This window comes from Lampetra fluviatilis, chromosome 13 (assembly GCF_964198595.1).
Source record: "Lampetra fluviatilis chromosome 13, kcLamFluv1.1, whole genome shotgun sequence".
NCBI classification, from domain to species: Eukaryota; Metazoa; Chordata; class Hyperoartia; order Petromyzontiformes; family Petromyzontidae; genus Lampetra; species Lampetra fluviatilis.
Window position 1 is genome coordinate 652,353 of NC_136287.1, and position 60,948 is coordinate 713,300.

Sequence of the window (60,948 nt, forward strand, 5' to 3'; positions counted from 1 at the left end):
GATGCCCGTAGATTGTGCACACGTGTGGTGCACTCACACTCACACACACACTCACACACGTGTGGTGCACTCACACTCACTCACACGCTCACACACGTGTGGTGCACTCACACTCACTCACACACTCACACACGTGTGGTGCACTCACACACACTCACACACACACTCACACACGTGTGGTGCACTCACACTCACTCACGTGTGGTGCACTCACACTCACTCACACACTCACTCACACACACACTCACACACGTGTGGTGCGCTCACACACACTCACACACACACTCACACACGTGTGGTTCACTCACACACACGTGTGGTTATTCTTTGGTTATTTTGGTAAAGTCACGTATAAATATAAAATAATACAATAAATGAAATACTAGCATACGACGTTTCGATTGCAACACAAGCAATCATCATCAGGTATAAATTAAATAGAAACACAAATCTAGTATACTTAGAAATGTAATGTAATACAACAGAGAGTCGGATAACATAACAGTCAACACCCTACCTGGTTGATTACGTTCTTCCTGAGAATGCTAAATTTGAGAGAGAGATAAAACACAGAACCAGAGACATATAGACAGACATATAAGCAGACAGATATCACAGAGATACATAGAGAGCAAACATAGGCACAAAGAGAAAGGCCTCGACACAGAGGCGTAGTTTCTCTGTGTGCCTATGTTTGCTCTCTCTCTATGTATCTCTGTGATATCTGTCTGCTTATATGTCTGTCTATATGTTTCTGGTTCTGTGTTTTATCTCTCTCTCAAATTTAGCATTCTCAGGAAGAACGTAATCAACCAGGTAGGGTGTTGACTGTTATGTTATCCGACTCTCTGTTGTATTACATTTCTAAGTATACTAGATTTGTGTTTCTATTTCATTTATACCTGATGATGATTGCTTGTGTTGCAATCGAAACGTCGTATGCTAGTGTAGGGGTGTTAGAGAGAGAGCCGTTATGCATGGCAGCTTATGGGAAACAAACACAGTGGGCGGGGCTACGCGAGTGCACGGGGGGGGGGGGTGCTCTCAACGACGTCCGCACCAGGCAGCCCGGGGCCCCACCCCTCAGCGGGGGTGGAGTATAAAGGGGGATGTGTCAGAGGGCTCGGGGCAGAATGTTAAAGCTAAACCAGTGAAGAGCGAAGATCGTCTAGCTAGAGCCCTGGACTCCCCTGGGACGCCGCCCTTGTCAGGGCCGCGCAGGACCGAGCCAGCGGCGTGGTCCCGAGAACCAGAGCTAGTGCTCTGGGACTCCGGGTACCGTAGCCCGACTTACCAGTGTCGGGCCAGACAGCCTCCCCTAGCCCGTTAGTGGAGGACTAGGAGGTAGGTCAGAGATAGCTAGCAGTGTATTCCCAGCTAGCCGGGTGAGGGGGCCGATACCCCCTCTAGTATTGTATGTCCACAGTTGTGACTACTTGTACGGAATAAATACGTGTGCCTCACCAACGGTGTCCAAGAGTCATCAACGGTACTTCATCTGGTGTCAGAACAACTACGAACATGGACACGCACCGGACAGCTCGAGCCGGAGTACCGCAGGTGGAGGACACCGCTGAAATTGTCGAGCCCGAGACGGCTCAACAAGACATCGTGCAGCCGGGGCTGGACGCATTCTTACCGGGGCATCAGGATGAAGAGGAGCCGCCATCAGAAGGGCTGAGGCTGGCTCACGCGAGGCTGGCGGAGCTGCTTTACGCCGCTGCCGCCACACTCGAACACATCACGCGGCTGGGGGCTGGTGGACCACCACGGGGCGATGAGAACCGACGTCCGATGCGCCTTCCCGCCATCTCAACGGATTCAAACTGTGAATCTCCCGCCATCGCCGCAGCAGCTGCTGAGGGCGTGGCCGGCCTGATCCTCGGGTCCAACATCGCTCTCGCTGGGGCTGCCGCGTCACCGCCAGCGGAGGGAGCGTCATCACGGCTGCGACAGGCGATACCATCTGCCGTTCGCGCTGAAGCGCAGCCGAGTTACGGGGACAGCAGCCTGCGAGCTTCCATGGCGACCGCTGCGCTGCACCAATGGCTGCCTCCGCTCAAAGAGTTTGTTGGCGCGGAGGGCGACTGGGGCGGCTTCCAGCGACGCTTCCTCGCCCACCAAGAAATGGCACGGTGGTCGGATGCTGAGGCTCTCTGCGCGCTGCCGGCGCTCCTCGACAGCGACGCACTCGCCGCCCTTACATCGGCGCCGAGGGAGAAGCGCTCCACGCTACAGATGGCGCTGCAGTTGCTGGCCGGGGTCTACGGACCTTCAGCGGAATGCAGGCAGCAGTTTTACGATCGCCAGCGGGGTGCAAAGGAGTCGCCCCTGGCGTACAGGACGAGTCTCCTGGCACTGGCGAAGACGGCCTTCCCTCGAATGGACGACGACGGCGTGGACGCCATGGTCACAGAAAAATCCTCCTGCTGGCAGACGACCTGGACATCGCCGTCATTGCACAGGAGGACAGGGAGATGAGTTCCCTCCAGGCTGCGCGGCTCCTCCACGCCAACCTGCTGTCACAGCGTCGGAAAGCCAGCAGGGCAGCGGCCGGGCGTGCGGTGGCTGCAGCCACCCTCCCGGCGGAGGAGGTTCACGCCGTCGACCGTCGACGGCAGCAGGGGACGGGAGCACGGTCGGGCCGGGATGGGTCGAGCCGCTTCGACCATCCGTCATCGCCGCCGGCGCTCCCGCGTTGCTTCAACTGCGGCGTCCGGGGCCATGTCGCCTCGGGGTGCCGCTCTCCTCGGCAGCGCGGGACGACGCCTCGATAGGACGCCGGCCCTCCTCCTCCCAAGCTCCATCAACATAATCCGGCGAGTCGCGGCACCCCTCATGTTTGGCCCAAGCACACACTCGTCACACACTCGCACACCGCAACGAACGGGGGGCCGACATTGCGCTGTGATGGGCCAACACGCACCACTATGGGGACTCAAATCGAACCCAGGCAGTGGTCCATGTTGGCCCATCGCGTTGTGGCCGCGTCGTCGGGGTCGTCGGCCGTGGTGGGACACATTGACGGGGTGGAGGTACGCATCCTGGTCGATACGGGGGCATCGGCGACCATCATTTCCGAACTCATTTACAATATTCTACCTGTCCAGAGCCGTCCTTTACTGCCGGTTAACGTCCCATTCTATGCTGCTAACGGGGGCTCTCTTGGCATCATTGGACAGATTCGAGCGCAAATTTGTATCGGGGATATCAAATTGTCGGGCCCGATTTTTGTTTCCTCCTCGCTGGCGGTTCCGTGCCTGCTGGGGACGGACTTCTTGGGCAAAATGCCGATTCGTATTTTAATAGACCAGGGATGCATTGAGCTCCCGTCGGGACGACGCATGGCGTTCCTGCCTTCCCCTACTGCGGCTCGGACGGCATTCGTAACAGTACCAGCGTTCGTCGTTTAAACAGTTCGTGTGCCGCCGGGAGCTCAAATGTTGGTGCCTCTAAAACTTCGTCGGCCCTTCGCTGAGGGCATTGGGGACCAGGGAATTCTGCTGGGACCATCTAGGGCCAGGGTTAGTGGACCTCATTTGATTCCGGCCCAGACCGTCGTAAGAGGGGACGGGGACCCTTTCATCGCGGTCCTCAATGTGGGGTCGCAGACAGTGGTAGTTCCTCAAGGGACGGTGCTTGCTCACGCGACGCCGGTGCCCTGCGAGGAACCTGTTGCGAATCACGTCGGCACTGCTCCCCGGCCGCACCCACATTCGGACAGCGATGGAGGGTGGCTCGATGCGCTTTGTGCGGGATCGACGGACCTGTCAAATTCAGAGCGCCAACAGCTTAGAACACTACTGCGGGAATTTTCCGACGTTTTCAGTCGGGACAAATACGATTTGGGTTGCACTCATCTGCTGCGTCACCATATTGACACGGGTGACAGTGCGCCAATACGCCACAATCCGTTTCGGTTAAGTCCCGCCGAAAAGGACCATGTCAAATCGGCTATTGATGACATGTTAGCCGCCGACATCATTTCTCCTTCTACCAGCCCTTGGGGAGCGCTGATCGTCCTGGTTAAAAAGCAGGACGGCTCGTTGCGGTTTTGCGTTGATTTTCGGCGCCTTAACAAAATTTCGGTTGCCGACGCATACCCGCTCCCACGGATGGACGAATCGCTGGACGCCTTGGCGGGAGCGCGATTCTTCTCCACACTGGATTTACTTTCGGGATTCTGGCAGCTTCCTCTGGACGATGATTCAAAGCCTAAAACTGCTTTCCGTACACCGCACGGCCTGTTCCAATTCAACCGGTTGCCGATGGGCTTACACTCAGCGCCGGCAACTTTCCAGCGTTTGATGGAATTGGTTTTGGCTGGATTGCAATGGGAGTCGTGCCTGATTTATTTGGATGACGTTATCGTCTTTAGTAAAACTTTTGACGAACATCTCCAGAGGTTGCGGGCGGTTTTCCTAAAGATGCGGGCTGCTAATTTGAAATTCAAACCCCAAAAATGTCATTTGTTACGTGATTCGGTGCGTTATTTGGGGCACATCGTGGGGCGCTCAGGTATTGCTACCGATCCAGCCAAAACGTAGTGTGTCAGCTCCTGGCCGACTCCCACCTCGGTGGGAGAGGTCAGGAGTTTCATTGGCTTCGCGTCGTATTACCGACGGTTCGTCGCTGATTTTGCGACGATTGCCAAACCCCTACACGCTTTAACATCAAAAGGGGTTCGGTTCCACTGGGGTCAGGAGGAGGAGGCTGCTTTCTGCTCCCTTCGGGACGCCCTGGTAAAAGCTCCTCCCTTGATTTACCCCGATTTTTCGGAACCATTTTTGCTCGACACCGATGCGAGCAACACGGGTATTGGGGGCGTGCTTTCCCAGGTGGTTGACGGCGTGGAACGGGTGGTTGCATACGGCAGTCGGGTGTTGTCTCCAGCGGAGCAAAGATATTGTGTCACCCGTAGGGAACTGTTGGCAATTGTCTATTTCATCCAACAGTATCGCCCATATCTGTACGGTCGGCATTTCACCGTCCGCACAGATCATGCTGCACTGCAGTACGCCCTGCGAGTTCAACAGCCATCGGGACAATTGTCCCGATGATTGGAGATCCTCCAGGATTTTGATTTCAAAACCACCTACCGTAAGGGCGTTCGCCACACCAACGCGGACGCTCTGTCGCGCATGCCAACCACCTCCGAATGTGCATGCCTCCTGGGGTCGGGACGTTGCAAGCCAGCAGGGGACATGCCGGTACCGGTCCTGGCGGCCGCCGCCGCCGACGAAACATTGCTTCCAAATTCTATCGCACAACAGGGAAAAAATTCCCTGCTGGGTTTGCCTGTTAATGAATGGGGGCGCCTCCAGATGGAGGATACCTCCCTCCTCGCGTCGCGTCGTCGCGCCGGGGAGGCGGGGCGGGGGACGGGTGATACCGACGCATGGGAAATGCACGCGGGGTTGCTGATGCATTGGGACGGGAAATCCCATCGACACCGGCTGGTGGTCCCTTCTGGGTTACGGGGTAGGGTGGTGTGGGCTGCTCATGAGCGCCTCCTCCACCTGGGTACCCAAAAGACCCTCGTCTTGCTCCAGCTTGATTTTTTTTGGCCAGGCATGACGAGGGATGTTGCAGATCTGTTGGCATCATGCCTTCGGTGTGCGCAGCGAAAACCACCAGCACGGGAGTCAAACCCGCCTTTGCAGTCTATCAGAGTCTCCAGAGTGAACGAACTTGTCGCGCTGGATATTCTGGGGCCATTTCCCGCCACCCCTAGGGGCAATAGATATTTGTTGACCGGGGTGGAATACTTTACGCGCTGGCCTATGGCCTGGCCCCTGGCCAACCAGTCGGTAGCAGCCATCGTGGAGGCCTTTGTCCAAGGTTACGTCATGGACAAAGGTGCTCCGGAGCGGCTGCTGACCGACCAGGGAAACATTTTTTCCGGCAAACTCCTCCAACAGGTCTGTGAGCTCCTGGGAACGAAAAAAATTCGTACCTCTCCCTATCACCCGCAAACTGACGGGATGGTCGAGCGTCTGCATCGAACCATCACGTCTATGTTGTCGCAGCAGGTTTCGGACTCACAGACCGATTGGGACTTGCAAATTCAAGGGGTCCTGGCAGCATACAGATTGGCCCCCCATGCTGCGACGGGATTTTCACCCTTCTTCCTCATGTATGGCCGCGAACCTGACCCACCTGTTCGGGCACAGCTGCAGATCCCCGCACCGCTGGGAAAAACTAAATTGGCCGACCATGTTAAATTTAACCTTGTGAAATTGACTGAGGCACGGGATGCTGCCATGCTAAATTCCGACAGGCGTCAGAAAGCGAATGAGCGCCTCAGACTGGGTCGCGCGCACGTGCTACAGTGGAAGCCGGGGGACAGGGCATGGCTGCACTGTCCCCAGGTACCACTCGCGACCTCCTCAAAACTGGTGCGGCCGTGGCGGGGCCCCGTCGAGGTGGTCGAGGTTTTGCGGCCTCAGTGCGTTCGCATCAAATGGGGGAAGCGCCGGTGGTTTGTGCACCCCTCTAGGCTGAAACCCTTCGTTGCGGTGCGAGGCCCCACTCCACACACGCGTGGCCAAACATGTGGGGGGTCGGCCGACTCAAAGGGTCCGTCTCTGCTGCTCTCGCCTGACATGTTGCCGGCTGTCCCGCCCCCAGGTGCACCAGGAATGACGGGCTCCCACCCAACAACCCCTACGGGGGATGCCGAGGGTCTCGCGACATCAAGCGCAGACTCACTTCGAAATGGACAGCTGCCACCGGATGGTCCGCCATCCGGGGTTGCCCCGTGTGACGGGCCTGCGGCAAGGACGCGCGCAATAATGCGCAGACTCTTGTGATGCACAAAAAGAAGAAATTTTTATTTTTATTTTTTTATTTTCACGTGTATGGTTACTGTGCGCTGCGTCGGTGGTGTGCTCCTGGCACATTGTGTTGTGTGTGTGTTGGGGGTTCCTTGCGATTTGTATATACGTTGCTTTTACGGAATTCGTATTTATTCGGGGGGGGTGCGTCGGGTTGTTTTCCCTTCGGGGTTTTCTGGTTCTTGTTGTTGTTCTCTTCGCGTTATGTTGAAAAATAGTGAGGCTCACGCGTGGTCAGGGGGTAAATGCGCTTTTATTGTCGTTTTTTTTGTATGTTGGCAGCTGGGACGGCTGCAAGCTATGCGGGGGGGGGGGGTGATGTAGGGGTGTTAGAGAGAGAGCCGTTATGCATGGCAGCTTATAGGAAACAAACGCAGTGGGCGGGGCTACGTGAGTGCACGGGGGGGGGGGGTGCTCTCAACGACGTCCGCACCAGGCAGCCCGGGGCCCCACCCCTCAGCGGGGGTGGAGTATAAAGGGGGATGTGTCAGAGGGCTCGGGGCAGAATGTTAAAGCTAAACCAGTGAAGACCGAAGATCGTCTAGCTAGAGCCCTGGACTCCCCTGGGACGCCGCCCTTGTCAGGGCCGCGCAGGACCGAGCCAGCGGCGTGGTCCCGAGAACCAGAGCTAGTGCTCTGGGACTCCGGGTACCGTAGCCCGACTTACCAGTGTCGGGCCAGACAGCCTCCCCTAGCCCGTTAGTGGAGGACTAGGAGGTAGGTCAGAGATAGCTAGCAGTGTATTCCCAGCTAACCGGGTGAGGGGGCCGATACCCCCTCTAGTATTGTATGTCCACAGTTGTGACTACTTGTACGGAATAAATACGTGTGCCTCACCAACGGTGTCCAAGAGTCATCAACGGTACTTCACTAGTATTTGATTTATTTTATTATTTTATATTTGACTTTACCGAAAGAACCAAAGAATAATTCTTGCAGTCACGAAAGCTCCAAATGAACACGTGTGGTTCACTCACACACACTCACACACGTGTGGTGCACTCACACTCACTCACGTGTACACGGCACGTGAGTGAGTGAGTGCGCTACTTTCACCCTCAACTTTCCCCCCCGCCCGCCCTTCGGAGCCCCTCCCTCCCGCTGCTGAGTGAATAGCTGCGGGTGGATGTGAGTGGTGGCCATGACAACGGGCGGCTCTTGCTCGCCAGTCAAGTGCCAGTGTCACGGGGGGGGGGGGGGGGTCACGGCTTCTCAAGGACCCCCACTACCCCCCCCACCCCTAACGCCTCCCTCCCAGTCGACAACTCAAGAGGGCAGTGGTGAGGTGGCGGAGAGGTCGACATTGGTGAGACAGTGAGTGTGTCAGTGCGACTGTGTGTGCATGTCAGTGTGTGTGTGCGCGTGTGTGAACGTGTGTGCGTGCGAACGTGTGTGTGCGTGTAAACGTGTGTCTGTGAACGTGTGTGTGTGTGTGAACGTGTGTGTGTCAGTGTGACTGTGTGTGCGTGTGAACGTGTGTGTGTGAACGTGTGTGTGTGAACGTGTGTGCGTGTGACTGTGTGTGCGTGTGACTGCGTGTGCGTGTGAACGTGTGTGTGTGTGAACGTGTGTGTGAGTTGTGGGGAGTGGTGGGGTAGCGGTTAGCGCGCGGCGCTACGAACCTGGCGACCCGAGTTCGATTGCCGCTCACGGCTAACGCCGGTGACGATTATTTGAACCGGTCCTGGGCCTCCCCTGGGTCGACTCAGCCTCAAATGAGTACCTGTTGCGGTGTGTAAACTTCGCCACTAGGGAGACAAAGGCGGCCGGGCGTGGTGCTGGCCACCCACCCCCTCGTGTGCAGTGTCGGTCTTCATCGGTGCTCGCTAACAGCACTTGCCCCAACGGTCTCAAGGCTATACGGGGGATCTTTGTTTTGCGTGAGTTGTGGAGAGAGTTGAGAAGTTTACATACCTAGGCAGTGTGCTTATGACCAGCTCCGGTTTGACAGCAGAGGTCTCACTCCGAATAAGTCGAGCGGCATCTTTTCATCGGCTGGAACATCTGCGCCGGTTACAAACATTCAGGCTGACATCTATCCTGGGTTTAACCTGCAGGCTGGATTGTGTGAGGAACTCACAAATCCTTGAAAGACCTGGACACATTCTCATCAGTGAGCTCCTCCGGCAGGCAAGGCTGCGTTGACTGGGTCATGTAGCCCAGCCCGCATGCCCAGTCACCGCATGCCCCAAGCAGCTTCTGTTCGGCCGGAGAGGCGAAACGGGCGCGGCACGGGCTAGAGAAGAGATGGAGTGATGTGGTACAGGAGGACGTGGAGCTGAGTGGACTTGTCGATGACTGGTACCAGCGGTGTCAAGATCGGCCTCAGTGGAGGAGGCTCGTCAAGGACGCTACTGGGCAGTTGGAGGCAGTCGCCCTCCAGCAACAACGGAGGGCGGAGGAGCGACGCTCACAACAACGAGCGGAGCGCCGGGTGGCTAAAGCACAGCAAGTTGGCACAGTAGGGGGCACAGGTGGTGCATGAGCCAGTCATCTCGGTCATCTCAGTCAGTCGACCCGTGGCATCTGGGTCTGCCCCGTGACCTCCTGCCAGCGGGCGTTCGACACTTCACGTGACCTCAAGGTGTACATGGCCTGGCACAAGCGTCGTGGTGACGTCACCGCCACTTAGTGGCGAATGACGGTTGTTGTTTTCTCTGTGTCACTGAGTCAGTGTGTGTCTCTGTGTCTGTGTCACTGAGTCAGTGTGTGTCTCTGTCTCTGTGTCACTCAGTCAGTGTGTGTCTCTGCGTCACTGAGTCAGTGTGTGTCTCTGTGTCTGTGTCACTGAGTCAGTGTGTGTCTCTGTGTCACTGAGTCAGTGTGTGTCTCTGTGTCTGTGTCACTGAGTCACTGTGTGTCTCAGTGTGTGTATCACTAAGTCAATGTGTGTCTCTGTGTCTGTGTCACTGAGTCACTGTCTTTGTGTGGCACAGAAGCGGCGTCCGTGCCAGTGATGTGTTCGGCTATTGTGCGTGGCCGTGTGCCTGGCAGCACAGCCGCTCCGCGTGTCAGCGTTTGTTGTGTGCGTTGGCAGTTCGAGCTAAAGCCCCTTCTTCTGTCTATGGATTTGTGCACAGTGTGCACGCGCGTGTGCGCGGGGAGCGGCGGCGCAGTGTTGGAGGCTATCCGGGGGATCTTTGTCTTTGTGTCACATGGACGCTGTGGCTCCGCGACAGTTCACAATCAGCGGGCTCACGACGCGAGGCGCTGATAGCCGCCGGCAGGCGCTCGGGGGGGGCGGGGGGGGCGCTGTGGGGGGGGGCGGGGGGGCGAGGCGCTGTGGGGGGGGGCGGGGCGCTGTGGGGGGGTGGGGGGGGCGCTGTGGGGGGGGGGCGGGGGGGGGGCGCTGTGGGGCGGGGGGGGCGGGGCGCTGTGGGGGCGGGGGGGCGAGACGAGCGGCGTCGTGGTGACGACTTCGTCACCTCGGGGCGGTGCGGCAGTCGGGTCAGGTCGGGGGGCCTCAACATTGTTGAAAAGAGACATGGCGCTGGTTGTCGAGGGGGGCCCCAACTCGTAGCTTTGGGCACCAGGGGAGGGGAGCAAGCCCCCCCCACCGTGTCCCCTGCGCAAGACGTATTCTTGGTTCTTTCGGTAAAGTCACGTAGATAGAAAAGAAAACATTAAATTAAATGAAAAAATAAAATTATCAAAAACCCCACGACGTTTCGATCGCAACACAAGCGGTCTTCTTATTTGAAATTTTTATTTAATTTATTTTCTATCTACGTGACTTTACCGAAAGAACCAAGAATATGAATTCCTGCAGTCAGGAAAGTCAACATTTTGCGCGAGACGTCTTCTCCAACAATGGGACAAACGCGAAGATTGTCCGAAAAGGTCTCTCGCCGTCGCCAGAAAGCGAGAGGCGGAGGGTAGCGCCTGTTTACCCAGTGGCAGTGGCAGGCAGTGGCAGGCAGTGGCAGGCAGTGGCTGGCAGTGGCAGGCAGTGGCAGGCAGTGGCAGGCAGTGGCTGGCAGTGGCAGGCAGTGGCTGGCAGTGGCAGGCAGTGGCAGGCAGTGGCTGGCAGTGGCAGGCAGTGGCAGGCAGTGGCAGGCAGTGGCTGGCAGTGGCAGGCAGTGGCAGGCAGTTGCAGGCAGTGGCAGGCAGTGGCAGGGCGGCGCGCTGGAGACGAGTGAGAGCCATTCTCCCGCACGCGCCCCACGTCAACAACAACAACAACGACGCCGACGACGTTTCGCGGCGCGTGCATGCTGCGAAGAAGAACGATCGCTCCAACAATTGTGTGAAAGGCCATCCCACGAAACATTCTCTGTTATGTTTCATTTTTTCCCGTGAAGGAGGGCTATTGCCCGAAACGTCGCCTTATTGTCCGTGGTTGTGCACAGCCACCACCAACGCCACCACCACCACCGCCACCACCAACACCACCACCACCACCAACACCACCACCACCAACACCACCACCGCCACCACCACCACCACCAACACCACCAACACCGACACCGTCACCACCAACACCGCCACCACCAACACCACCGCCACCACCACCACCGCCACTAACACCACCGCCGCCACCGCCACCACCAACACCACCGCCACCACCACCACCACCCCCGCCACCACCGCCACCACCGCCACCGCCACCAGCAACACCACCGCCACCACCACCACCACCCCCGCCACCGCCACCACCAACACCGCCACCGCCGCCACCACCACCACCACCGCCACCACCAACACCACCGCCACCACCACCACCACCAACACCACCGCCACCACCGCCACCAACACCACCGCCACCACCCCCGCCACCGCCACCACCAACACCACCATCACCACCAACATCCCCGGCACCGCCACCACCATCACCACCGCCACCACCAACACCCCCGCCACCGCCACCACCAACACCACCGCCACCACCAACACCACCGCCACCACCAACATCCCCGCCACCGCCACCACCATCACCACCGCCACCACCAACACCCCCGCCACCGCCACCACCAACACCACCGCCACCACCAACACCACCGCCACCACCAACATCCCCGCCACCGCCACCACCAACACCACCGCCACCACCAACACCACCGCCACCACCAACGCCACAACCGCCACCACCAACACCCCCGCCACAACCGCCACCACCACCACCACCGCCACCACGGCCAGGACTGCAGCAGCAGCACCGGGGCCGTCGTCTGTGTTCGCTGCGGCGAGGAGTCAGACGTTTCGCACGCAACCCTGACGCTCCGGCTCCAGCTGCGTGCTTCCCACGAGCCACGCAAACTGTCCCCCCCCTCCGCTCTGATGATGCAACCCCAAACAAATAGGGACAAAGGTCCCCCATGTAGCCTGCGCAGGCTGTTGGGACAAGTGCCGTTCGCGAGTAGCAGCAGCGCCTATGAACGCCGGCACGGTGCACGGGGGATGGTATGGTCAGAAGCTACGCACGCCCGGCCGCCTTTGTCTCCTCAATGGTGTTTTATACACACAGCACCAAGTACCGTATCAGCTACATCACAACATGGATGGTTGTTTGTTACTGGCCGCATGACGTGTTGGGCCTGTGGTACACAAACCCCAACAGGGTCAGGTGACTCCACCACGATCACCACAATAACCACAATAACCACCACCACAATAACCACCACCACCACAATAACCACCACAATAACCACCACCACAATAACCACCACCACAATAACCACCACCACAATAACCACCACCACAATAACCACCACCACAATAACCACCACCACCACAATAACCACCACCACCACAATAACCACCACCACAATAACCACCACCACAATAACCACCACCACAATAACCACCACCACAATAACCACCACCACCACAATAACCACCACCACAATAACCACCACCACAATAACCACCACCACAATAACCACCACCACAATAACCACCACCACAATAACCACCACCACAATAACCACCACCACCACAATAACCACCACCACAATAACCACGACCACCACCACAATAACCGGCACACACACAGAGGCACTGTGAGCGCCTGCGTGGAAAGTTTACGAGAGAGCGGCAGAGCGGGAGAGCGAATAGCGGGAGAGGGAGGGGGGGAGAGGGGAGGGGGGGAGAGGGGGGGGGGAGAGGGGGGGGGCGCAAAAGAGCGAGAGTACGCGGGCGCGGATGCGTCCCCGCGTGGGGTTTGTAGCGAGCGCGATGCATTAGGCCCGTTGTCCGGAACGTCACTTATTAGACTTTTTTCTTTTAAGTCCACACACAAGCAGCGTGTTGTTATTGATACGGAACGTGTTGTTGTTGGTTGTGCACCACCACTGCCAACGCAGCAGCAGCAGCATCGGCAAGACGAACATCAGGATTGGGAACAAGAGAGTGAGAGAGAGTGACAGAGAGTGTGAGAGAGAGTGAGAGAGAGTGTGTGAGAGTGAGAGAGAGAGTGAGAGAGAGTGTGTGAGAGTGAGAGAGTGTGTGAGTGTGAGAGAGTGACAGAGAGTGTGAGAGAGAGTGTGTGAGAGTGAGAGAGAGTGTGTGAGTGTGAGAGAGTGTGTGAGTGTGAGAGAGTGACAGAGAGTGTGAGAGAGAGTGAGAGAGAGTGTGTGAGAGTGAGAGAGAGAGTGAGAGAGAGTGTGTGAGTGTGAGTTTGAGAGAGTGACAGAGAGTGTGAGAGAGAGAGTGAGAGAGAGTGTGTGAGAGTGAGAGAGTGTGTGAGTGTGAGAGAGTGACAGAGAGTGTGAGAGAGAGAGTGAGAGAGAGTGTGTGAGAGTGAGAGAGTGTGTGAGTGTGAGAGAGTGACAGAGAGTGTGAGAGAGAGTGAGAGAGAGTGTTGGAGAGAGAGTGAGAGAGTGAGAGTGAGTGAGAGTTGAGAGAGCGAGTTCTGTTCGGATTCGTGGGGGGCCGCGACTCGTGCCGTGCTGCCCCCACCTCGCAGGCGGGAAGTCCGTGCCACTCAGTGACCCCCAGAGTTCAAGCGCCGGGGTAAGTGAGACGCGAGGTCACGTGTGTGAGAGTCGCGAGTTCACGTGTGTGAGAGTCGCGAGGTCACGTGTGTGAGAGTCGCGAGTTCACGTGTGTGAGTCGCGAGTTCACGTGTGTGAGAGACGCGAGTTCACGTGTGTGAGAGTCGCGAGTTCACGTGTGTGAGAGTCGCGAGTTCACGTGTGTGAGTCGCGAGTTCACGTGTGTGAGAGTCGCGAGTTCACGTGTGTGAGAGACGCGAGTTCACGTGTGTGAGAGTCGCGAGTTCACGTGTGTGAGAGTCGCGAGGTCACGTGTGTGAGAGTCGCGAGTTCACGTGTGTGAGAGTCGCGAGTTCACGTGTGTGAGAGTCGCGAGTTCACGTGTGTGAGAGACGCGAGTTCACGTGTGTGAGAGTCGCGAGTTCACGTGTGTGAGAGTCGCGAGTTCACGTGTGTGAGAGTCGCGAGTTCACGTGTGTGAGAGACGCGAGTTCACGTGTGTGAGAGACGCGAGTTCACGTGTGTGAGAGTCGCGAGTTCACGTGTGTGAGAGACGCGAGTTCACGTGTGTGAGAGTCGCGAGGTCACGTGTGTGAGAGTCGCGAGTTCACGTGTGTGAGAGTCGCGAGTTCACGTGTGTGAGAGTCGCGAGGTCACGTGTGTGAGAGTCGCGAGGTCACGTGTGTGAGAGTCGCGAGTTCACGTGTGTGAGAGTCGCGAGTTCACGTGTGTGAGAGTCGCAAGTTCACGTGTGTGAGAGTCGCGAGGTCACGTGTGTGAGAGTCGCGAGTTCACGTGTGTGAGAGTCGCGAGTTCACGTGTGTGAGAGTCGCGAGGTCACGTGTGTGAGAGTCGCGAGGTCACGTGTGTGAGAGTCGCGAGGTCACGTGTGTGAGAGTCGCGAGTTCACGTGTGTGAGAGTATGAGGGTGACACAGACTCACACGAGGTGTGACACAGACTCACACGAGGTGACACAGACCCACACGAGGTGTGACACAGACTCACACGGGGTGACACAGACTCACACGGGGTGACACAAACTCACACGAGGTGTGACACAGACTCACACGAGGTGACACAGACTCACACGAGGTGACACAGACTCACACGGGGCGACACAGACTCACACGGAGTGTGACACAGACTCACACGGGGTGACACAGACAAACACGGGGCGACACAGACTCACACGGGGTGACACAGACTCACACGAGGTGTGACACAGACTCACACGGGGTGACACAGACTCACACGAGGTGACACAGACTCACACGAGGTGTGACACAGACTCACACGGGGTGACACAGACTCACACGGGGTGACAGACTCACACGAGGTGTGACACAGACTCACACGGGTGACACAGACAAACACGGGGTGACACAGACTCACACGGGGAGTGACACAGACTCACACGGGGTGACACAGACTCACACGGGGTGTGACACAGACTCACACGAGGTGACACAGACTCACACGGAGTGACACAGACTCACACGGGGTGTGACACAGACTCACACGGGGAGTGAAACAGACTCACACGGGGAGTGACACAGACTCACACGGGGTGACACAGACTCACACGGGGTGACACAGACTCACATGAGGTGTGACAGACTCACACGGGGTGACACAGACTCACACGAGGTGACACAGACTCACACGAGGTGTGACGCAGACTCACACGAGGTGTGACACAGACTCACACGAGCTGTGACACAGACTCACACGAGGTGACACAGACTCACACGAGGTGACACAGACTCACACGAGGTGTGACACAGACTCACACGGGGTGACAGACTCACACGGGGTGACACAGACTCACACGAGGTGTGACACAGACTCACACGAGGTGACACAGACTCACACGGGGTGACACAGACTCACACGAGGTGACAGACTCACACGAGGTGTGACACAGACTCACACGAGGTGTGACACAGACTCACACGGGGTGACACAGACTCACACGAGGTGTGACACAGACTCACACGAGGTGTGACACAGACTCACACGAGGTGACACAGACTCACACGAGGTGTGACACAGACTCACACGAGGTGACACAGACTCACACGAGGTGTGACACAGACTCACACGGGGTGACACAGACTCACACGAGGTGTGACACAGACTCACACGAGGTGACACAGACTCACACGAGGTGTGACACAGACTCACACGAGGTGACACAGACTCACACGAGGTGTGACACAGACTCACACGGGGTGACACAGACTCACACGAGGTGTGACACAGACTCACACGAGGTGACACAGACTCACACGAGGTGTGACACAGACTCACACGAGGTGACACAGACTCACACGAGGTGTGACACAGACTCACACGAGGTGACACAGACTCACACGGGGTGACACAGACTCACACGAGGTGTGACACAGACTCACACGGGGTGACAGACTCACACGGGGTGACACAGACTCACACGAGGTGACACAGACGCACACGAGGTGTGACACAGACTCACATGAGGTGACAGACTCACACGAGGTGTGACACAGACTCACACGAGGTGACACAGACGCACACGAGGTGTGACACAGACTCACACGGGGTGACACAGACTCACACGGGGTGACACAGACTCACACGGGGTGACACAGACTCACACGGGGTGACACAGACTCACACGGGGTGACACAGACTCACACGGGGTGACACAGACTCATACGAGGTGTGACACAGACTCACACGAGGTGTGACACAGACTCACACGGGGAGTGACACAGACTCACACGGGGTGACACAGACTCACACGGGGTGTGACACAGACTCACACGAGGTGTGACACAGACTCACATGAGGTGTGACACAGACTCACACGAGGTGTGACACAGACTCACACGGGGTGACACAGACTCACACGGGGAGTGACACAGACTCACACGAGGTGACACAGACTCACACGAGGTGTGACACAGACTCACACGGGGTGTGACACAGGCTCACATGAGGTGTGACACACTCACACGAGGTGTGACACAGACTCACACGGGGTGTGACACATACTCACACGAGGTGTGACACAGACTCACACGAGGTGACACAGACTCACACGGGGTGTGACACAGACTCACACGAGGTGTGACACAGACTCACATGAGGTGTGACACAGACTCACACGGGGTGTGACACAGACTCACATGAGGTGTGACACAGACTCACACGAGGTGACACAGACTCACACGAGGTGTGACACAGACTCACACGAGGTGTGACACAGACTCACACGAGGTGTGACACAGACTCACACGAGGTGTGACACAGATTCACACGAGGTGTGACACAGACTCGCACTCGCGCGCGTGTGAATGAGTGCGATTTTGTAAGTGTGGTGAGGGTGAGGGTGAGTGTGTTGGTGTGTGTGAGAGTGTGGTGTGGTGAGTGTGTTCGTGTGTGTGTGAGAGTGTGGTGAGGGCGAGCGTTTTGGTGTGTGTGTGAGAGTGTGGTGAGGGTGAGTGTGTTGGTGTGTGAGTGAGAGTGTGGAGAGGGTGAGCGTGTTGGTGTGTGTGTGAGATTGTGGTGAGGGTGTTGGTGTGTGTGTGAGAGTGTGGTGAGGGTGAGTGGGTCGGTGTGTGTGTGAGAGTGTGGAGAGGGTGAGTGTGTTGATGTGTGTGTGAGAGTGTGGTGAGGGGGAGTGTGTTGGTGTGTGTGTGTGAGAGTGTGGAGAGGGTAAGCGTGTTGGTGTGTGTGTGAGAGTGTGGAGAGGGTGAGCGTGTTGGTGTGTGTGATAGTGTGGTGAGAATGAGCTTATTGGTGTGAGTGTGAGAGTGTGGTGAGAGTGAGTGTGTCGGTGTGTGTGTGAGAGTGTGATGAGGGTGAGCGTGTTGGTGTGTGTGTGAGAGTGTGGTGAGGGGGAGTATGTTGGTGTGTGTGTGAGAGTATGGTAAGCGTGTTGGTGTGTGTGTGAGAGTGTGGTGAGGGTGAGCGTGTTGGTGTGTGTGTGAGAGTGTGGTGAGGGTGTTGGTGTGTGTGTGAGAGTGTGGTGAGCGTTTTGGTGTGTGTGTGACAGTGTGGTGTGGGTGAGCGTGTTGGTGTGTGTGTGAGAGTGTGGTGAGGGTGTTGGTGTGTGTGTGAGAGTGTGGTGAGGGTGTTGGTGTGTGTGTGAGAGTGTGGTGAGGGTGTTGGTGTGTGTGTGAGAGTGTGGTGAGTGTGTTGGTGTGTGTGAGAGTGTGAGAGTGTGGTGAGGGGGGGCGTGTTGGTGTGTGTGTGAGAGTGTGTGAGCGTGTTGGTGTGTGTGAGAGTGTGTGAGTGTGGGTGTGTGTGTGTGAGTGTGGTGTGAGGGTGAGCGTGTTGGTGTGTGTGTGAGAGTGTGGTGAGGGTGAGCGTTTTGGTGTGTGTGTGAGAGTGTGGTGAGGGTGTTGGTGTGTGTGTGAGAGTGTGGTGAGCGTTTTGGTGTGTGTGTGAGAGTGTGGTGTGGGTGAGCGTGTTGGTGTGTGTGTGAGAGTGTGGTGAGGGTGTTGGTGTGTGAGTGAGAGTGTGGAGAGGGTGAGCGTGTTGGTGTGTGTGTGAGATTGTGGTGAGGGTGTTGGTGTGTGTGTGAGAGTGTGGTGAGGGTGAGTGGGTCGGTGTGTGTGTGAGAGTGTGGAGAGGGTGAGTGTGTTGATGTGTGTGTGAGAGTGTGGTGAGGGGGAGTGTGTTGGTGTGTGTGTGAGAGTGTGGAGAGGGTGAGCGTGTTGGTGTGTGTGTGTGAGAGTGTGGAGAGGGTGAGCGTGTTGGTGTGTGTGATAGTGTGGTGAGAATGAGCTTATTGGTGTGAGTGTGAGAGTGTGGTGAGAGTGAGTGTGTCGGTGTGTGTGTGAGAGTGTGATGAGGGTGAGCGTGTTGGTGTGTGTGTGAGAGTGTGGTGAGGGGGAGTATGTTGGTGTGTGTGTGAGAGTATGGTAAGCGTGTTGGTGTGTGTGTGAGAGTGTGGTGAGGGTGAGCGTGTTGGTGTGTGTGTGAAAGTGTGGTGAGGGTGTTGGTGTGTGTGTGAGAGTGTGGTGAGCGTTTTGGTGTGTGTGTGACAGTGTGGTGTGGGTGAGCGTGTTGGTGTGTGTGTGAGAGTGTGGTGAGGGTGTTGGTGTGTGTGTGAGAGTGTGGTGAGGGTGTTGGTGTGTGTGTGAGAGTGTGGTGAGGGTGTTGGTGTGTGTGTGAGAGTGTGGTGAGTGTGTTGGTGTGTGTGAGAGTGTGAGAGTGTGGTGAGGGGGGGCGTGTTGGTGTGTGTGTGAGAGTGTGTGAGCGTGTTGGTGTGTGTGAGAGTGTGTGAGTGTGGGTGTGTGTGTGAGAGTGTGGTGTGAGGGTGAGCGTGTTGGTGTGTGTGTGAGAGTGTGGTGAGGGTGAGCGTTTTGGTGTGTGTGTGAGAGTGTGGTGAGGGTGTTGGTGTGTGTGTGAGAGTGTGGTGAGCGTTTTGGTGTGTGTGTGAGAGTGTGGTGTGGGTGAGCGTGTTGGTGTGTGTGTGAGAGTGTGGTGAGGGTGTTGGTGTGTGTGTGAGAGTGTGGTGAGGGTGTTGGTGTGTGTGTGAGAGTGTGGTGAGGGTGTTGGTGTGTGTGTGAGAGTGTGGTGAGTGTGTTGGTGTGTGTGAGAGTGTGAGAGTGTGGTGAGGGGGGGCGTGTTGGTGTGTGTGTGAGAGTGTGTGAGCGTGTTGGTGTGTGTGAGAGTGTGTGAGTGTGGGTGTGTGTGTGAGAGTGTGGTGTGAGGGTGAGCGTGTTGGTGTGTGTGTGAGAGTGTGGTGAGGGTGAGCGTTTTGGTGTGTGTGTGAGAGTGTGGTGAGGGTGTTGGTGTGTGTGTGAGAGTGTGTAAGTGTGGGTGAGCGTGTTGGTGTGTGTGTGAGAGTGTGTGAGTGTGGGTGAGCGTGTTGGGTGTGTGTGAGAGTGTGGTGAGGGTGTTGGTGTGTGTGTGAGAGTGTGTAAGTGTGGGTGAGCGTGTTGGTGTGTGTGTGAGAGTGTGTGAGTGTGGGTGAGCGTGTTGGTGTGTGTGTGTGAGAGTGTGGTGAGGGTGTTGGTGTGTGTGTGAGAGTGTGTGAGTGTGGGTGGGCCTGTTGGTGTGTGTGTGAGAGTGTGATGTGGGTGAGCGTGTTGGTGTGTGTGTGAGAGTGTGGTGATTGTGTTGGTGTGTGTGTGAGAGTGTGTGAGTGTGGGTGAGTGTGTTGGTGTGTGTGTGAGAGTGTGTGAGTGTGGGTGAGTGTGTTGTGTGTGAGAGTGTGGTGAGGGTGTTGGTGTGTGTGTGAGAGTGTGGTGAGGGAGCGTGTTGGTGTGTGTGTGAGAGTGTGTGAGTGTGGGTGAGTGTGTTGTGTGTGAGAGTGTGGTGAGGGGGAGAGTTTATCTGCGTGAAATCAGGCGGCCGCTGCCACTTGGAGATCATAACAACAATGCGGGGGGGCGGGTGAGGGGGGGGCGTGGGGGGGGGGCGAGGGGTGGGGGGGACGCGCCGGGCACCACCGGCCCCGCTGCTTGAACCTCGGGGCCGTGAGCGGCACTGAGAGACGACGAGGAGGTGGAGGAGGAGGTGGAGGGGGAGGTGGAGGAGGAGGTGGAGGAGGAGGTGGAGGGGGAGGTGGAGGAGGAGGTGGAGGGGGAGGTGGAGGAGGAGGTGGTATCTCCGTGTCGCTGTGTCAGCCTCACGTGGGTAGTGGCACGGGGAGACAAGGGGGAGGAGGTGTCAGGATGTGTCCCCGTGTCTTCCTCACGACGCCACCGACAATGCTGCCCTCCAGATCGTGGGTGACACTGGGAGACGGGGAGGAAGACGAGGACGTGGAGAAGGACGAGGTGGACGAGGTGGACGAGGAGGAGGCGGCGTCCCCGTGTCTCCATGCTGCGACACATCAAGAGGAGGGCCTCGGAGCCGGCCGTGGCTGGCGGCTCCGAGGCCCCGGAGGAGCCGGAGGGCCTCTCGGGGCCGGGGGCACTGGGAGGGCCAGCGAGGGCTGGGGCCCGGGCCGCGAGGAGGGCCCCGGTCAAGGCCCCGCGCGTGGCTCTTCTGGGCCTCCCCGGCGAGGAATTCGTCACTTCGTGGAGGCCACGCGGCCCCTCACCCGGCCCGGACGAGGGCAGCGGCGGCATCGGCAGAGAGGAGGAGGGGGAGGGGGGGTGGCGGTGGCGAGGGGACGTCCCTGGGGGAGATCGAACTCCTCGGTGCGTCCACGTGGATGCCGGGAGCTCCAGGGGCCTGCACCCTGGACTCCAGCCTCCTCCGCGGTGATGTAACAACGCCAATAACAACGATTCATACCCGGACTAGGCAAAGTAATGAACCGGCCGATTTTGTGTCGTGAAACCCTCCACCACCGCCCCATCCTTCAACTTAAAAATGTAATTACGAACCCGAATGGGAAACCTACTACGTGTTGAAAAGAAATACACTGACATCGATATTATTCAAAAAGCAGGCTTTAGCCTTTCTGGCAATACATCAATAGCCATCTATTTAGCGTTTGAACATCTTAACACGTCTTGGTTATTGCCAGAAAGGGTAACGCCTATTCCTCTTTTCATAATTTTGACACTGGCTAAAAGGTCCCACAGATATGCATAATATTGTTATGGAAAGACTCGCCCCCGCCATAGAAATGTGGAATTGCTCCGTAGGGCTGTGGGCGGCAGATGAGCGCCAATGCCTCAATGCCCAGTTGAGCAGCAGCAGGAGGAAGAGGAGCTTGAGCCGAGTGGCCGCTGTCGATGTTGAGACCAGAGTCAACGAGAAGTTGACTCGCAGCGTGAGCGTGCACGTCATGGGATGGGGGTTTATGCATTCAACAGAATCATACTGGTGGTGGGTAGGTGGGCGAGTGGTTGGGTGGGCGAGTGGTTGGGTGGGTGAGTGGTTGGGTGGGCGAGTGGTTGGGTGGGCGAGTGGTTGGGTGGGTGAGTGGTTGGGTGGGCGAGTGGTTGGGTGGGCGAGTGGTTGGGTGGGCGAGTGGTTGGGTGGGCGAGTGGTTGGGTGGGCGAGTGGTTGGGTGGGCGAGTGGTTGGGTGGGCGAGTGGTTGGGTGGGCGAGTGGTTGGGTGGGCGAGTGGTTGGGTGGGCGAGTGGTTGGGTGGGCGAGTGGTTGGGTGGGCGAGTGGTTGGGTGGGCGAGTGGTTGGGTGGGCGAGTGGTTGGGTGGGCGAGTGGTTGGGTGGGCGAGTGGTTGGGTGGGCGAGTGGTTGGGTGGGCGAGTGGTTGGGTGGGCGAGTGGTTGGGTGGGCGAGTGGTTGGGTGGGCGAGTGGTTGGGTGGGCGAGTGGTTGGGTGGGCGAGTGGTTGGGTGGGCGAGTGGTTGGGTGGGTGAGTGGTTGGGTGGGTGAGTGGTTGGGTGGGCGAGTGGTTGGGTGGGCGAGTGGTTGGGTGGGTGAGTGGTTGGGTGGGTGAGTGGTTGGGTGGGTGAGTGGTTGGGTGGGCGAGTGGTTGGGTGGGCGAGTGGTTGGGTGGGTGAGTGGTTGGGTGGGTGGGCGAGTGGTTGGGTGGGTGAGTGGTTGGGTGGGCGAGTGGTTGGGTGGGCGAGTGGTTGGGTGGGTGGGCGAGTGGTTGGGTGGGCGAGTGGTTGGGTGGGTGAGTGGTTGGGTGGGCGAGTGGTTGGGTGGGCGAGTGGTTGGGTGGGTGAGTGGTTGGGTGGGCGAGTGGTTGGGTGGGTGAGTGGTTGGGTGGGTGAGTGGTTGGGTGGGCGAGTGGTTGGGTGGGCGAGTGGTTGGGTGGGTGAGTGGTTGGGTGGGTGGGCGAGTGGTTGGGTGGGTGAGTGGTTGGGTGGGCGAGTGGTTGGGTGGGCGAGTGGTTGGGTGGGTGGGCGAGTGGTTGGGTGGGCGAGTGGTTGGGTGGGCGAGTGGTTGGGTGGGCGAGTGGTTGGGTGGGTGAGTGGTTGGGTGGGCGAGTGGTTGGGTGGGCGAGTGGTTGGGTGGGTGAGTGGTTGGTTGGGTGAGTGGTTGGGTGGGTGGGTGAGTGGTTGGGTGGGTGAGTGGTTGGGTGGGCGAGTGGTTGGGTGGGTGGTTGGGTGGGTGAGTGGTTGGGTGGGTGGGTGAGTGGTTGGGTGGGTGAGTGGTTGGGTGGGTGGGTGAGTGGTTGGGTGAGCGAGTGGTTGGGTGGGTGGGTGAGTGGTTGGGTGGGTGGGCGAGTGGTTGGGTGGGTGGGTGAGTGGTTGGGTGGGCGAGTGGTTGGGTGGGCGAGTGGTTGGGTGGGTGGTTGGGTGGGTGAGTGGTTGGGTGGGTGGGTGAGTGGTTGGGTGGGTGAGTGGTTGGGTGGGCGAGTGGTTGGGTGGGTGAGTGGTTGGGTGGGTGAGTGGTTGGGTGGGTGAGTGGTTGGGTGGGTGAGTGGTTGGGTGGGCGAGTGGTTGGGTGGGTGGTTGGGTGGGTGAGTGGTTGGGTGGGTGGGTGAGTGGTTGGGTGGGTGAGTGGTTGGGTGGGCGAGTGGTTGGGTGGGCGAGTGGTTGGGTGGGCGAGTGGTTGGGTGGGCGAGTGGTTGGGTGGGCGAGTGGTTGGGTGGGCGAGTGGTTGGGTGGGCGAGTGGTTGGGTGGGCGAGTGGTTGGGTGGGCGAGTGGTTGGGTGGGCGAGTGGTTGGGTGGGCGAGTGGTTGGGTGGGTGCGTGGTTGGGTGGGCGAGTGGTTGGGTGGGCGAGTGGTTGGGTGGGTGAGTGGTTGGGTGGGCGAGTGGTTGGGTGGGCGAGTGGTTGGGTGGGCGAGTGGTTGGGTGGGTGAGTGGTTGGGTGGGTGAGTGGTTGGGTGGGTGAGTGGTTGGGTGGGCGAGTGGTTGGGTGGGCGAGTGGTTGGGTGGGTGAGTGGTTGGGTGGGTGGGCGAGTGGTTGGGTGGGTGAGTGGTTGGGTGGGCGAGTGGTTGGGTGGGCGAGTGGTTGGGTGGGTGGGCGAGTGGTTGGGTGGGCGAGTGGTTGGGTGGGTGAGTGGTTGGGTGGGTGGGCGAGTGGTTGGGTGGGTGAGTGGTTGGGTGGGTGAGTGGTTGGGTGGGCGAGTGGTTGGGTGGGTGAGTGGTTGGGTGGGTGGGCGAGTGGTTGGGTGGGTGAGTGGTTGGGTGGGCGAGTGGTTGGGTGGGCGAGTGGTTGGGTGGGTGGGCGAGTGGTTGGGTGGGCGAGTGGTTGGGTGGGTGAGTGGTTGGGTGGGCGAGTGGTTGGGTGGGCGAGTGGTTGGGTGGGTGAGGGGTTGGGTGGGCGAGTGGTTGGGTGGGTGAGTGGTTGGGTGGGTGAGTGGTTGGGTGGGCGAGTGGTTGGGTGGGCGAGTGGTTGGGTGGGTGAGTGGTTGGGTGGGTGGGCGAGTGGTTGGGTGGGTGAGTGGTTGGGTGGGCGAGTGGTTGGGTGGGCGAGTGGTTGGGTGGGTGGGCGAGTGGTTGGGTGGGCGAGTGGTTGGGTGGGCGAGTGGTTGGGTGGGCGAGTGGTTGGGTGGGCGAGTGGTTGGGTGGGCGAGTGGTTGGGTGGGTGAGTGGTTGGTTGGGTGAGTGGTTGGGTGGGTGGGTGAGTGGTTGGGTGGGTGAGTGGTTGGGTGGGCGAGTGGTTGGGTGGGTGGTTGGGTGGGTGAGTGGTTGGGTGGGTGGGTGAGTGGTTGGGTGGGTGAGTGGTTGGGTGGGTGGGTGAGTGGTTGGGTGAGCGAGTGGTTGGGTGGGTGGGTGAGTGGTTGGGTGGGTGGGCGAGTGGTTGGGTGGGTGGGTGAGTGGTTGGGTGGGCGAGTGGTTGGGTGGGCGAGTGGTTGGGTGGGTGAGTGGTTGGGTGGGTGAGTGGTTGGGTGGGTGAGTGGTTGGGTGGGTGAGTGGTTGGGTGGGCGAGTGGTTGGGTGGGTGGTTGGGTGGGTGAGTGGTTGGGTGGGTGGGTGAGTGGTTGGGTGGGTGAGTGGTTGGGTGGGTGGGTGAGTGGTTGGGTGGGTGGTTGGGTGGGTGAGTGGTTGGGTGGGTGGGTGAGTGGTTGGGTGGGTGAGTGGTTGGGTGGGTGGGTGAGTGGTTGGGTGGGTGGGTGAGTGGTTGGGTGGGTGGGTGAGTGGTTGGGTGGGTGGGTGGGTGGGTGAGTGGTTGGGTGGGTGAGTGGTTGGGTGGGTGGGTGAGTGGTTGGGTGGGTGAGTGGTTGGGTGGGTGGGTGAGTGGTTGGGTGGGTGGTTGGGTGGGTGAGTGGTTGGGTGGGTGGGTGAGTGGTTGGGTGGGTGAGTGGTTGGGTGGGTGGGTGAGTGGTTGGGTGGGTAAGTGGGCTAGCGGGGAGCGGTGGGGTGGGTGGGTGAGTGGTTGGGTGGGTGGGTGAGTGGTTGGGTGGGTGAGTGGTTGGGTGGGTGGGTGAGTGGTTGGGTGGGTGGGTGAGTGGTTGGGTGGGTGAGTGGTTGGGTGGGTGGGTGAGTGGTTGGGTGGGTGAGTGGTTGGGTGGGTGGGTGAGTGGTTGGGTGGGTGATTGGTTGGGTGGGTGGGTGAGTGGTTGGGTGGGTGGGTGAGTGGTTGGGTGGGTGAGTGGTTGGGTGGGTGTTTGGGTGGGTGAGTGGTTGGGTGGGTGGGTGAGTGGTTGGGTGGGTGAGTGGTTGGGTGGGTGGGTGAGTGGTTGGGTGGGTGGGTGAGTGGTTGGGTGGGTGAGTGGTTGGGTGGATGAGTGGTTGGGTGGGTGAGTGGTTGGGTGGGTGGGTGAGTGGTTGGGTGGGTGAGTGGTTGGGTGGGTGGGTGAGTGGTTGGGTGGGTGGGTGAGTGGTTGGGTGGGTGAGTGGTTGGGTGGGTGGGTGAGTGGTTGGGTGGGTGGGTGAGTGGTTGGGTGGGTGAGTGGTTGGGTGGGTGGTTGGGTGGGTGAGTGGTTGGGTGGGTGGGTGAGTGGTTGGGTGGGTGAGTGGTTGGGTGGGTGGGTGAGTGGTTGGGTGGGTGAGTGGTTGGGTGGGTGGGTGAGTGGTTGGGTGGGTGGGTGGTTGGGTGGGTGGGTGAGTGGTTGTGTGGGTGGGTGAGTGGTTGGGTGGGTGGGTGAGTGGTTGGGTGGGTGAGTGGTTGGGTGGGTGGGTGAGTGGTTGGGTGGGTGAGTGGTTGGGTGGGCGAGTGGTTGGGTGGGTGGTTGGGTGGGTGAGTGGTTGGGTGGGTGGGTGAGTGGTTGGGTGGGTGAGTGGTTGGGTGGGCGAGTGGTTGGGTGGGTGGTTGGGTGGGTGAGTGGTTGGGTGGGTGGGTGAGTGGTTGGGTGGGTGAGTGGTTGGGTGGGCGAGTGGTTGGGTGGGCGAGTGGTTGGGTGGGTGAGTGGTTGGGTGGGTGGGTGAGTGGTTGGGTGGGTGAGTGGTTGGGTGGGCGAGTGGTTGGGTGGGTGAGTGGGTGGGTGGGTGAGTGGTTGGGTGGGTGAGTGGTTGGGTGGGCGAGTGGTTGGGTGGGCGAGTGGTTGGGTGGGCGAGTGGTTGGGTGGGTGAGTGGTTGGGTGTGCGAGTGGTTGGGTGGGCGAGTGGTTGGGTGGGTGAGTGGGTGGGTGGGTGAGTGGTTGGGTGGGTGAGTGGTTGGGTGGGCGAGTGGTTGGGTGGGTGGTTGGGTGGGTGAGTGGTTGGGTGGGTGAGTGGTTGGGTGGGCGAGTGGTTGGGTGGGCGAGTGGGTGGGTGGGTGAGTGGGTGGGTGGGTGAGTGGTTGGGTGGGTGAGTGGTTGGGTGGGCGAGTGGTTGGGTGGGTGGTTGGGTGGGTGAGTGGTTGGGTGGGTGGGTGAGTGGTTGGGTGGGTGAGTGGTTGGGTGGGCGAGTGGTTGGGTGGGTGGTTGGGTGGGTGAGTGGTTGGGTGAGTGGTTGGGTGGGTGGGTGGGTGATTGGTTGGGTGGGTGGGTGGGCTAGCGGGGAGCGGTGGGTGTAGTGGTTAGCGCGCTGCGCTACGAACCTGGCGACTCGAGTTTGATTTCTGCTCACGGCCAACATCAGTGACGATTATCTGAATCGGTCCTGGGCGTCCCCTAGGTAGACTCAGCCTAAAATAAGTACCTAGTGCGGTGTGTACACATCGCCACTAGGGAGACAAAGGCGGCCGGGCTGGTTGCTGGCCACACCCCCCCCCCTCGTGTGAAATAGGTGCTCGCTAACAGCACTGGATCGGTGAGTGGGTGAGTCGGTGTTTGTGAGTGGGTTAGTGGATGTGTGGGTGGGTGAGTGGGAGGGTGGATGAGTGGTTGGTGGGTGAGTGGGTGGGCAAGTGGGTGATCAGTGTGTGAGTGAATTGGTGAGTGAATTGAGTGTGTGGGTAAATGGGTGAGTGAATTGAATGTGTGTGTAAATGGGTGAGTGAATTGAGTGTGTGTGTGTGTAAATGGGGGAGTGAATGAGTGTGTGTGTGTAAATGGGTGAGTGAATGAGTGTGTGTGTAAATGGGTGAGTGAATGAGTGTGTGTGTGTGTAAATGGGTGAGTGAATGAGTGTGTGTGTGTGTGTGTAAATGGGTGAGTGAATGAGTGTGTGTGTGTGTAAATGGGTGAGTGAATGAGTGTGTGTGTGTGTAAATGGGTGAGTGAATGAGTGTGTGTGTGTGTAAATGGGTGAGTGAATGAGTGTGTGTGTGTGTAAATGGGTGAGTGAATGAGTGTGTGTGTGTGTAAATGGGTGAGTGAATGAGTGTGTGTATGTGTGTGAATGGGTGAGTGAATGATGTGACGAGCGAGTCGGTGACCGGGTTACCTTGGGCCATTCGCCTGCTGCCAGTGGGGGGCGATGATCGCCGCCGCTGCTGCGGCTGCATCCCAACGGAGCCATTCGCGGCGTCATTGTTCACGTCTGTGAACATTTGGACCGTGAGGGCCGCACGTCGTGTGAGTGAAGCAGACGGCGCGTGCGCAGGTCGCTGCGGTGTCACGGTTGACACCGCCGCTACCAGGTAAGGCCCGCGGAGCGATATGGCTCTTCTTCAGAAGCGACCTGGCGGTCACAAATGAAAGCTCTACGAACTCGCTTGTCACGTGGACATGTACAGCAGTCAAATACTCGAAAGGCGTGATGTTGATTCTCAACGTGGAGGGACAACCCCGGAGAAAAACCCACGCGACCACGGGGAGAGAGAGAGAGACACGCAAACTCCAAATATACAGCAGAAGGCGTCAGGGTTGGGATCGAACCCCACGACCTCCTGTATACACAGCGAGGTGGTTAACATCTCCGAGCCACCGCGGCGCCCAAAGGAGGGCGCCACGGTGGCTTCTACCCGTGACCACTCCGTGACAAGCGGCGCGTGATGCATCTTGTCGTCGAACCGAATCATCGCCGAATTAGAATCACGCGCACGGTTTGGCCTGCGGCCAAATCTCCCTGAACGGGGCGCGAGCGCGAGCCGGGCGGCAGCGACGCCCCGCGTGGCGGCCTCAGATCCTCCAAGCGCCGCGCGTGGAGGCGGCAGCAGCAGCAGCAGCGAGGTTCGTGCCCCGGTTCGTACCCCGGTTCGCCAGTGCGGCAAAGTGTGAACTTGTCGCCCTTGTGTACGGGGATCAAGTGCTGCTGCTGCTCGCGCAAGCCGTGGGCGCTCTCCGGGTGCTCGGATTTCCTCCACCCACGTGAATAATAAAAACATCTTGGCATCAAAACCCAATGAATCAGCAGGGCCCTGAATAGGTCAATGATAATTATTGTGAGTGGATGGATTGTGAGTGGATGGATTGTGAGTGGATGGATTTTGAGTGGATGGATTGTGAGTGGATGGATTGTGAGTGGATGGATTGTGAGTGGATGGATTGTGAGTGGATGGATTGTGAGTGGATGATTGTGAGTGGATGGATTGTGAGTGGATGATTGTGAGTGGATGGATTGTGAGTGGATGATTGTGAGTGGATGATTGTGAGTGGATGATTGTGAGTGGATGGATTGTGAGTGGATGATTGTGAGTGGATGATTGTGAGTGGATGATTGTGAGTGGATGGATTGTGAGTGGATGGATTGTGCGCGCTGTGTTATCGCGATGTAGGTGGTGGGACGCAGTGGCGCGCAGCGTACGCAGGGTCAAGCGTTGACCCCGATGACCCCCGCGAGGGTGTGGCAACGTTGCACAGGAGGGTGAGGCGCACCGAGTGACACACGCGGTCGGCACACGCAGATTCCGGGCAGCTCATCGGCCGAGTGAGCGCGTCGCAATCGGAAGGTTGCGAGTTCAAACCCTAGTTGGGGGGGTGGGGAGGGGTAGTTTAGCTCATAAAATGGGTACCACTTTGCGGGAAAGTCAACAAGAGTGATTATCTTATGGATAGACTCGCCCCCGCCATAAGAATGTGGATGTTCCACCACTGGGCCTCGTAACTAACCGCGCCACGCTATGAGGCACAGAATCCGTGGGGAAATCTCGCAGAGCAGTCCGATCCACCTCCGCATCACGAGAGAACGGCCCCGCGGAAGCGGATGTAGCAGAGCTACCTCTGAGCTCCGTTCTTCAGGTGACACCTCTGGACCGCACACAGTAGGGGGCTGCAGTTGCCCACCTGCTCGGCCATATGAGAGGGATGTTCGTCGCATGACAGCCAACCCGATTCTTTTATTTAACTCCCAGAGCTGGAGTTAAGACAAATTAAGCGCACAACCACGTGCCATGCGACGTGGGGTGTTGTTTTGTGCCTCGGTGTGACCACGGGCGCTGCGGGACTCCCCGATTCAATCCCACGAGCTCATGCGGTGCCAGCAGTCGTTTGACGATGTCGATGATGACGACGGTGATGGTGTGTGCGTGATGATCATTGTATCTCTCGCTTTGCAGGGGATGGACATCAACTTCCTTGACCCCGACGACCTCTGTGACCTTGCCGACTGCGTGATGACCCAGTCGCTGCCCGACCTCCTGTGGTCGTGCCACACGCCCTGCGGTGACCGAGGTGACCCCTTCTCGGTGGGCGGCTACTCACACCACCCCTCCCCCCAAACCACGACCACAACCGTGACCCCTAACCCTCGGCCCTAACCTCAGAAACCGTGACCTCTACCTCCATGAACCCCGACCTCGCCGTGCGGCCAGAGCGCTGCGTTCTGGAGACGCCGTCGTTACGGCTGCCCCTCACGCTCACACTCAGGCGTCATTATTCCAGATTGGAAGGCCACGTTGAGCTGCACTGTTAAATAGGACATAGAGTTGCATAGAGATCCACAGAGTGACACACAAATCCAAAGAGTGACACAGAGTGACACAGAGTGACACAGAGATGCACAGAGTGACACAGAGTGACACAGAGTGACACAGAGATGCACAGAGTGACACAGAGATGCACAGAGTGACACAGAGTGACTCAGAGATCCACAGAGTGACACAGAGTGACACAGAGATCCACAGAGTGACACAGAGATGCACAGAGTGACACAGAGTGACACTGAGATGCACAGAGTGACGCAGAGTGACACAGAGATGCACAGAGTGACACAGAGATCCACAGAGTGGCACAGAATGACACAGAGTGACAGAGTGACACAGAGTGACACAGAGTGATGCAGAGTGACAGAATGACACAGAGTGACACAGAGATGCACAGAGTGACACAGAGATCCACAGAGTGACACAGAGATCCACAGAGTGACACAGAGATCCACAGAGTGACACAGAGATCCACAGAGTGACACAGAGATCCACAGAGATCCACAGAGTGGCACAGAGTGACACAGAGATCCACAGAGTGGCACAGAGTGACACAGAGATGCACAGAGTGACACAGAGATCCACAGAGTGCAACAGAGTGACACAGAGTGACACAGAGATCCACAGAGTGACACAGCAATGCACAGAGTGACACAGAGATGCACAGAGTGACACAGAGTGACACAGAGTGACACAGAGATCCACAGAGTGACACAGAGATGCACAAAGTGACACAGAGATCCACAGAGTGACACAGAGTGACACAGAGTGACACAGAGATGCACAGAGTGACACGGAGATCCACAGAGTGGCACAGAGATGCACAGAGTGACACAGAGTGACACAGAGTGACACAGAGATCCACAGAGTGACACAGAGTGACACAGAGATGCACAGAGTGACACGGAGATCCACAGAGTGACACAGAGTGACACAGAGTGACACAGAGATCCACAGAGTGACACAGAGTGACACAGAGTGACACAGAGATGCACAGAGTGACACAGAGTGACACAGAGATCCACAGAGTGACACAGAGTGACACAGAGATCCACAGAGTGACACAGAGTGACACAGAGATCCACAGAGTGACACAGAGTGACACAGAGTGACACAGAGATGCACAGAGTGACACAGAGTGACACGGAGATCCACAGAGTGACACAGAGTGACACAGAGATCCACAGAGTGACACAGAGTGACACAGAGTGACACAGAGATCCACAGAGTGACACAGAGTGACACAGAGTGACACAGAGATGCACAGAGTGACACAGAGTGACACAGAGATCCACAGAGATCCACAGAGCGACACAGAGTGACACAGAGTGACACAGAGATGCACAGAGTGACACAGAGTGACACAGAGATGCACAGAGTGACACAGAGTGACACAGAGATGCACAGAGTGACACAGAGATGCACAGAGTGACACAGAGTGACACAGAGATGCACAGAGTGACACAGAGTGACACAGATTGACACAGAGATCCACAGAGTGACACAGAGTGACACAGAGATGCACAGAGTGACACAGAGTGACACAGAGATGCACAGAGTGACACAGAGTGACACAGAGATGCACAGAGTGACACAAAGATGCACAGAGTGACACAGAGTGACACAGAGATGCACAGAGTGACACAGAGTGACACAGAGATGCACAGAGTGACACAGAGATCCACAGAGTGATACAGAGTGACACATAGATGCACAGAGTGACACAGAGATGCACAGAGTGACACAGAGATGCACAGAGTGACACAGAGTGACACAGAGATGCACAGAGTGACACAGAGATCCACAGAGTGACACAGAGTGACACAGAGTGACACAGAGATGCACAGAGTGACACAGAGATCCACAGAGATGCACAGAGTGACACAGAGTGACACAGAGATGCACAGAGTGACACAGAGATCCACAGAGTGACACAGAGTGACACAGAGATGCATAGAGTGACACAGATTGACACGGAGATCCACAGAGTGACACAGAGTGACACAGAGATGCACAGAGTGACACAGAGATGCACAGAGTGACACAGAGTGACACAGAGATCCACAGAGATCCACAGAGTGACACATAGTCACACAGAGATGCACAGAGTGGCACAGACTGACACAGAGATGCACAGAGATGCACAGAGTGACACAGAGTGACACAGAGATGCACAGATTGACATAGAGTGACACAGAGTGGCACAGAGATCCACAGAGTGACACAGAGATCCACAGAGAGACACAGAGATGCACAGAGTGACACAGAGTGACACAGAGATGCACAGAGTGACACAGAGATGCACAGAGTGACACAGAGTGACACAGAGATCCACAGAGTGACACAGAGTGACACAGAGTGACACAGAGATGCACAGAGTGACACAGAGATGCACAGAGTGACACAGAGTGACACAGAGATCCACAGAGATCCACAGAGTGACACATAGTCACACAGAGATGCACAGAGTGGCACAGACTGACACAAAGATGCACAGAGATGCACAGAGTGACACAGAGTGACACAGAGATGCACAGATTGACATAGAGTGACACAGAGTGGCACAGAGATGCACAGAGTGACACAGAGTGACACAGAGATCCACAGAGTGACACAGAGATCCACAGAGAGACACAGAGATGCACAGAGTGACACAGAGTGACACAGAGATGCACAGATTGACATAGAGTGACACAGAGTGACACAGAGATCCACAGAGTGACACAGAGATGCACAGAGTGACACAGAGATGCACAGAGTGACATAGAGTGACACAGAGATCCACAGAGATCCACAGAGTGACACAGAGATGCACAGAGTGACACAGAGTGACACAGAGTGACACAGAGATCCACAGAGATCCACAGAGTGACACAGAGATGCACAGAGTGACACAGAGTGACACAGAGATCCACAGAGTGACACAGAGATGCACAGAGTAACACAGAGTGGCACAGAGTGACACAGAGTGACACAGAGATGCACAGAGTGACACAGAGTGACACAGAGATGCACAGAGTGACACAGAGTGACACAGAGATCCACAGAGATCCACAGAGTGACACAGAGATGCACAGAGTGACACAGAGTGACACAGAGATCCACAGATATCCACAGAGTGACACAGAGATGCACAGAGTGACACAGAGTGACACAGAGTGACACAGAGATCCACAGAGATCCACAGAGTGACACAGAGATGCACAGAGTGACACAGAGTGGCACAGAGTGACACAGAGTGACACAGAGATCCACAGAGATCCACAGAGTGACACAGAGATGCACAGAGTAACACAGAGTGGCACAGAGTGACACAGAGTGACACAGAGATGCACAGAGTGACACAGAGTGACACAGAGTGACACAGAGATCCACAGAGATCCACAGAGTGACACAGAGATGCACAGAGTGACACAGAGTGACACAGAGTGACACAGAGATCCACAGAGATCCACAGAGTGACACAGAGATGCACAGAGTGACATAGAGTGACACAGAGATCCACAGAGATCCACAGAGTGACACAGAGATGCACAGAGTGACACAGAGTGACACAGAGTGACACAGAGATCCACAGAGATCCACAGAGTGACACAGAGATGCACAGAGTGACACAGAGTGACACAGAGTGACACAGAGTGACACAGAGATCCACAGAGTGCAACAGAGTGACACAGAGTGACACAGAGATCCACAGAGTGACACAGCAATGCACAGAGTGACACAGAGATGCACAGAGTGACACAGAGTGACACAGAGTGACACAGAGATGCACAAAGTGACACAGAGATCCACAGAGTGACACAGAGTGACACAGAGTGACACAGAGATGCACAGAGTGACACGGAGATCCACAGAGTGGCACAGAGATGCACAGAGTGACACAGAGTGACACAGAGTGACACAGAGATCCACAGAGTGACACAGAGTGACACAGAGATGCACAGAGTGACACGGAGATCCACAGAGTGACACAGAGTGACACAGAGTGACACAGAGATTCACAGAGTGACACAGAGTGACACAGAGATGCACAGAGTGACACAGAGTGACACAGAGATCCACAGAGTGACACAGAGTGACACAGAGATCCACAGAGTGACACAGAGTGACACAGAGATCCACAGAGTGACACAGAGTGACACAGAGATCCACAGAGTGACACAGAGATGCACAGAGTGACACAGAGATGCACAGAGTGACATAGAGTGACACAGAGATCCACAGAGATCCACAGAGTGACACAGAGATGCACAGAGTGACACAGAGTGACACAGAGTGACACAGAGATCCACAGAGATCCACAGAGTGACACAGAGATGCACAGAGTGACACAGAGTGACACAGAGATCCACAGAGTGACACAGAGATGCACAGAGTAACACAGAGTGGCACAGAGTGACACAGAGTGACACAGAGATGCACAGAGTGACACAGAGTGACACAGAGATGCACAGAGTGACACAGAGTGACACAGAGATCCACAGAGATCCACAGAGTGACACAGAGATGCACAGAGTGACACAGAGTGACACAGAGATCCACAGATATCCACAGAGTGACACAGAGATGCACAGAGTGACACAGAGTGACACAGAGTGACACAGAGATCCACAGAGATCCACAGAGTGACACAGAGATGCACAGAGTGACACAGAGTGGCACAGAGTGACACAGAGTGACACAGAGATCCACAGAGATCCACAGAGTGACACAGAGATGCACAGAGTAACACAGAGTGGCACAGAGTGACACAGAGTGACACAGAGATGCACAGAGTGACACAGAGTGACACAGAGTGACACAGAGATCCACAGAGATCCACAGAGTGACACAGAGATGCACAGAGTGACACAGAGTGACACAGAGTGACACAGAGATCCACAGAGATCCACAGAGTGACACAGAGATGCACAGAGTGACATAGAGTGACACAGAGATCCACAGAGATCCACAGAGTGACACAGAGATGCACAGAGTGACACAGAGTGACACAGAGTGACACAGAGATCCACAGAGATCCACAGAGTGACACAGAGATGCACAGAGTGACACAGAGTGACACAGAGTGACACAGAGTGACACAGAGATCCACAGAGTGCAACAGAGTGACACAGAGTGACACAGAGATCCACAGAGTGACACAGCAATGCACAGAGTGACACAGAGATGCACAGAGTGACACAGAGTGACACAGAGTGACACAGAGATGCACAAAGTGACACAGAGATCCACAGAGTGACACAGAGTGACACAGAGTGACACAGAGATGCACAGAGTGACACGGAGATCCACAGAGTGGCACAGAGATGCACAGAGTGACACAGAGTGACACAGAGTGACACAGAGATCCACAGAGTGACACAGAGTGACACAGAGATGCACAGAGTGACACGGAGATCCACAGAGTGACACAGAGTGACACAGAGTGACACAGAGATCCACAGAGTGACACAGAGTGACACAGAGATGCACAGAGTGACACAGAGTGACACAGAGATCCACAGAGTGACACAGAGTGACACAGAGATCCACAGAGTGACACAGAGTGACACAGAGATCCACAGAGTGACACAGAGTGACACAGAGTGACACAGAGATGCACAGAGTGACACAGAGTGACACGGAGATCCACAGAGTGACACAGAGTGACACAGAGATCCACAGAGTGACACAGAGTGACACAGAGTGACACAGAGATCCACAGAGTGACACAGAGTGACACAGAGTGACACAGAGATGCACAGATTGACATAGAGTGGCACAGAGTGGCACAGAGATCCACAGAGTGACACAGAGATCCACAGAGAGACACAGAGATGCACAGAGTGACACAGAGTGACACAGAGATGCACAGAGTGACACAGAGATGCACAGAGTGACACAGAGTGACACAGAGATCCACAGAGTGACACAGAGTGACACAGAGTGACACAGAGATGCACAGAGTGACACAGAGATGCACAGAGTGACACAGAGTGACACAGAGATCCACAGAGATCCACAGAGTGACACATAGTCACACAGAGATGCACAGAGTGGCACAGACTGACACAAAGATGCACAGAGATGCACAGAGTGACACAGAGTGACACAGAGATGCACAGATTGACATAGAGTGACACAGAGTGGCACAGAGATGCACAGAGTGACACAGAGTGACACAGAGATCCACAGAGTGACACAGAGATCCACAGAGAGACACAGAGATGCACAGAGTGACACAGAGTGACACAGAGATGCACAGATTGACATAGAGTGACACAGAGTGACACAGAGATCCACAGAGTGACACAGAGATGCACAGAGTGACACAGAGATGCACAGAGTGACATAGAGTGACACAGAGATCCACAGAGATCCACAGAGTGACACAGAGATGCACAGAGTGACACAGAGTGACACAGAGTGACACAGAGATCCACAGAGATCCACAGAGTGACACAGAGATGCACAGAGTGACACAGAGTGACACAGAGATCCACAGAGTGACACAGAGATGCACAGAGTAACACAGAGTGGCACAGAGTGACACAGAGTGACACAGAGATGCACAGAGTGACACAGAGTGACACAGAGATGCACAGAGTGACACAGAGTGACACAGAGATCCACAGAGATCCACAGAGTGACACAGAGATGCACAGAGTGACACAGAGTGACACAGAGATCCACAGATATCCACAGAGTGACACAGAGATGCACAGAGTGACACAGAGTGACACAGAGTGACACAGAGATCCACAGAGATCCACAGAGTGACACAGAGATGCACAGAGTGACACAGAGTGGCACAGAGTGACACAGAGTGACACAGAGATCCACAGAGATCCACAGAGTGACACAGAGATGCACAGAGTAACACAGAGTGGCACAGAGTGACACAGAGTGACACAGAGATGCACAGAGTGACACAGAGTGACACAGAGTGACACAGAGATCCACAGAGATCCACAGAGTGACACAGAGATGCACAGAGTGACACAGAGTGACACAGAGTGACACAGAGATCCACAGAGATCCACAGAGTGACACAGAGATGCACAGAGTGACACAGAGTGACACAGAGTGACACAGAGATCCACAGAGATCCACAGAGTGACACAGAGATGCACAGAGTGACATAGAGTGACACAGAGATCCACAGAGATCCACAGAGTGACACAGAGATGCACAGAGTGACACAGAGTGACACAGAGTGACACAGAGATCCACAGAGATCCACAGAGTGACACAGAGATGCACAGAGTGACACAGAGTGACACAGAGTGACACAGAGTGACACAGAGATCCACAGAGTGCAACAGAGTGACACAGAGTGACACAGAGATCCACAGAGTGACACAGCAATGCACAGAGTGACACAGAGATGCACAGAGTGACACAGAGTGACACAGAGTGACACAGAGATGCACAAAGTGACACAGAGATCCACAGAGTGACACAGAGTGACACAGAGTGACACAGAGATGCACAGAGTGACACGGAGATCCACAGAGTGGCACAGAGATGCACAGAGTGACACAGAGTGACACAGAGTGACACAGAGATCCACAGAGTGACACAGAGTGACACAGAGATGCACAGAGTGACACGGAGATCCACAGAGTGACACAGAGTGACACAGAGTGACACAGAGATCCACAGAGTGACACAGAGTGACACAGAGATGCACAGAGTGACACAGAGTGACACAGAGATCCACAGAGTGACACAGAGTGACACAGAGATCCACAGAGTGACACAGAGTGACACAGAGATCCACAGAGTGACACAGAGTGACACAGAGTGACACAGAGATGCACAGAGTGACACAGAGTGACACGGAGATCCACAGAGTGACACAGAGTGACACAGAGATCCACAGAGTGACACAGAGTGACACAGAGTGACACAGAGATCCACAGAGTGACACAGAGTGACACAGAGTGACACAGAGATGCACAGATTGACATAGAGTGGCACAGAGTGGCACAGAGATCCACAGAGTGACACAGAGATCCACAGAGAGACACAGAGATGCACAGAGTGACACAGAGTGACACAGAGATGCACAGAGTGACACAGAGATGCACAGAGTGACACAGAGTGACACAGAGATCCACAGAGTGACACAGAGTGACACAGAGTGACACAGAGATGCACAGAGTGACACAGAGATGCACAGAGTGACACAGAGTGACACAGAGATCCACAGAGATCCACAGAGTGACACATAGTCACACAGAGATGCACAGAGTGGCACAGACTGACACAAAGATGCACAGAGATGCACAGAGTGACACAGAGTGACACAGAGATGCACAGATTGACATAGAGTGACACAGAGTGGCACAGAGATGCACAGAGTGACACAGAGTGACACAGAGATCCACAGAGTGACACAGAGATCCACAGAGAGACACAGAGATGCACAGAGTGACACAGAGTGACACAGAGATGCACAGATTGACATAGAGTGACACAGAGTGACACAGAGATCCACAGAGTGACACAGAGATGCACAGAGTGACACAGAGATGCACAGAGTGACATAGAGTGACACAGAGATCCACAGAGATCCACAGAGTGACACAGAGATGCACAGAGTGACACAGAGTGACACAGAGTGACACAGAGATCCACAGAGATCCACAGAGTGACACAGAGATGCACAGAGTGACACAGAGTGACACAGAGATCCACAGAGTGACACAGAGATGCACAGAGTAACACAGAGTGGCACAGAGTGACACAGAGTGACACAGAGATGCACAGAGTGACACAGAGTGACACAGAGATGCACAGAGTGACACAGAGTGACACAGAGATCCACAGAGATCCACAGAGTGACACAGAGATGCACAGAGTGACACAGAGTGACACAGAGATCCACAGATATCCACAGAGTGACACAGAGATGCACAGAGTGACACAGAGTGACACAGAGTGACACAGAGATCCACAGAGATCCACAGAGTGACACAGAGATGCACAGAGTGACACAGAGTGGCACAGAGTGACACAGAGTGACACAGAGATCCACAGAGATCCACAGAGTGACACAGAGATGCACAGAGTAACACAGAGTGGCACAGAGTGACACAGAGTGACACAGAGATGCACAGAGTGACACAGAGTGACACAGAGTGACACAGAGATCCACAGAGATCCACAGAGTGACACAGAGATGCACAGAGTGACACAGAGTGACACAGAGTGACACAGAGATCCACAGAGATCCACAGAGTGACACAGAGATGCACAGAGTGACATAGAGTGACACAGAGATCCACAGAGATCCACAGAGTGACACAGAGATGCACAGAGTGACACAGAGTGACACAGAGTGACACAGAGATCCACAGAGATCCACAGAGTGACACAGAGATGCACAGAGTGACACAGAGTGACACAGAGTGACACAGAGTGACACAGAGATCCACAGAGTGCAACAGAGTGACACAGAGTGACACAGAGATCCACAGAGTGACACAGCAATGCACAGAGTGACACAGAGATGCACAGAGTGACACAGAGTGACACAGAGTGACACAGAGATGCACAAAGTGACACAGAGATCCACAGAGTGACACAGAGTGACACAGAGTGACACAGAGATGCACAGAGTGACACGGAGATCCACAGAGTGGCACAGAGATGCACAGAGTGACACAGAGTGACACAGAGTGACACAGAGATCCACAGAGTGACACAGAGTGACACAGAGATGCACAGAGTGACACGGAGATCCACAGAGTGACACAGAGTGACACAGAGTGACACAGAGATCCACAGAGTGACACAGAGTGACACAGAGTGACACAGAGATGCACAGAGTGACACAGAGTGACACAGAGATCCACAGAGTGACACAGAGTGACACAGAGATCCACAGAGTGACACAGAGTGACACAGAGATCCACAGAGTGACACAGAGTGACACAGAGTGACACAGAGATGCACAGAGTGACACAGAGTGACACGGAGATCCACAGAGTGACACAGAGTGACACAGAGATCCACAGAGTGACACAGAGTGACACAGAGTGACACAGAGATCCACAGAGTGACACAGAGTGACACAGAGTGACACAGAGATGCACAGAGTGACACAGAGTGACACAGAGATCCACAGAGATCCACAGAGCGACACAGAGTGACACAGAGTGACACAGAGATGCACAGAGTGACACAGAGTGACACAGAGTGACACAGAGATGCACAGAGTGACACAGAGTGACACAGAGATGCACAGAGTGACACAGAGATGCACAGAGTGACACAGAGTGACACAGAGATGCACAGAGTGACACAGAGTGACACAGATTGACACAGAGATCCACAGAGTGACACAGAGTGACACAGAGATGCACAGAGTGACACAGAGTGACACAGAGATGCACAGAGTGACACAGAGTGACACAGAGATGCACAGAGTGACACAAAGATGCACAGAGTGACACAGAGTGACACAGAGATGCACAGAGTGACACAGAGTGACACAGAGATGCACAGAGTGACACAGAGATCCACAGAGTGATACAGAGTGACACATAGATGCACAGAGTGACACAGAGATGCACAGAGTGACACAGAGATGCACAGAGTGACACAGAGTGACACAGAGATGCACAGAGTGACACAGAGATGCACAGAGTGACACAGAGTGACACAGAGTGACACAGAGATGCACAGAGTGACACAGAGTGACACAGAGATGCACAGAGTGACACAGAGATGCACAGAGTGACACAGAGTGACACAGAGATGCACAGAGTGACACAGAGTGACACAGATTGACACAGAGATCCACAGAGTGACACAGAGTGACACAGAGATGCACAGAGTGACACAGAGTGACACAGAGATGCACAGAGTGACACAGAGTGACACAGAGATGCACAGAGTGACACAAAGATGCACAGAGTGACACAGAGTGACACAGATATGCACAGAGTGACACAGAGTGACACAGAGATGCACAGAGTGACACAGAGATCCACAGAGTGATACAGAGTGACACATAGATGCACAGAGTGACACAGAGATGCACAGAGTGACACAGAGATGCACAGAGTGACACAGAGATGCACAGAGTGACACAGAGATCCACAGAGTGACACAGAGTGACACAGAGTGACACAGAGATGCACAGAGTGACACAGAGATCCACAGAGTGACACAGAGATGCACAGAGTGACACAGAGTGACACAGAGTGACACAGAGATGCATAGAGTGACACAGATTGACACGGAGATCCACAGAGTGACACAGAGTGACACAGAGATGCACAGAGTGACACAGAGATGCACAGAGTGACACAGAGTGACACAGAGATCCACAGAGATCCACAGAGTGACACATAGTCACACAGAGATGCACAGAGTGGCACAGACTGACACAGAGATGCACAGAGATGCACAGAGTGACACAGAGTGACACAGAGATGCACAGATTGACATAGAGTGACACAGAGTGGCACAGAGATCCACAGAGTGACACAGAGATCCACAGAGAGACACAGAGATGCACAGAGTGACACAGAGTGACACAGAGATGCACAGAGTGACACAGAGATGCACAGAGTGACACAGAGTGACACAGAGATCCACAGAGTGACACAGAGTGACACAGAGTGACACAGAGATGCACAGAGTGACACAGAGATGCACAGAGTGACACAGAGTGACACAGAGATCCACAGAGATCCACAGAGTGACACATAGTCACACAGAGATGCACAGAGTGGCACAGACTGACACAAAGATGCACAGAGATGCACAGAGTGAAACAGAGTGACACAGAGATGCACAGATTGACATAGAGTGACACAGAGTGGCACAGAGATGCACAGAGTGACACAGAGTGACACAGAGATCCACAGAGTGACACAGAGATCCACAGAGAGACACAGAGATGCACAGAGTGACACAGAGTGACACAGAGATGCACAGATTGACATAGAGTGACACAGAGTGACACAGAGATCCACAGAGTGACACAGAGATGCACAGAGTGACACAGAGATGCACAGAGTGACATAGAGTGACACAGAGATCCACAGAGATCCACAGAGTGACACAGAGATGCACAGAGTGACACAGAGTGACACAGAGTGACACAGAGATCCACAGAGATCCACAGAGTGACACAGAGATGCACAGAGTGACACAGAGTGACACAGAGTGACACAGAGATCCACAGAGTGACACAGAGATGCACAGAGTAACACAGAGTGGCACAGAGTGACACAGAGTGACACAGAGATGCACAGAGTGACACAGAGTGACACAGAGATGCACAGAGTGACACAGAGTGACACAGAGATCCACAGAGATCCACAGAGTGACACAGAGATGCACAGAGTGACACAGAGTGACACAGAGATCCACAGATATCCACAGAGTGACACAGAGATGCACAGAGTGACACAGAGTGACACAGAGTGACACAGAGATTCACAGAGATCCACAGAGTGACACAGAGATGCACAGAGTGACACAGAGTGGCACAGAGTGACACAGAGTGACACAGAGATCCACAGAGATCCACAGAGTGACACAGAGATGCACAGAGTAACACAGAGTGGCACAGAGTGACACAGAGTGACACAGAGATGCACAGAGTGACACAGAGTGACACAGAGTGACACAGAGATCCACAGAGATCCACAGAGTGACACAGAGATGCACAGAGTGACACAGAGTGACACAGAGTGACACAGAGATCCACAGAGATCCACAGAGTGACACAGAGATGCACAGAGTGACATAGAGTGACACAGAGATCCACAGAGATCCACAGAGTGACACAGAGATGCACAGAGTGACACAGAGTGACACAGAGTGACACAGAGATCCACAGAGATCCACAGAGTGACACAGAGATGCACAGAGTGACACAGAGTGACACAGAGTGACACAGAGATCCACAGAGTGACACAGAGATGCACAGAGTAACACAGAGTGGCACAGAGTGACACAGAGTGACACAGAGATGCACAGAGTGACACAGAGTGACACAGAGATCCACAGAGATCCACAGAGTGACACAGAGATGCACAGAGTGACACAGAGTGACACAGAGTGACACAGAGATCCACAGAGATCCACAGAGTGACACAGAGATGCACAGAGTGACATAGAGTGACACAGAGATCCACAGAGATCCACAGAGTGACACAGAGATGCACAGAGTGACACAGAGTGACACAGAGTGACACAGAGATCCACAGAGATCCACAGAGTGACACAGAGATGCACAGAGTGACACAGAGTGACACAGAGTGACACAGAGATCCACAGAGTGACACAGAGATGCACAGAGTGACACATAGTGGCACAGAGTGACACAGAGTGACACAGAGATGCACAGAGTGACACAGAGTGACACAGAGTGACACAGAGTGACACAGAGATGCACAGAGTGACACAGAGTGACACAGAGATGCACAGAGTGACACAGAGATCCACAGAGATCCACAGAGTGACACAGAGATGCACAGAGTGACACAGAGTGACACAGAGTGACACAGAGATCCACAGAGATCCACAGAGTGACACAGAGATGCACAGAGTGACACAGAGTGACACAGAGATCCACAGAGATCCACAGAGTGACACAGAGATGCACAGAGTGACACATAGTGGCACAGAGTGACACAGAGTGACACAGAGATCCACAGAGATCCACAGAGTGACACAGAGATGCACAGAGTAACACAGAGTGGCACAGAGTGACACAGAGTGACACAGAGATGCACAGAGTGACACAGAGTGACACAGAGTGACACAGAGATCCACAGAGATCCACAGAGTGACACAGAGATGCACAGAGTGATACAGAGTGACACAGAGATCCACAGAGATCCACAGAGTGACACAGAGATGCACAGAGTAACACAGAGTGGCACAGAGTGACACAGAGTGACACAGAGATGCACAGAGTGACACAGAGTGACACAGAGTGACACAGAGTGACGCAGGTCAGATCCCATGCCGACCTCCCGCAGGAGGGGGGTGACGCCGGTGGACAGCCCCCGGCGTGCTCCCTGGCGGCGGCGCCACGCGGAGGACGGGGGAGAGGGGGGAGAGGGGGGAGAGGGGGGGGGCGCTGAGGGCCCCAGGAAGTTGTCGCTCCCCCCGCAGCTGCTCCTCGACGTTCCCGCCACGCAGGTGGGGATACCCCCTTCCCCCCTCCCCCCTCCCCCTCCCGGCTCCCCCTCTAACTCCCCCTCCCCCCTCCCTCCCCCTCCCCCCTCCCCCTCCCCCCTCCCCCTCCCGGCTCCCCCTCTAACTCCCCCTCCCAGCTCCCTCCCCCTCCCCCTCCCCCCTCCCCCTCTAACTCCCCCTCCCGGCTCACCCTCCCCCTCCCCCCTCCCCCTCCCCCCTCCCCCTCCCGGCTCCCCCCTTTTGGCTCTCCCTCCCCCTCCCTTCCCCTCCCCCCTCCAGGCTCCCCCCTTTTGGCTCTCCCTCCCTTCTCGGCTCCCCCTCTAACTCCCCCTCCCGGCTCCCCCCCCCCCTCCAGGCTCCCCCCTCCCGGCTCCCCCTCTAACTCCCCGTCCCGGCTCCCCCGCCCATCCCACAGGTAACACAATTTAACATCGTGGCCGTTATCTGAACACGAATAATATTTGTTTTTGCAAGCCATGATTATGATTCGTAATATAGTTTTTGCATAAGGCCACGTGATGATCTGACCAACACTGTGTAAGACCCTCCACCACCCGACGCAGTCAAACAAATTAAATCGTCGCGTGGTGTGCAAGCGTTGTCACGACGCGCCACCGGCCACGGTTGTGTCAGCTCGCTCAGCGGTGAGAGAGCAAACCTCAGGGGCAGGTCGGGCAGCGAATCGCCTTGAGGTGAGTGGGTGACCTGCAGTGTGGTGGTGCAATATTGCGATGAGTGTGTGAGTGGGTGAGTGTGTGAATGAGTGCGTGATTGAGTGGGTGGTGCGGCCGGCCGTGGTGCTGGCCACCCACCCCCTCGTGTGCTGTGCCGGACTTCATAGGTGACCGCCAACAGCACTTGCCCTGACAGTCTATTCAGGCTATACTGAGGATCTTTGCATTTTTATTTTTTTGCTGTGTGTGCCAGTGCTGTGTGTGCCAGTGCTGCGAGTGTGTAGGTGAGGGGGTGAGTGAGTGGGTTGGCAGGTGAACGAGTGTGGTGGTGGTGGTGGCGGAGACGAGACAGGGTCCGGTAGCCCATGCCCCTCGGCGTGGGAGGTGGAGGAATCCAAGAGGTGGCTCCGTCTCCTCCCGCCTCCGTGCCCCTCTCTCCCCGCAGGATGCGGGCCCGCGGCCCCGCACGCGGTCGCTCAGCGTGGCGCTGCCCGCGTCGCCGTGGCGATCGGCGAGGGCCTCCGTCGTCAGCACCGTCGTCCTCATCAAGGGTCGCGGCACGGTGAGGCCCGCACCGCCAGGGGGGGAGGGAGGGGGCGATGCGTTGGGCCCACCGATAGGCGCGCGGTGGCAAGATGTCACTTGGTATGCAGGAGGTCGTGGGTTCGATCCCGACCCTGACACCTGAGTATGTGGAGGTTTTTTGGGTTAGATCGCGTAAATATATAAATGTGTCGTTGAACCCGCCACCACCCGACACAGCCTGATGAATCGAGTTGGTCGCAAAAGCCTACGTGTTAAACTGAATACGTGGCGTTTGCATGTTCTCTCCGTGGTCGTGTGGATTTTTCTCCGGGACCTCCGGTTTTTCCCTTCACATTAAGAATCAACATCACGCGTTTAGATTATTTGACTTGTGAATTTCCACGCGATAAGCCACTTCGTTGAGCGATCGTGTGTGGCCAGGTCGCTTCTGAAAAAAAGAACTACATACTGTAGCTCAGTGGGCTTCACCTGGTAAAATAAAAATAGTAAATAGTCGTATTGTTATGAGAATAGGGTTTATCCTTTATGTCAATAAAACAGTTAAGATGTTAAAACACCAAACAGAAACCTTTTGCAAGGAATCATGTCACTGCATTAACCACACACGGTACTTGTGGTGAACATGAAAACAACTAAAACAACGCGCTCCGGTAGTAGATGATGATGCATTGTCTTTGAAACTGATTGGTCCACACCAGAGACAGCTTTCTTTAGAGCCTAGTCTCAAAGAGTGCTAGACCAGAGGTCGCCAAAAGGCGACCAGCACAAGGACAATGCCACCGTCAGGACATTGAGAGCTCGGCTTGAGCAGCTACATCACGGGACCTCCCTTGCCAGTATCACAATATCAGAATAAGTTTGACCCTTTCTGGCAACAAAACAGGTGTGTTAAGATGTTAAAACACCGAACAGAAACCTTATGCAAGGAATCGTGCCACTGCATCAACCACACGTGTTGTTATCGTGACGTCTCTACGTCGACGTGGGCTGTGTAGACAAGGCCGAGCGGCGATAGGGGGCCTCCCGCCCACCCTGGAGCCGTGGCCCACACTAACGCATGCCACCGTGGCCCACACTAACGCGTGCCACCGTGGCCCACACTAACACGTGCCACCGTGGCCCACACTAACACGTGCCACCGTGGCCCACACTAACGCGTGCCATCGTGGCCCACACTAACACGTGCCACCGTGGCCCACACTAACGCGTGCCACCGTGGCCCACACTAACGCGTGCCATCGTGTCCCACACTAACGCGTGTCATCGTGGCCCACACTAACGCGTGCCACCGTGGCCCACACTAACGCGTGCCATCGTGGCCCACACTAACGCGTGCCATCGTGGCCCACACTAACGCGTGCCACCGTGGCCCACACTAACACGTGCCATCGTGGCCCACACTAACGCGTGCCATCGTGGCCCACACTAACGCGTGCTACCGTGGCCCACACTAACGCGTGCCATCGTGGCCCACACTAACACGTGCCACCGTGGCCCACACTAACGCGTGCCACCGTGGCCCACACTAACGCGTGCCACCGTGGCCCACACTAACGCGTGCCATCGTGGCCCACACTAACACGTGCCACCGTGGCCCACACTAACGCGTGCCACCGTGGCCCACACTAACACGTGCCACCGTGGCCCACACTAACGCGTGCCATCGTGGCCCACACTAACACGTGCCATCGTGGCCCACACTAACGCGTGCCATCGTGGCCCACACTAACGCGTGCCACCGTGGCCCACACTAACACGTGCCACCGTGGCCCACACTAACACGTGCCATCGTGGCCCACACTAACGCGTGCCATCGTGGCCCACACTAACGCGTGCCACCGTGGCCCACACTAACGCGTGCCATCGTGGCCCACACTAACGCGTGCCATCGTGGCCCACACTAACGCGTGCCACCGTGGCCCACACTAACACGTGCCACCGTGGCCCACACTAACACGTGCCATCGTGGCCCACACTAACGCGTGCCATCGTGGCCCACACTAACGCGTGCCACCGTGGCCCACACTAACGCGTGCCACCGTGGCCCACACTAACGCGTGCCATCGTGGCCCACACTAACACGTGCCACCGTGGCCCACACTAACACGTGCCACCGTGGCCCACACTAACGCGTGCCATCGTGGCCCACACTAACGCGTGCCACCGTGGCCCACACTAACGCGTGCCATCGTGGCCCACACTAACGCGTGCCATCGTGGCCCACACTAACACGTGCCACCGTGGCCCACACTAATGCGTGCCATCGTGGCCCACACTAACACGTGCCATCGTGGCCCACACTAACGCGTGCCACCGTGGCCCACACTAATGCGTGCCACCGTGGCCCACACTAACGCATGCCACCGTGGCCCACACTAACGCGTGCCACCGTGGCCCACACTAACGCGTGCCACCGTGGCCCACACTAACGCGTGCCACCGTGGCCCACACTAACGCGTGCCACCGTGGCCCACACTAACGCGTGCCACCGTGGCCCACACTAACGCGTGCCACCGTGGCCCACACTAACGCGTGCCATCGTGGCCCACACTAACACGTGCCACCGTGGCCCACACTAACACGTGCCATCGTGGCCCACACTAACACGTGCCACCGTGGCCCACACTAACGCGTGCCACCGTGGCCCACACTAACGCGTGCCACCGTGGCCCACACTAACGCGTGCCATCGTGGCCCACACTAACGCGTGCCATCGTGGCCCACACTAACGCGTGCCACCGTGGCCCACACTAACGCGTGCCATCGTGGCCCACACTAACGCGTGCCACCGTGGCCCACACTAACGCGTGCCACCGTGGCCCACACTAACGCGTGCCATCATGGCCCACACTAACGCGTGCCATCATGGCCCACACTAACGCGTGCCATCGTGGCCCACACTAACGCGTGCCATCATGGCCCACACTAACGCGTGCCATCATGGCCCACACTAACGCGTGCCATCGTGGCCCACACTAACGCGTGCCATCGCCCGCAGGGCCTGGGCTTCAGCATCGTGGGCGGGCGCGACTCGACACGCGGCATCATGGGAATCTTCGTGAAGACCGTCTTCCCCGGGGGGGCTGCTGCAATGGATGGCCGGCTGCGTGAGGGTGAGTGTGATGGTGACGGTGAAGGCGAGGGTGAGGGTGATGGTGAGGCTGATGGTGAGGGTGATGGTGAGGGTGAGGGTGAGGGTGATGGTGATGGTGAGGGTGATGGTGAGGGTGATGGCGAGGGTGATGGCGAGGGTGATGGTGAGGGTGATGGTGAGGGTGATGGTGATGGTGAGGGTGATGGTGATGGTGAGGGAGAGGGTGATGGTGAGGGTGATGGTGATGGTGATGGTGAGGGTGATGGTGATGGTGAGGGTGATGGCGAGGGTGATGGCGAGGGTGATGGCGATGTTGAGGGTGATGGTGAGGGTGATGGTGAGGGTGATGGTGAGGGTGATGGTGAGGGTGATGGTGATGGTGAGGGTGATGGTGAGGGTGATGGTGAGGGTGAGGGTGATGGTGAGGGTGATGGTGAGGGTGATGGTGATGGTGAGGGTGATGGTGAGGGTGAGGGTGATGGTGAGGGTGATGGTGAGGGTGATGGTGAGGGTGATGGTGATGGTGATGGTGAGGGTGATGGTGAGGGTGATGGCGAGGGTGATGGTGATGGTGAGGGTGAGGGTGATGGTGAGGGTGATGGTGAGGGTGATGGTGAGGGTGATGGTGATGGTGAGGGTGATGGTGAGGGTGATGGCGAGGGTGATGGTGATGGTGAGGGTGATGGTGAGGTGGATGGTGATGGTGAGGGTGATGGTGAGGGTGATGGCGAGGGTGATGGCGATGTTGAGGGTGATGGTGAGGGTGATGGTGAGGGTGATGGTGAGGGTAATGGTGATGGTGAGGTTGAGGGTGATGGTGATGGTGAGGTTGATGGCGAGGGTGATGGTGATGGTGATGGTGAGGGTGATGGTGATTGTGAGGGTGATGGTGATGTTGATGGTGATGGTGAGGGTGAAGGTGATGGTGAGGGTGATGGCGAGGGTGATGGTGATGGTGATGGCGAGGGTGATGGTGAGGGTGAGGGTGATGGTGATGGTGATGGCGAGGGTGATAGTGATGGTGATGGTGAGGGTGATGGTGAGGGTGATGGTGAGGGTGATGGTGATGGTGAGGGTGATGGTGATGGTGAGGGTGATGGTGAGGGTGAGGGTGATGGTGATGGTGAGGGTGATGGTGATGGTGAGGGTGAGGGTGATGGTGAGGGTGATGGTGAGGATGAGGGTGATGGTGATGGTGAGGGTGATGGTGATGGTGAGGGTGATGGTGAAGGTGAGGGTGATGGTGAGGGTGATGGTGAGGGTGATGGTGAGGGTGAGGGTGAGGTTGATGGTGAGGGTGATGGTGAGGGTGATGGTGAGGGTGATGGTGATGGCGAGGGTGATGGTGAGGGTGATGGTGAGGGTGATGCTGAGGGTGATGGTGAGGGTGATGGTGAGGGTGATGGTGAGGGTGATGGTGAGGGTGATGGTGAGGGTGATGGCGATGTTGAGGGTGATGGTGATGGTGAGGGTGATGGTGAGGGTGATGGTGAGGGTAATGGTGATGGTGAGGTTGAGGGTGATGGTGATGGTGAGGTTGATGGCGAGGGTGATGGTGAGGGTGATGGTGATGGTGAGGGTGATAGTGATGGTGAGGGTGATGGTGATGTTGATGGTGAGGGTGATGGTGATGGTGAGGGTGATGGCGAGGGTCATGGTGATGGTGAAGGTGATGGTGATGGCGAAGGTGATGGTGAGGGTGATGGCGATGGTGAGGGTGATGGCGAGGGTGATAGTGATGGTGAGGGTGATGGTGATGGTGAGGGTGATGGTGATGGTGAGGGTGATGGTGATGGTGAGGGTGATGGTGATGGTGAGGGTGATGGTGAGGGTGAGGGTGATGGTGAGAGTGATGGTGAGGGTGATGGTGAGGGTGATGGTGAGGGTGATGGTGAGGGTGAGGGTGATGGTGAGGGTGAGGGTGATGGTGATGGTGAAGGTGAGGGTGATGGTGAGGGTGATGGTGAGGGTGATGGTGAGGGTGATGGTGAGGGTGATGGTGAGGGTGATGGCGATGTTGAGGGTGATGGTGAGGGTGATGGTGAGGGTGATGGTGAGGGTAATGGTGATGGTGAGGTTGAGGGTGATGGTGATGGTGAGGTTGATGGCGAGGGTGATGGTGAGGGTGATGGTGATGGTGAGGGTGATGGTGAGGGTGATGGTGAGGGTGATGGTGAGGGTAATGGTGATGGTGAGGTTGAGGGTGATGGTGATGGTGAGGGTGATGGTGAGGGTGATGGTGAGGGTGATGGCGAGGGTGATGGTGAGGGTGATGGTGATGGTGAGGGTGATGGTGATGTTGAGTGTGATGGCGAGGGTGATGGTGAGGGTGATGGTGATGTTGAGGGTGATGGCGAGGGTGATGGTGAGGTTGATGGTGAGGGTGATGGTGAGGGTGATGGTGAGGGTGATGGTGAGGGTGATGGTGAGGGTGATGGTGATGGTGAGGGTGATGGTGAGGGTGATGGTGAGGGTGAGGGTGATGTTGAGGGTGATGGTGAGGGTGATGGTGAGGGTGATGGTGAGGGTGATGGTGAGGGTGATGTTGAGGGTGATGGTGAGGGTGATGGTGAGGGTGATGGTGAGGGTGATGGTGAGGGTGAGGGCCTGACACGCGCTGCCCCTTTCGAGCACAGTAGCAGCAGTTAAGGTGGTCTCGAGTTGCCACCTGTCCTGGCTCCACCCGGGACATTTGTAAGTCTTGGTGAGTGGGTTGCTGAGTTAGTGGGCGGGTGAGTGAGTGAATGGATGAGTGGGTAGTTGGGTAGGTGATTGAGTGGATGATAGGGAGCGGTGGTGCAGTGGTTAGCGCACTGCGCTTCGAACCTGGCGACCCAAGTTCGATTTCTCGCTCACGGCTACGACCAGCAACGATTATATAAATCGGCCTTGGCATGCCCTAGATCGACTCAGCCTCAAATGAATACTTGGTGCGGTGTGTAAACATCGCCACTCTGGAGACAAAGGCGGACGGGCGTAGTTCTGGCCACCCAGCCCCTCGTTCCGGCCTTAAATAGGTGCTACTCGCTCACAACACTTGCCCCAACAGAACTCTGTCATTGTGCGCGTCTCTGGCAGGCGATGAGCTGCTGGAGGTGAACGGGGAGCCCGTGCGCGGCCTCACCCACCTGCAGGCCATCGCCACCTTCAAGGTGAGCGTGGCGAAATGCAGGCGGGCGAGATCGATTCTCAGGGTCACGATTCGTGAGTTCAATGTGGAGGACATGGTGGTGGTGCTGCAGGCTGGACTATTAAAAAAAACTGGTCAGAACATAGGAGACAGAACTGAACAATACAAACGGTGGGTGCCACGTGGTTGAGGCGCTGCCCCCTTGTCGCTGACCCCTGACCCTGTGACCCCTAGCGGCTGCCCCGCGGCGTGGTGACGCTGGCTGTGCGCGCTCCTCTCTGCGGCACCGCCACCTTTGACCTCGCCTTCGACGTGACCTTTGGCCTCACCCCGAGCTCCGGTCATGTGACTGGGAAAGCGAGCGACCCCATGGACCAGATCGTCGTGGAGGTCACGCTTATGAAAGGTCAAGGGTCATCACAGAGTTTTAGGGTCAAATACACGGGGGGGGGGGGAGAACGGTGGGATGGGGGCGAAAGGGCGGTGGAGGGGTCATGCAAACATGGGTTGAGGGGTCACTCGCCTGGCCCCGTCTGACTGAGCTTGCAGGCGAGAGGTGAGTATGCAGGTGACCGTACAGGTGAGTGTACATGCAAGTGTGCAGGTGAGCATTCAGGTGAGCGTACAGGTGAGCATAAAGTGTGCAGGTGAACAGACAGGTGAGCAGAGAGAGAGAGCGCATGCAGGTGTAAAGGTCAGCATGTGGGTACCTACAATACTGCATATGAGTGAGCAGGTGAGCGTGCAGGTGAGTAGCATGCCCCCCCCCACCCTCCCCCCACAGAGCGAGGCGTGGGTCTCGGGATCGGCGTGTGCTGTGTCTCAGCTGAGAGGGGCACGGGGGCAGCCGACCCCGAGAGGAGCCCGGCGGGGCCACGAGGGGCAGCAGGGCCCCCCAGGGTGTTCATCCTCTCCCTCGCTCCGGGCTCCGCTGCTCAGCTCAGCGGGCGACTCAGGTGAGGGCGGAGGTCACTGGGGTCACGCAGAGGTCGCCTGCTCCCACTCCTCAACCCCTTGCAGGTGGAAGAGATTGCGAGGGTGTGAGCGAGGTGAGCTTGAGGGTGAGTGAGTTTCAGGTGAGTGTGCAGGTGAGCGAGCAGGTGAGAGAGCAGGTGGGCGATGTGAATGGCAAAGGTGAGAGGTCAGGCGAGACCGTGTTGGTCGGTGTGTATGTGAATGTATGCGTGTGAATGAGTGCATGTGGGTATAAGTGCGCATGTGGGTGAATGTGTTTACATTGGTGTGGATGTATGTGTGTACGTATGTGTGCACATGTAAGTGTGTGTGTCTTTGGAGTGCATATTTGTATAGCAGGGAGCGGTGGTGCAGCGGTTAGCGCAATGCGCCATGAACCCGGCAATCTTTTTTCGATTCCAGCTCCCGGCCAACATCAGTGGTGATGACCTGTACCGGTCCTGGGCCTCCCCTAAGTAAACTCAGCCTTAAATAAGTACCTGTTGCTGTGTATACATATAAAGAATGAGGAGATTAAGGCAGTCAGGCGCAATGTTGGCTACACCACGCAATTGAGCGCTGTTCTGGCCTTAATAAGTGCTTGCTAACAGCACTTACATGTGTGTATGTGGTGTGTGGTGTGTGTAGTGTGTGTGGTGTGTATGTGTGGTGTGTATGTGGTGTGTGTGGTGTGTATGTGTGGTGTGTGTGTGGTGTGTGTGTGGTGTGTATGTGTGGTGTGTGGTGTGTATGTGTGGTGTGTATGTGTGGTGTGTGTGGTGTATGTGTGGAGTGTGTGTGGTGTGTATGTGTGGTGTATATGTGTGGTGTGTGTGGTGCGTATGTGTGGTGTGTGTGTATGTGTGGTGTGTGTGTGTGGTGTGTATGTGTGGTGTGTGTGTGTGGTGTGTATGTGGGTTGTGTTTGTGTGGCATGTGAGTGTGTGGTGTGTGTGTGTGGTGTGTATGTGTGGTGTGTGTGTGGTGTGTATGTGTGGTGTGTGTGTGTGGTGTGTATGTGTGGTGTGTGTGGTGTGTATGTGGGTTGTGTTTGTGTGGCATGTGAGTGTGTGGTGTGTGTGTGTGGTGTGTATGTGTGGGTGTGTGTGTGGTGTGTATGTGTGGTGTGTGTGTGTGGTGTGTATGTGGGTTGTGTTTGTGTGGCATGTGAGTGTGTGGTGTGTGTGTGTGGTGTGTATGTGTGGTGTGTGTGTGTGGTGTGTATGTGTGGTGTGTGTGTGTGGTGTGTATGTGGGTTGTGTTTGTGTGGCATGTGAGTGTGTGGTGTGTGTGTGTGGTGTGTATGTGTGGTGTGTGTGGTGTGTATGTGTGGTGTGTGTGTGGTGTGTATGTGTGGTGTGTGTGTGGTGTGTGTGGTGCGTACGTGGTGCGTACGTGGTGCGTACGTGGTGCCTACGTGTTGCGTGTGTGGTGCGTGTGTGGTGCGCGGTGCGGTGCCAGGCGTGGTGACCAGGTGCTGGAGGTGGCTGGCCGCAGTCTGTGCCGTGCCGGCCGTGGTCTGGCCGAGGCATTTGCGCTGCTGAGCGAGCGAGAGCCAGGGCCCGTGACCCTCCTCGTGAGCCGGCACACCGACCCCACGGTGAGACCCGCACTGGCACACCGACCCCACGGTGAGACCCGCACTGGCACACCGACCCCACGGTGAGACCCGCACTGGCACACCGACCCCACGGTGAGACCCGCACTGGCACACCGACCCCACGGTGAGACCCACACTGGCACACCGACCCCACGGTGAGACCCACACTGGCACACCGACCCCACGGTGAGACCCGCACTGGCACACCGACCCCACGGTGAGACCCACACTGGCACACCGACCCCACGGTGAGACCCGCACTGGCACACCGACCCCACGGTGAGACCCACACTGGCACACCGACCCCACGGTGAGACCCACACTGGCACGCCCACACTGGCACACCGACCCCACGGTGAGACCCGCACTGGCACACCGACCCCACGGTGAGACCCACACTGGCACACCGACCCCACGGTGAGACCCACACTGGCACACCGACCCCACGGTGAGACCCGCACTGGCACACCGACCCCACGGTGAGACCCGCACTGGCACGCCCACACTGGCACGCCCACACTGGCACACCGACCCCGCGGTGAGGCCTGCACTAACACACACGCCCGCACTGGCACGCCGTTGTCATTGTGGTGACCGAGGTGGGTCTTGCAAATGAGCCTCGTCCTGGTCTCTCGAGTTGCCACCGGCTTGCACAGACTCAACTTGACTATGCACTTGGCACACGAGCCCCCTGCTCACGGCAGCGTAGCCCATCGGCAGCCGACGATGGCACCTGTGGTATGCATGGTGGTGGTCGCACATCCAAACACGATCCGCACTCACTCCTGCTCAGCGTTTGAGATCTGGAGGTTCCGAGTCCAGAAAATCCGATCGGTAGCGATCGTCACTGGATCCGAAGCAGTGTCGGTGACGCGTCAAGTACTCATTGTGCGTCACTCACTACACCAGCCAATCAGCCGCCACGAAGATAACCCCCCATGCAACATGGCCGCTGTGAAGTCCCTACACAACATGGCTGCCGCGACGTCATCTCTCCATGTGCATGAGCTGGTCTGCCGCTGAGATCAGTCGTGTATTTATATTGTTCATGTTCCTTGTATCCATTATTAACGTACTATCGTTACTAATGCAATTTACGTTAATGTCATAATAATTATGTTAATTTATTCAAAGTTGTATGTTTCTTTTACTGTGACAATCTACGTATGAGTGGTCTCGACCGCCCCTGAATCCTCACCTAACGTCCGCAATTTCTTGTTGCGTAACTCCCGTATGGTTTCGGAGTTCAGGACAAAAAGGGCCGTCCATAAATGACGTCACGCACCTAGGGGTGGGGGGGGGTCAGACATTTGTGACGATGTGTGACGAGGGGGGGGGGGAGTTTGAGAGATGTGACGTCACATCAAAATGCGTAACTTTAAATAAATATAGACAACACGTTCTACTTAATTAAATAGACTTTTTAATACATGTTTTCTCCTACAACATCAGAGTGCAGCGCCACATTAAATACGTACAATGACAATCGTTTAAAACTATTTGAAGCATGCTTAATTTTTTTTGGGGGGGCGGGCAGAACTGAATTGTGACGCCGTGTGACGAGGGCGGGGGTAAAACATCTTTCAAATCGCGTGACGTCATTTATGGACGGCCCCTTAACTGAGTAGTAGCGTGTGCTGTGCGTAGTATGCTGCAGCACGCGGGCGTGGCGCAGGCCACACCAGCCCCTCGTCCCGCCATTGTCGCTGCTCCCGACGACCTGTCTGATGCTCGCTAGCAGCACTTGCCCCATCAGCCTGTGTAGGCTACCCGGGGGACCTTTGCCTGATGCTCGCTAGCAGCACTTGCCCCATCAGCCTGTGTAGGCTACCCGGGGGACCTTTGCCTGATGCTCGCTAGCAGCACTTGGCCCATCAGCCTGTGTAGGCTACCTGGGGGACCTTTGCCCGCGTGTGACGCGTCACACGCGGCGTGGTGTGAATGGGACAGTCCGCTCGTGTCCGTTTGTGACACACACACTGTGACACACACACTAACACCCTGTGACACACACACTGTGACACACACACTAACACCCTGTGACACACACACTGTGACACACACACTAACACCCTGTGACACACACACTAACACACTGTGACACACACACTAACACCCTGTGACACACACACTAACACCCTGTGACACACACTGTGACACACACACTAACACACACTAACACACTGTGACACACACTAACACCCTGTGACACACACACTAACACCCTGTGACACACACACTGTGACACACACACTAACACCCTGTGACACACACACCGTGACACACACACTAACACCCTGTGACACACACACTAACACACTGTGACACACACACTAACACCCTGTGACACACACACTAACACCCTGTGACACACACTGTGACACACACACTAACACACACTAACACACTGTGACACACACTAACACCCTGTGACACACACACTAACACCCTGTGACACACACACTGTGACACACACACTAACACCCTGTGACACACACACTGTGACACACACACTAACACACACTAACACACTGTGACACACACACTAACACCCTGTGACACACACACTAACACACTGTGACACACACACTGTGACACACACACTAACACCCTGTGACACACACACACTAACACCCTGTGACACACACACTGTGACACACACACTAACACACTAACACCCTGTGACACACTAACACACTGTGACACACACACACACTAACACCCTGTGACACACACACTAACACCCTGTGACACACACTAACACCCTGTGACACACACTAACACCCTGTGACACACACACTAACACCCTGTGACACACACACACACTAACACCCTGTGACACACACACTAACACACTGTGACACACACACTAACACACTGTGACACACACACTAACACACTGTGACACACACACTAACACACTGTGACACACACACTAACACACTGTGACACACACACTAACACACTGTGACACACACTAACACACACTAACACACTGTGACACACACACTAACACACTGTGACACACACTAACACACACTAACACACTGTGACACACAACACACACACTGTGACACACTGTGACACACAACACACACACTGTGACACACTGTGACACACACTAACACACACTAACACACTGTGACACACACTAACACACTGTGACACACACACTAACACACACTAACACACTGTGACACACAACACACACACTGTGACACACACACTAACACACACTAACACACTGTGACACACAACACACACACTGTGACACACACACTGTGACACACACTAACACACACTAACACACTGTGACACATACACTAACACACTGGGACACACACACTGTGACACACACACTAACACACTATGACACACCCACACACACTGTGACACACACACACTGTGACACACACACACTATGACACACACACTGTGACACACACACTAACACACTGTGACACACACACACTAACACACTGTGACACACACACACTAACACACTGTGACACACACACACTAACACACTGTGACACACACACACTAACACACTATGACACACACACACACTAACACACTATGACACACACACACACTGTGACACACACTGTGACACACACACACACTATGACACACACACACTGTGACACACACACTAACACACTGACACACACACACTGTGACACACACACACTGTGACACACACACACTGACACACTGTGACACACACACACTGACACACTGTGACACACACACTGACACACACACACACACTGACACACTGTGACACACACACACTGACACACTGTGACACACACACACTGTGACACACACACACTGTGACACACACACTAATACACTGTGACACACACACACACTGTGACACACACACACACACACTAACACACTGTGACACACACACACACTGTGACACACGCACACAATAACACACTGTGACACACACACACACACACTGTGACACACACACACACTGTGACACACACACACTAACACAATGTGACACACACACTAACACACTGTGACACACACACTGTGACACACTCTGTGTGACGCGCAGGTGTCGGAGCGAGCCATGCACGAAGCCATCCTGCGCCCCGGTGCCAGCTCTGCGGCGCCGGGGGCCGAGGTGGAGGCGTGGGGGGGTGAGGAGGATGAGGGGGGGGGGTGAGGAGGAAGGGGTGAGGAGGAGGGGGGAGGGGTGAGGAGGAGGAGGGGGGTGAGGAGGAGGGGTGAGGAGGAGGAGGGGGGTTGAGGAGGAAGGGGGAGGGGGGAGGGGTGAGGAGGGGCTCCTCACTAGTTACTCGTTAACCCGGCGCCTTTATGGCTCAGCCTGAGACCCTGTTCCCACTGCGTGCGCTGCGCTTTACAAGGGAGGCGGGGGAGTCTTGTACAAGTGCGTGTGTTCGTGTGTGTGTGTGTTCGTGTGTGTGTGTGTTCGTGTGTGTGTGTTCGTGTGTGTGTGTTCGTGTGTGTGTGTGTTCGTGTGTGTGTGTGTTCGTGTGTGTGTGTGTTCGTGTGTGTGTGTGTTCGTGTGTGTGTGTGTTCGTGTGTGTGTGTTCGTGTGTGTGTGTTCGTGTGTGTGTTCGTGTGTGTGTGTTCGTGTGTGTGTGTTCGTGTGTGTGTGTGTTCGTGTGTGTGTGTGTTCGTGTGTGTGTGTTCGTGTGTGTGTGTTCGTGTGTGTGTGCACCTGTGCTTCACCGGGTATCTCGTCTCCCCTTCTGCGTTCCTCCTTTCTAACCCGAACTCTCCTCCTCGTCTCTCGACCTCCTCGTCACCCTCCTTCTCGCCCTCCTCGTGTTGTCGTCTCCTCTCTGGACGTTCTCTCTCCGTCCCACCCGCCCCGAATCTCCCTGCCTCCTTCCCCGGTCCTCCACATCTCCCTGCCGACGCCTCCTCCATCGCTCCACATTGTCAAACACTCCCCGCTCTCCTCCTCCACCCCCTTATCTGTTCTCTCTCACCTGACGACCTTCTGACACATCGCCTGCCGTTCTTCTTACTCATCTGCCTGCCTTTGGCTCCCCATGGTCCCTCCTCCTCTCCCCGACTCGTCACCTTCACTCCTTCTGCTGCCCCCATCCCCACCACCACCCCCTCCTCCTCCCTGCCCCCCTGTCTCTCTCTCTCTCCTCACCCCGTACCTCCCTCCTCCTACCTCTGCGTCTCTCACCTCCTCCTCCCGTCCCCGTGTGTCTCTCTCATCCTCTTATTTGTGTGCCCCTGGTCTCCCATGGCCTCCCAGTTCCACACTCACGACCGGATCCCACCCGCGGCTGGCAGGGGGTTCTACACTGCGACCAGGTGCGTGATGGTGTGTGATGGTGTGTGTGTGATGGTGTGTGATGGTGTGTGTGTGTGATGGTGTGTGTGTGATGGTGTGTGATGGTTTGTGGGTGTGTGATGGTGTGTGTGTGTGATGGTGTGTGTGGGTGTGTGTGTGATGATTTGTGTGTGTGTGTGATGGTGTGTGTGATGGTGTGTGTGTGATGGTGTGTGTGTGATGATGTGTGTGACGGTGTGTGTGTGTGATGGTGTGTGTGCATGATGGTGTGTGTGATGGTGTGTGTGACGGTGTGTGTGTGATGGTGTGTGTGATGGTGTGTGTGTGATGGTGTGTGTGATGGTGTGTGTGTGATGGTGTGTGTGACGGTGTGTGTGTGATGGAGTGTGCGTGATGGCGTGTGTGTGCGTGATGGTGTGTGTGCGTGATGGTGTGTGTGTGCATGATGGTGTGTGTGATGGTTTGTGTGTGTGTGATGGTGTGTGTGTGCGTGATGGTGTGTTTGATGGTGTGTGTGTGATGGTGTGTGTGTGATGGTGTGTGTTGTCGGCGAGCATTCATTTGACTACAAAGTGTACCTAGCCTGGCACAAACACCTGTGGTGACGTCACCATTAGTTATATGTGAATGGCGGATATTGCTGCTAGGGGTGTGGGCCAGTGATGGTGTTAGCGTGTGTGTAATTGTATCTGTCGGGGTGTGTGTGTATGATTGTATCTGTCGGGGTGTGTGTGATTGTATCTGTTTGGGTGTGCGTGTGTAATTGTATCTGTCGGGGTGTGTGTGTGATTGTATTTGTTGGGGTGTGTGTGATTGTATCTGTTTGGGTGTGTGTGTGATTGTATCTGTTGGGGGTGTGTGTGATTGTATCTGTCGGGGTGTGTGTGTGATTGTATCTGTTGGGGTGTGTGTGTGATTGTATCTGTTGGGGATGTGTGTGATTGTATCTGTCGAGGTGTGTGTGTGATTGTATCTGTTGGGGTGTGTGTGTGTGATTGTATCTGTTGGTGTGTGTGTGGTTGTATCTGTTGGGGTGTGTGTGTGTGATTGTATCTGTTGGTGTGTGTGTGTGTGGTTGTATCTGTTGGGGTGTGTGTGTGATTGTATCTGTCGGGGGAGGTGTGTGCGTGTGATGGTTTTGTGGTATGGGTGTGTATGAGATGGTAGATATCGGGGCGAGCGGGGGGGGGTGTATTTCAGGGTGCTAGACGGGGTGTGTGAGATGGGTTGTTTGGGTGTGATTGTGTTGGGGTGTGTGTGAGATGGGTTGTTTGGGTGTGATTGTGTTGGGGTGTGTGTGAGATGGGTTGTTTGGGTGTGATTGTGTTGGGGTGTGTGTGAGATGGGTTGTTTGGGTGTGATTGTGTTGGGGTGTGTGTGAGAGTGAGAGGGGGGGAAGTTTGGTGGGGAATGAGAGCTGAGGACTGAGAAGTCAGAGTGAGAGGAGAGGTGATGAGTCAGAGTGAGAGGTGAGTGGTGGTGAGTGAGAGGTGAGTGGTGGTGAGTCAGAGTGAGAGGGGAGTTGGGATGAGTGAGAGGTGAGTGGTGATGAGTCAGAGTGAGAGGTGAGTGACGATGAGTGAGAGGTGAGTGGTGGTGAGTGAGAGGTGAGTGGTGGTGAGTGAGAGGTGAGTGGTGGTGAGTGAAAGGTGAGTGACGAGTCAGAGTGAGAGGGGAGTTGGGATGAGTGAGAGGTGAGTGGTGAGGAGTGAGTGGTGAGTGGTGGTGAGTGACGAGTCAGAGT

At 56.0% G+C, this 60,948-nt stretch overlaps 1 protein-coding gene and 1 long non-coding RNA gene across 2 annotated transcripts; both read left to right on the plus strand.

Moving 5' to 3' along the window:
- Positions 1-13,532: 13,532 nt before the first annotated feature.
- LOC144935292 (uncharacterized) lies at positions 13,533-45,322 on the plus strand. Its single transcript, XR_013637286.1, has 6 exons — positions 13,533-13,787; positions 20,492-20,975; positions 28,606-28,694; positions 29,386-29,500; positions 43,746-43,908; positions 45,025-45,322. It is a non-coding gene; the product is annotated as an uncharacterized LOC144935292 (long non-coding RNA).
- A 2,751-nt stretch (positions 45,323-48,073) lies between these two features.
- LOC144935376 (partitioning defective 3 homolog) lies at positions 48,074-53,963 on the plus strand. Its single transcript, XM_078861950.1, has 4 exons — positions 48,074-48,238; positions 51,298-51,371; positions 52,134-52,305; positions 53,764-53,963. Exons 1-4 carry the CDS (start codon positions 48,172-48,174, stop codon positions 53,844-53,846), a joined length of 396 nt encoding a protein of 131 aa, XP_078718076.1. The 5' UTR covers positions 48,074-48,171; the 3' UTR covers positions 53,847-53,963.
- Positions 53,964-60,948: the final 6,985 nt, after the last annotated feature.

Excerpts from the sequence above, each read along its gene's own strand:
- LOC144935376 (XM_078861950.1), top strand. The coding sequence starts at position 48,172 with ATGGGAATCTTCGTGAAGACCGTCTTCCCCGGGGGGGCTGCTGCAATG. Across the intron at positions 51,372-52,133 it reads AGGCCATCGCCACCTTCAAG|AGCGAGGCGTGGGTCTCGGG; the intron begins GTGAGCGTGGCG and ends CTCCCCCCACAG. Across the intron at positions 52,306-53,763 it reads CAGCTCAGCGGGCGACTCAG|GCGTGGTGACCAGGTGCTGG; the intron begins GTGAGGGCGGAG and ends GTGCGGTGCCAG.